At 33.3% G+C, this 72,089-nt stretch overlaps 4 protein-coding genes and 1 long non-coding RNA gene across 5 annotated transcripts in view; 2 read left to right on the top strand and 3 right to left on the bottom strand.

The window, feature by feature from the left end:
* The first annotated feature begins 8,034 nt into the window (after window positions 1-8,034).
* Window positions 8,035-9,903, top strand: LOC134696494 (uncharacterized). The gene is made up of 3 exons (XR_010102961.1): window positions 8,035-8,084; window positions 8,466-8,572; window positions 9,584-9,903. It is a non-coding gene; the product is annotated as an uncharacterized LOC134696494 (long non-coding RNA).
* Window positions 9,904-37,751: 27,848 nt separating this feature from the next.
* Window positions 37,752-46,035, bottom strand: LOC134696389 (heat shock 70 kDa protein 12A-like). Its single transcript, XM_063558128.1, has 5 exons — window positions 45,968-46,035; window positions 44,749-45,079; window positions 42,687-42,905; window positions 40,139-40,295; window positions 37,752-38,970 (listed from the first exon to the last, which is right to left on the bottom strand). The coding sequence occupies exons 1-5, from the start codon at window positions 46,006-46,008 to the stop codon at window positions 37,919-37,921; spliced, it is 1,800 nt and encodes a 599-aa protein (XP_063414198.1). The 5' UTR covers window positions 46,009-46,035; the 3' UTR covers window positions 37,752-37,918.
* Window positions 46,036-48,487: 2,452 nt separating this feature from the next.
* On the top strand, window positions 48,488-54,455 carry LOC134696171 (heat shock 70 kDa protein 12A-like). The gene is made up of 5 exons (XM_063557831.1): window positions 48,488-48,603; window positions 49,196-49,529; window positions 51,504-51,725; window positions 52,790-52,937; window positions 53,285-54,455. Exons 2-5 carry the CDS (start codon window positions 49,230-49,232, stop codon window positions 54,337-54,339), a joined length of 1,725 nt encoding a protein of 574 aa, XP_063413901.1. The 5' UTR covers window positions 48,488-48,603; window positions 49,196-49,229; the 3' UTR covers window positions 54,340-54,455.
* Window positions 54,456-56,942: 2,487 nt separating this feature from the next.
* LOC134696239 (uncharacterized) lies at window positions 56,943-59,944 on the bottom strand. Its single transcript, XM_063557922.1, has 2 exons — window positions 59,826-59,944; window positions 56,943-59,203 (listed from the first exon to the last, which is right to left on the bottom strand). Exons 1-2 carry the CDS (start codon window positions 59,855-59,857, stop codon window positions 57,256-57,258), a joined length of 1,980 nt encoding a protein of 659 aa, XP_063413992.1. The 5' UTR covers window positions 59,858-59,944; the 3' UTR covers window positions 56,943-57,255.
* Window positions 59,945-63,809: 3,865 nt separating this feature from the next.
* Window positions 63,810-72,089, bottom strand: part of LOC134695661 (heat shock 70 kDa protein 12B-like) — a 9,029-nt gene continuing 749 nt past the window's right edge. The window contains exons 2-5 of the mRNA XM_063556999.1: window positions 69,399-69,810; window positions 67,871-68,092; window positions 66,638-66,794; window positions 63,810-66,029 (exon numbers count right to left, since the gene is read on the bottom strand). Coding sequence (XP_063413069.1) covers window positions 64,969-66,029; window positions 66,638-66,794; window positions 67,871-68,092; window positions 69,399-69,767 — 1,809 coding nt within the window. The 5' untranslated portion in view covers window positions 69,768-69,810 and the 3' untranslated portion in view covers window positions 63,810-64,968. The remainder of the gene's footprint in view (window positions 66,030-66,637; window positions 66,795-67,870; window positions 68,093-69,398; window positions 69,811-72,089) is intronic.

The raw sequence follows: 72,089 nt of genomic DNA, 5'->3' as shown, positions 1-72,089 counted from the left end.
TCAACTTTTGAGACTTCAGGTTAAATACACCATAAATGTTTCATCCAAGAAACTTCAGAATTTCGTTTATCTATCTAACCAGTTGCAAAAACAGTAAAAATTTCTTATATTTGACCTATGATTGAAGAATTGCATACTTGTAAAATGTCCTAAAATTGGATATCTGTAAAATCGCCCAAATGATCCCAAAAAACATTACTTTTATCATCCAAAAGTAAATGGGTACTTTTCATTTTTTGTCCGAATTGAACAATCAAAAGTGGAATGTGAAGTTTGCGATAAGTGTATGGAAAAGTAATCTCTCTAAATAAACGCTAATAATCTTTTGTTTTAACTGTGCATAATTATTTCCTTACTGTACCTACTATAAGAGTGTACATACTTCTGATACCAAACACATTGAGGAAATACCAGGATATAGAACTGACCCATGATGCATCTAAGGAGTTCAACTCTATTCCTCTCTGTAACATTGGTTTAAATCTAAGAGTTAAAGGAAACGGTACCTTTGTTGTAAGAAAACCAGAGAAAGCCCAGTTAATTCATAACTCTCTGTTGTTCATATGTTAAGTTTTTTTGCTCCGTCTTCAGTTTTCTTTATTGTACTTTGAAGTCTGATGTTTTTTCTGTTGATTATTAAATCACTATTTGGGAATGTCTCTTTGGAATCATGGAATCATCTGTGTATCTTTTATATTTACTCATACTCAGAAGATAGCAGATGTACTGTCATTAAAAGTCAACTAATATACTATGATAACCATTTTCTCCCATTAAAAAACAACCATGTGTCTGGATAACAATATTTACTTGAGTTTTGATTTATAAAACGTTTTAATTTAAGATTTTTACTAGAAAGACACTCTCTCTCTGTTTCCAGAGGCAGCCGAGTTACGACACTAACAAATGCTGATAACTCTGTAGAAAACGTTCAGTGCATGAATTTCAGGAAAACTGCAAACGTACTATAAAAGAAACTCAGCTTTCCTAAGATAATGCATTATAGAGAGCATAATGCATTATCGAATAAATGCATTGTCAGGTTTTAACTTATTTTAATTCATAACCCTCTGTTAACATTGATCCCCGTTAAGGGTATATCATAAAAATATCAGATACATAAACTATTAATCGGAAAGAAAAACAATAAAAGTACGAAGAATTGTATTTGAAAAAAACTTAGATATCAGTTATACATATCATTGTTTTTTTCATATCTGAATCAAATTTGTCTCAAAACTGTTTTAACCCAAGCTGTATTTATGAGTCTCATATAGTCAAAACGCCCCTTTGTGTGACACATTTCTATTTCTGGCATCTTTAACGAATTTTAACTGAGCAAATATGGCATTTTATACTTACGGTAAAAACATATATCTTTTGTTTAACAAAGCAGTAGTATTCTGCGAAACCATTAAATCGTCATATAACCAAAAAAAAAATTTATATATGTTTTTACGGATGTGAGAGGAATTAAACAGGACAGTAATTTATGTGATAAATTCTGAAACATGAGAATTTTATTTGTTAACGCCTTGTATCTGTAAATGAAACAGATGTTTAACTCGAATTGTAGGAATGATTATAAACTTTCCCACTGTAAATTTTGTTAATTTGCCATGTATTATAGGTGAATTTCTTTTCATTCTTATAACTAATTTTGGTTCATTTGGAAGCACATTTTAGAATAAAAACAAACATCAAATAATAAATCACCCCTCTTATAACAAACAAAACAAATACAATTGCATTTAGAGTGAAACATATTTCCATTTGATATGCTTCTTTTTTTTCAATTTGGCGTATCTCCTTGAATATATATATATATAAGTTTAAAAAGTTTTTCTGTTTAGTATTAAATTTATTTTAAGATCCATCTTGTTACATCTTGTGATCAATTGTTTTTGGCAATCGCCAATGGCAGTCAGCAGGGTTAAAGAACATCAGTTGTTCGACCTGTTAGTCAAATGCGTTTTGTTTAAATATACCTTTTCACTTTTTTGGTCTTTTGGAAAATGTTGTTTGTGCTGTTTTTAGACCCTTCTACAACGAAATTTGTTTAACATGCACACGTATAAAAATTGCGGTTTTTATCCAACGCAATCATAGGTTTGAACGTAGTTTTCAATTTAGACTCGTTTATATTTTTTTGTTTGGGCTTTGTATCATATTTTCCCTCCAGTTTATATGATCTGTTCATCCTATATGACTCTTTAAATTCAAGAGTTTATCTAAAAATGAGGGTACTTTTTCTAAAAATGAGGATACTCTTTATATGGCCTTCCAAATACCGTTTCGATCCCTAACATCACTGAAGAGACATTTATTGTCGAAATCAGGATCTGGTGTACTAAAATATATTGACACCGTATGTGTGTGGCATAACATCGCGGCCACAAGTTTAAAAAGTTCTTCTGTTTAGTATTAAATTGATTTTAAGATCCATTTTGTTACATCTTGTGATCAATTTTATTTGGCAATCGCCAATGGCAGTCAGCAGGGTTAAAGAACATCAGTTGTTCGACCTGTTAGTCAAATGCGTTTTGTTTAAATATACTTTTCACTGTTTTGGTCTTTTGGAAAATGTTGTTTGTGCTGTTTTTAGACCCTTCTACAACGAAATTTGTTTAACATGCACACGTATAAAAATTGCGGTTTTTATCCAACGCAATTATAGGTTTGAACGTAGTTTTCAATTTAGACTCGTATATATATAATATATATATTTCAAAAACCTTTTCGATCCCTAACATCACCTTATGTTTGTGGCATAACATCGTGGCCACACGTTAATTGTTTTCTGTTTAGTATTAAATTTATATTATATGGCCTTCCAAATACCTTTTCTATCCCTAACATCACTGAAGAGACATTTATTATCGAAATCCGGATATGGTGTACTAAAAAAAATATTGACACCGTATGTTTGTCGCATAACATCATGGCCACAAGTTAAAAAAAATGTTGTTTAGTATTAAACTTATATTAAGATCCATTTTGTTACATCTTGTGATCAATTTTATTTGGCAATCGCCAATTGCAGTAAGCAGGGTTAAAGAACATCAGTTGTTTGACCTGTTAGTCAGATGCGTTTTGTTTTAATATACTTTTTTTAACTTTTTTTGGTCTTTTGGAAAATGTTGTTTGTTCTGTTTTAACATGTTTAAGAACATTCTACAACGAAATTTGTTTTACATGCACACGTATAAAAATTGCGGTTTTTATCCAACTCAATCATAGGATTGAACGTAGTTATCAATTTAGACTCGTTTATATATATATATATTGCTGCAGTGCAGGCGATTAGGTGTCACGATATCACAGGAGCATGGGTTCGAATCCCGGCCAGGGAAGAACAAAACATTTGCGAAAGCAAATTTACAGATCTAACATTGTTGGGTTGATGTTTAGACGAGTTGTATATAAAAATATATATATGCGATACGATATATATATATATACACAGCCATGTATCACCATCATTGATGGCGATCCGATGGATACATCTGTTGTAGGGTTGTCACTGACTCAGACGTACTTATGAATATAATTATTTTCTGTGACTGTATCTTACATTAGTTTGTAGGATTCTTTACTATAGATAATTTAGCTGATCTGTAACAATAACATCTTCATGCCTTATATATCATGTACTGTAGTACGACGCTACATTAACAATGACGTGAAAAGGTAACACATGGCCGGCGAAAGCTCTTTTATGAGAGCCCAGGTGGTCGTGTGGTCTAGCGGGACGGCTGCAGTGCAGGCGATTTGGTGTCACGATATCACAGTAGCATGGGTTCGAATCCCGGCGAGGGTAGAACCAAAAAATTGCGAAAGCAAATTTACAGATCTAACATTGTTGGGTTGATGTTTAGAAGAGTTGTATATATATATATATATATATATAACTCGTCTAAACATCAACCCAACAATGTTAGATCTGTAAATTTGCTTTCGCAAATTTTTGGTTCTTCCCTCGCCGGGATTCGAACCCATGCTACTGTGATATCGTGACACCAAATCGCCTGCACTGCAGCCGTCCCGCTAGACCACACGACCACCTGGGCTCTCAAAAAAAGAGCTTTCGGTGGCCATATGTTACCTTTCCACGTCAGTTTTAATCTAGCGGCGTACTACAGTACATGATATATAAGGCATGAAGATGTTATTGTTACAGATCAGCTAAATTATCTATAGTAAAGGATCCTACAAATTAATGTAAGATACAGTCGAATCCCGGCCAGGGAAGAACAAAACATTTGCGAAAGCAAATTTACAGATCTAACATTGTTGGGTTGATGTTTAGACGAGTTGTATATAAAAATATATATATGCGATACGATATATATATATATATATACAACTCTTCTAAACATCAACCCAACAATGTTAGATCTGTAAATTTGCTTTCGCAAATTTTTGGTTCTACCCTCGCCGGGATTCGAACCCATGCTACTGTGATATCGTGACACCAAATCGCCTGCACTGCAGCCGTCTCGCTAGACCACACGACCACCTGGGCTCTCATAAAAGAGCTTTCGCCGGCCATGTGTTACCTTTCCACGTCAGTGTTAATGTAGCGTCGTACTACAGTACATGATATATAAGGCATGAAGATGTTATTGTTACAGATCAGCTAAATTATCTATAGTAAAGAATCCTACAAACTAATGTAAGATACAGTCGAATCCCGGCCAGGGAAGAACAAAACATTTGCGAAAGCAAATTTACAGATCTAACATTGTTGGGTTGATGTTTAGACGAGTTGTATATAAAAATATATATATGCGATACGATATATATATATATATATACAACTCTTCTAAACATCAACCCAACAATGTTAGATCTGTAAATTTGCTTTCGCAAATTTTTGGTTCTACCCTCGCCGGGATTCGAACCCATGCTACTGTGATATCGTGACACCAAATCGCCTGCACTGCAGCCGTCTCGCTAGACCACACGACCACCTGGGCTCTCATAAAAGAGCTTTCGCCGGCCATGCGTTACCTTTCCACGTCAGTGTTAATGTAGCGTCGTACTACAGTACATGATATATAAGGCATGAAGATGTTATTGTTACAGATCAGCTAAATTATCTATAGTAAAGAATCCTACAAACTAATGTAAGATACAGTCGAATCCCGGCCAGGGAAGAACAAAACATTTGCGAAAGCAAATTTACAGATCTAACATTGTTGGGTTGATGTTTAGACGAGTTGTATATAAAAATATATATATGCGATACGATATATATATATATATATACAACTCTTCTAAACATCAACCCAACAATGTTAGATCTGTAAATTTGCTTTCGCAATTTTTTGGTTCTACCCTCGCCGGGATTCGAACCCATGCTACTGTGATATCGTGACACCAAATCGCCTGCACTGCAGCCGTCCCGCTAGACCACACGACCACCTGGGCTCTCATAAAAGAGCTTTCGCCGGCCATGTGTTACCTTTCCACGTCAGTGTTAATGTAGCGTCGTACTACAGTACATGATATATAAGGCATGAAGATGTTATTGTTACAGATCAGATAAATTATCTATAGTAAAGAATCCTACAAATTAATGTAAGATACAGTCACAGAAAATAATTATATTCATAAGTACGTCTGAGTCAATGACAAACCTACAACATATGTATCCATCGGATCGCCATCAATGATGGTGATACATGGCTGTGTACATAATGTATATACAACTCGTCTAAACATCAACCCAACAATGTTAGATCTGTAAATTTGCTTTTGCAAATTTTTGGTTCTTCCCTCGCCGGGATTCGAACCCATGCTACTTTGATATCGTGACACCAAATCGCCTGTACTGCAGCCGTCCCGCTAGACCACATGACCACCTGGGCTCTCATAAAAGAGCTTTCGCTGGCCATGTGTTACCTTTCCTCGTCAGTGTTAATCCAGCGGCGTACTACAGTACATGATATATAAGGCATGAAGATGTTATTGTTACAGATCAGCTAAATTATCTATAGTAAAGGATCCTACAAATTAATGTAAGATACAGTCACAGAAAATAATTATATTCATAAGTACGTCTGAGTCAGAAACAACCATACAACAGATGTATCCATCGGATCGCCATCAATGATGGTGATACATGGCTGTGTACATAATGTATATACAACTCGTCTAAACATCAACCCAATATATATATCATACAAAAACACTGAAGCAAAACAACCCAGCAATAAAATAAAAAAAAAAACATTGGTTTATCGATAAATTTTACATTTACATCTTTTCTAATCAATAATAAACTTTTACATACACATGTTTCAATAGCACTTGTTTAAGTAGTTCTTTTTTTTTTCGTTTGTTTTTATTTTGTGTTGACTATTGCTCTTAAACGGCGTATGACATTTGCGCCGATTTTGAAAATTTTCATTCTTTCATTTGCGCCGATTTCATTTTTTCATTTGCGCCGATTTTTTATTTGCTCCTAATTAGATTTACAGGTAAATTAATGTACATGTACTGTACTATACCATTGGTAAAATTTGGTTCTAAATGTTTTTCATAAGATAATTTTTATTCATATTTTTCTGCAACTTCATTGTAACATGATGGGCATATTGTACACTGAAACGAGCCGAGGATACAATTCTTTAATCATCAAGGGCCATACATATCTGAAGGTCAGTGTCCTGAAATATAACAACATATCTTACTAATGTACCATAAATTGTGTAAAGCAAGAGTCACAACTGATTTTATTGTCAAAACACAGTTCGAGCATAAATATAGGGCAGATGTCCTGAAGACAGGGGCTAAAGAACTACGGTTACGGTCAGGGAAAATGTATGGAGATGTATCTTGTAGGCCTTCTCCCTCCTCCCCACTGTGAGCAGGGGACAACAGTTATATACATGGTATGATTGACAATTCATAAATTTGTACAAGTGGCTTATGGAAGAGGTCTATAATGTTAAATGAAAAATAACATGACTTGGATGGAGAGTTTTCTCATTGACACATATATCACATCTTCTTTAAATCTATTCACCTGTAATTTACCTGTAAAAAAATCGGCTCAAATGAAAGAAAAAATCGGCGCAAATGAAGTGCAGATCGGCGCAAATGCAAAACGCCGCTCTTAAAATCAAGCACATTATCAATAATCAATATAAAATCAAACTTCAGACCTGACTGTATATGTCAGATTAATTATGATTTATATTTTTTTCTAAAGTTTCCTAAAAGAGGGAAGAAATATACCACAGGGACAGTTAAACTCATAAATTGAAAATAAACTGACAACATCATGGCTAAATAAACAGACAAACAGACAAAAGAAGACACAACATAGAAAACTTAAGACTAAGCAAAACGAACCCCACCAAAAATTGGGAATGATCTGAGGTGCTCCGCATGTCGCATCCGTCGTGTTGCTTATGTTGTGACAAATCTGGTAAATAGTCTAATTCGGTAGGTCACAATCGTGAAAAGGGAAAGGAGTGCACTTAACGTAGCAAATAAAAAAGAGACGTCAATTATTGATAACGGTTACATTGTGTAAATATTTTCTATCAATATTTAACTTTTAAATAAACAGGTTTCAATAACACCTGTTTAAGTATTTTTTTTATTTTTTTTTGGTTTCAACTTGAATTTTGTGTTGACTACCGTTGTCAAAAAGAGGCACATAATCGATTATTCATTATATTTGCAACATAAATACAAATTCAGGCCTGACTGTACATCATTGGAATTATGATTAACATTTTTGAATAATTTCATTTTCAATGAGTGCGCGTAAGTTACATGTAATATGTGTTCGATTTGCGATACGATGTATGTAGATGAATGCATATTTTGGCAAATTCTGTATTGACTATTATAGTTCTATAAAAAACATGTTTTTCACAATAAAATCATTAAGTTAACTTCCATGAAAACATTTTTAAATAGTTCATGGAAAACAGATGGTTGCAAACATGAACAGAAATCTGATAACATGTATTTAATGTAATCAATACGATTGTATATACATACTTGTATTTGGAACAAAAAAACGTTCCTCATATTGTATTCACATTGGTACTGCAATAACTTAGGTAAGATTAGAACTATATGAATAAACAATGTTCAATGTTAACGTAAAATAATTTATCAATTTCTTAAAGGACCTACTAAACCGTTAGGTTAAAATATGTCAGCATTATGTTTATTTATTAAAAGCGTCCCTTCTCTGTCTCATTGTCGATCTTTTTGATGCTCGAACAACCCGATGTCATTTATTTATAGATTACCAATTAACGAGATTGATTTTCTCGTCTCAGCCGGGACCAGTGATAATCTGTTTATAACTATTCTACCTCTGACGACGTATGATGTAACAAATTATAAGTTGTATTTTTAAAAGATAGAATTGCTTCGATATATATTTACTTCAGCAACTACTATTTTTATATTTATTTATATATGTATTTTTCCAGGAAAAAATGGTGAAATTATTGTTTGTCCTGATGTTCCTTGTACTTACCTACCAGGCTGAAGGATGGGTTTTCAGAAGAATTAGAATTAGAATAAATCCCACTAAAAAGTAAGTATCAGAATATTCGATATATAAATATTTCAGTAGTCATACGAATATATATATATAAAAGGCTTATTACCATTGGGTCAATTCTTTTGCTTGTGGATTGCATCCATAAATAATTTCGAATATATGATATAATTTTACCGTTTTCATCATCGGGTTAGTAGCTTTCTTACAAAGGGTACACCTGGTTCACATACATTATAATTTGAAATTTGGTTTCCACCTGCAAATGCATGATTGTTAGAGTAATACTCCAAATTGAAGTAGAAAATTTGAAAATGAAAATTGCAATAACGTTGTTTTTGTTTTGTCTCAAAGTTTGGCTCTCATTTTTAGATTGTGTCTTATATCATGATATTATTTAGAAATAAAACAAGCTGAACTGTATCTTTAAAATCCTTATCTCGAATGCAACACGATGACTGCTATTAACACCAAACTTAAGATTGGTTAGTAAAAAGACATTATACATGCAGTTAAAGCATTATGCTAAATTATTATAATTTTTTAAAAGCTCAAGTATGCAGTCTGCCGTATCCAAATTTAGGAACAAATCAAATTTAAAAGAAGCTTAATATTTTAAAAGCTTATGTATGCGGTCTATCGTATCCAAAGTAGGAAACAAATCAAATTTTAAAGAAGCCTACATTGTTTAAATGATTTCAAATCTGTCAACTAATATTTAATACAATTGTTATAAAGTAAAAAGTACAATATATGTTTTGTTCCACTAGGCATATTTTCAGTATGTCTTTTTGTGTTTTTATTGATACTGTCTCGTATATACCCCAACCCAATTTAACATGTAATGAATATTCATTAACATAATTAATGAGAGAAAAAAAAATTGCTACATTTGTCAGATATTATCTCTTAAACTTATTTCAAAGGTTCTTCATATCTTTGTTTTTGTTGTTTACAAGAATAATATTCATCGGTTGAACCATGTTCCTCGGTATGAAATTCAATACAAATTTATGTTTATATTTGCATTCATTGATGTTATTGTAGCTGTTTTTGTAAAGCTGTCGAAGCAGATACACATAGAATACTTCACGATTTTGGATCAATCCAAAGGTGTACCCGCTTGATTAGTTGTCGTTGTGGACACACAGCAATGGTAACATGTGGTGACCAGTGTGATAGAAGAGTTACCAATTGGTTAAAAACAAATGGAGGGAAATGTCAATATGCTAGGTCATTCTATACAGCAAGCACATGTGGATCGCCTACATATGGCCATCATAGAAAGACTTGTTAAGCCTATACTACAGCATTCAACACTGTGAATTTGGATTGTTTGATAAATAAACAATACAAATGAAAACTTTTACTGACATTTCTGATAAAATGCCTCTGTGTTAATTTACTGCTCCCTGTAGGTTGTCTTCGTTTCCAGAATCATTTTTTTTTATACGGAAGTAAACTATTTCACCTGTTTGTACTAACTTCAACAACACTATGGGTACCACATATGAGACAGGATCTGCTTTCCCTGCCGGAGCACACGAGAACACCCCCTTTTTGTATGTGGTTTGTTTTACTTGGTCATTAAATTTCTATATGGTGTTCTTTAATCTGTCTGTTTGTATGTGTGTCTTTTTTTTAGCCATGGTGTTGTTAGTTTAATTTCTATCTATGCGTTGAATGTATCTTTTATCCCGCTTTTACAAAATTCGCCATCAAATTCCTCTACAGAGTATTTTTATAAAACTGAATTTCTAAAACGTCGTTTATTTCTAGGTAAGTTTTGTGAATAGCTCCTGATTATATGGCATATTATTTTATAACGTAAGCGAGGAAATAGTTAGACGGGCATTCACTTCATACATATAATTGTACGTTTTACATTTAGCCAAAAATTGTATTACTGTTTGTCTTTTTATTTGTTCCCATAGCGTTGTCAGTTTGTTTTCGATCTATGCGTTTGAATGTACCGCTGGTATCTGTTGTCCCTATGTTAGGTTGTTTTTGTAATTTTCCATGATGTACCCAAAAGACCTCTAAGTATTTCGTTCGCATTTTATGGTACTTTCGTCATTGTGTTTTTGGTTATATATTGAAGGACCATGCGATAACTATATATCACCATATAAAGTTATTACATTTTTAACCAGTTTTGTCTATCCTGCAACCGAGAGAAATGGTTCCATAAAAAGTCGGTTTTTATCTTACCTTCAGAATAAATTGAATTGCGATCATTTAAGCATTTGTGACATGCCAGTGCGTGCACTTAAATATAAATAATATGTCTTATTTTTTTTATAGAAAAAAAAAACGCCAGTGAAGTTGTTTGCCGTGTCCGATCTAGTTATCCGGTTCATGACATTTGAAGTTTTCAGTTGTTACACATTTTTTTTTTAATTCAAGAACGGTGTAACTTTGTTTGGAATTCTTGGCTGTTTTTAGCTCACTTTACCCAACAGGATCTTTCTTTTTTACATAAATTTTAACATCTAAAATTACTATAAAAAGAAGATGTGGTATGAATGCCAATGAGACAACTTTCCACAAAAGACCAAAATGACACAAACATCTTTCTTTTTAAAAAATATATTGCTTTTGACAGAAGGGAGCATAATTATTTTATTTTTATCGTGTGTGCATCTTCCCATCTGTTTGTTTGTTTTAAGTTTTCACATTGGTTTAATAAAAAAATTAAAAAAACATGTCGTATGTCATATGGCCATTGAGAAAACTCTTCACAAAATGATACAGATTTAAACAACTATAGGTCACCGTACGGCCTTCAGCAATGAGCAAAGCCCATACCGCTTAGTCAGCTATAAAAGGCCCCGATAAGACAATGTAAAACAATTCAAAGGAGAAAACTAACAGTCTTATATATGTAAAGAAATGAACGAAAAAGAAATATGTAACACATACACAAACGACAACCACTGAATTACAGGCTCCTGACTTGGACCACCAACAACTAATAAAGAAATCATGCATTTAAGACTAAACTATCAATCCATACACATCCGACATCCAATGGATTCAGTGAAAGACGTTATAAACAGCCAGAGGAAAACATGACTTTGAGCAATGCCAAGTTACAGGTATCGACAGATTGTAGATCCTTGAATATGTATATGTATAGCTTTTAATTTACTGATAAAAAAATCAATATTTATACCAATAAAAATTACAAGGCTGCATTTAACAAACCTTATCTAAAATCATATGTCTTTTTAAATTATAATTAGGGTATCTAGTTTTAAAAAGTTGTTTGTGACCCCGCTTGTCAACCAAGATGGCCGTCATGGCTAAGAAATACACAAAGGGGGCATGCAAGTGCATGATGTCAATTATTTAAAAACAGCCGTAGACATGGACAATTCGAAAGGGCCAGATAATTATCTTCAAAATGTTGAGCTCTACCATTTGTCCATTTACTATAAAATTTTCACATTAGTTCTTAAAGGAGTTATTGCATTGCCCTTAAAAGAGGGACAAAAGATACCAAAGGGACAGCCAAACTCATAAATCTAAAACAAACTGACAACGCCATGGCTAAAACAGAAAAAGACAAACAGAAAAACAATAGTACACATGACACAACATAGAAAACTAAAGAATAAAAAACACGAACCCCACTAAAAACTAGGGGGGGGGTCTCAGGTGCTCCGGTAGGGTAAGCAGATCCTGCTCCACATGTGGCACCCGTCGTGTTGCTTATGTGATTACAAATCCGGTAAATAGTCTAATTCGGTATTTACGAAGGGATGATTTTAACTTCACCATTTGGAACTCTTGGTTTAAAAAAGCTTCCTTGTGAGCAGCAACCCTCTATCAAGAAAATCATGATAGGAAATGCAAGCACGGAAATATCGTATCAATTGGGAGATACAGTGGAGATCACTTCTAACCTCTCATTAAATCTGTCAGGATAACTCTTCTAGAACAGTACGTAGAACTGTCAGCCTGACACCTTTTAGTCAGTTCTAGTTTAGAACTGTTCTAGCTAGAACTGATTTGGTCAGTTCTACCTAGAACTGATTTGGACAGTTCTACCTAGAACTGATCCTGACAGTTCTACCCTAGAACAGTTTTAGACAGTTCTAGCTAGAATTGACCAAATCTTTGGTCAGTTCTACTTCTAGAACAGTTCTACGGCCAAGTTAGAATTGATTTCTAATTCTACGGCTTGAATTGATTTTTATAAATTCTACGGCCAGAATTGATTTATAAATTCTACGGCTAAATTGATTCATAAATTCTACGGTTAGAGTTGATTTATAAGTTTTAAGAACTTAATGTAAATGCTTGGGTAAAATAGCGATTTAAATTATATAGAGTTTTGCTATTTTGCCGGTTTTATTTCAGTTATTAATTATCGGCAAGAGAACATATTTAGCCCCGCCATATTATGCATGTATGTGCCTGTTCCAAGTCAGGAGCGAGTAATTCAGTGATTTTCTTTTCTTTTGTTGATGTGTTTCATACATTTTTTGCTTTTCTTTCATTTTCTGTACATACATTAGGCCGTTAATATTATGGGGGTGGGGGGATTATTATTAGGTCTTTCCACTTTTCGTGGAAAGACCTTCTGTTTTTCTTCTGATTTTTTTTCTTCTGCCGTCTGATACGCTTTTTTTGATTTACAACATATCGAATGGATGTTTGGCCAATGATGTTGTTCAGTAATGGAGGTTTCAAAACTCACCCTGTGTGACCGAACACTTATTCTTATAGGAGTTATCTCCCTGCGTCCCCTTTTTCTTGTTATCGCTATATCTCAAAAACCGTATAAGATTTTTACAAACTGTTTTCACCAAATTGTTCGTCTACTCTTAAGAATGATTTGTTTTACTTAGACTGGGGTGATCAGAAGACATTTTATGGGAGTTATTCCCCTTTGAAAATTTAAAATAAACGATATGTTGGGTTATTTCATACAGAATAAGTTGTAGAGGCCTACAGTCTTTTGATATGATGTCCTTGGTCCATATAAAGGAAATTGAGGTCAAGGTCAAAGGTCAAGGTCATGTTACAAATTCGAGTCTATTGAAGCCATAAAAGATATCATAGTGGAATAAATAGACGCATAATGTGCTATAGGCCTTGAAATATAGATGTCCGTAACATTCAAAATAACTGATTTTAGACACCATTTTTGTCCGATTTCAAACTTGGACCCTAGTTATTGGTCTAATTCTTTTTCAATTAATCAGCAACTTAAACTTTGTTTTTACGAATGAAAATTCATTGAACTACCAATGCTAGCTTGATCTGGGACACCCTTGACCGAGCCCGATGGAGCCAAGGGGGTAGAAAGGGGGGGGGGGGCAATTTGGCACACACATTCTTTGAAAAAAATTCGTAGGTTTTCTTTTTGAAATTGAAAGTAAATTAAGTTACATTTAATTTAGGAAATTATTTTTCCAACTCCGGCAGAGAGATTCGAACCCTCAATCTTGGCGTCTTGGGATATATCATCATACCCCTGCGCCACTGGCATTGTATTGAATTTATCGAAATTTAAGTACTTAAGTCTACTACTACGGAAGAAATTTAAAAAAAAATAATATAAAGATTCTCACCCAGTTTGTTTTCATTTTGGAATTATGTGTTCAGATGATAATTTTTTGTTGCCAAATGCATAATTTTTACGCAAATCTAGGAGGAATCCACTCTTTAAAATGTCATTTTTTCATTGAAATATAAATGTTCCTTTATTCAAACAAAAGTGTTTTCAACTTTATCATACAGCAACACTTACGAAACCATGTTTTGTTACATCTATTTCAACTTTGCAAATTTTTTTTAGAATATTTGAGTGGTTTTTGTCTCTTTTTTCATAAATTCTCTAAAAAATAACTTCGGATTTGTAGCGCATTTCAAGTTTGTGATTGCGCTTCTACTCTAAAAATTACATTTGCAACTAGTGTACAAGTTAGAACTATTAGTTTTACACTATTCTTCCAAATCTCACTGCACAGTTATTGAGAAAAGTCATAAATCCGCTAAAAAGAGCAGTTTTCTTTGCCCTTCTTTTTGAGAATATTCCTCAAAATTCGAAGAAAAATAAATGTTTTTTTCAGAAGAATTACTGATCAGAAAGAGGCGACTTGTTTATTAACTAATAATGATACAGGTTTGCTGCACATTAAATCGCATTGCTGGGTATCTGAGGATTAATTTGAGCCCTTCACCACATCTGTACGTCAGCAAATGGCGATGAAACAAGTCTAAATGCCCCCAAAAAATCTTGAAATTGGCTTCACCGGTAAGTTGTACCGGTGTGAAGGGGAAGGGGTTAATGAATATTTGAAATAATAATGTTTGGCTGGGGGTGTTCCATCTATACGCTTCCATTCAAATGCATTGATCGTTAAAATAAGTGGGGTTCCGACCCCTGGCCCCCTCCCATTGATCCTCCAATGAGCATGTCCTCATTTTATTCAAAATATTGAATCATAAACAAATATCAGTAGTTTTTATACTTTAGACTGAGTCGTGTAATAAAATCTTTTGATTGCATCAACCAAAACTTACCATATTTGCTTTTTTTTTATGTAAATCTATATAGCTGCACAGTAATTTAGTTACAATTTTAGGTCAACATGGTCAAGAGGGACTGTAGTATATAAATAACTGCAATATTGGAAATCAATGAATACAATTTTTCTCTCGCATCAATTGAGAGTGCCAGCATTTCCTATTTTTATTCAAAATATCGCATCAGAAACAAATATCAGCAAATGATCAGTACTTTTGATCTCAGACTGACTCATGTAACAAAATTATTTGTCTGCATCAATCAAAACTGACCATATTTCACCGCATCAACCAAAACTGACCATATTTGACCACATAAACCAAAACTGACCATATTTGCTCTTTTTTCTGTAACTCTTATATTCGCATAGTAATATTTTATGTTAGGATGGATTGTATAATCATGATAATACAAATGATGAAAATATTGGAACACAGTTTCATTTGCATCAATTTAGAGTGCCAGCATGTCCTCTTTTTATTCAAAGTAGTTTTCATACCTCAGACTGACTGGTATAACACAATTATTTGTCTGCATCAACCAAAACTGACCATATTTGCACTTTATTATGTACATGATATCAATTTTAATAGCCGCAAAGTAAATCACTTATATTTTTATATCAGGATGGATTGTTTAATTTTAATGAAAGCAATATTGGAAAACAAAAGTATGCTGGCATCAGTTTATAGTGCCAGCATGTCCTCTTTTTAATCAAAATTTTGAATCCTTCACTTATTTCAGTAGTTTTGATATCTCAGACTGACTCATAAATATAACCAAATTATTTGTCCGCATCAACCCAAACCATGAAAACTGACCATATTTGACAGCATCAACCAAAACTGACCATATGTGACAGCATCAACCATAACTTACCATATTTACACTTCATTATGTAAATCTTAGTATATATATAGCCGCATAGTAAATCACTTATAGTTACATATCACGATGAATTGTATAATTCAAATGACAGCAATATTCATGATATTGGAACACGTTGGCTATAAAACAATTTCAACATCAATTTAGAGTACCAGCAAGTGCTCTTTTTATTCAAAATATGGAACTGTAAACACATTTCAGTAGTTTCGATATACATGTATCATGTTGAGTCATTTTAACAAAATTATTTGACCACATCAACCAAAACTGAACTTATTTACACTTTGTCATCATGATCATGTAAATATATATGGCCTCATTGTAAACCAATTATATTTCTATGTCAGGAGGGATCGTATGATAAAAAAGACACCAACGTTTGAACACACTACACCTTATTGCTAATCCTTGCTCACCCGGCCTCTTGAACTTTTGAAGCATACAACAATCACTTTTCCATTGTGGCATTGGAAATAATGTTTTATGACGTCAAAATTTTATGGGAACCTGCCCATGTGTGATATTCCGTAATGGCAGACAAATAGCGATAAGGTCTATTTATACCATATCTAAAACGCGCCGTTATTTCCTCTCTGTATCCATAATAATGAACCGTCACTAAAGTGACTTTTTAAGTCCATAGTCTGTGATGTGGGTTTTTTTTAAACAAAACTATTTTACGGCATCATCCAACACTCACGTGACTGATTCATATACTTTATTTCAAAATAAAAAGTACATGTATGGGAAGTTCTCTTCTTGGATTTAAGTATACTGTTAATATACCGTATAGCGGGTTATTTTCGCGGGTGTAAAATTTCGCGATTTTCATTGAATAAGGTATACGAAATATTTTTGCGGTTAATATTTTGACGGTTTCGAAACTTTTATCAATACCTTTGCATGAATACTTTTAAATTGGCGGAATTTATTTTGGCGATTTTGTTCTATCCGCGAAAATAAGCGAAAATGTACACCCCGCGAAAATAACCCGCTATACGGTAATTTGAAGAAGGCAACGAAAAATACATGATTTTGTTTGTAGCCAAACGTCCAGGGGCAAATATTCATTCATGTTCAGATCGAATATATTTTCCTGAGTTCCAGACTCCCAGATCTCGATAAGTCTGGCTAAATTGACGAGATGGTGCAAATGTATATATTTTTTTTACGTTATACAACATTTTTTCATTAATGTCTCACAATTCATCCACTGTACACTTTTGAACATTTGTCAAAACAGAATCTTAAATGAATGTAATTTCAAGGCAAACTAGGTAAATTACGATTAAAATTCCATGAATTAAATGCAAAGTTACTGTTTGCAATAGCATTAAGTATTCTATATAATAAGGATGTTCTTATCCCGTGCAAAAAAACAATGCCGTATTTGTCAAAACCTTTTGAACTTTTGATCTTCAGTGTTGTACAACTTTGTACCTCTTTCACGTTCGATCTTTTATATCTAGGCGTTATGTATTCAGGTTTAGTTTTCTGTAATTAGTTAATACTTAAGTTTCTTTGTGTATATCTCTTTCATATTCATTTGATAAAATTTACTGTTTGCAATAGCATGAATTGTTCTATATAATAAGAATGACTTGTTCTTATCCCGGGCATAAAAACAATGCCGTATTTTGCGAAACCTTTTCAACTTTTGATCTTCAGTGCTGTAAATCTTTGTACTTTTTTCACTTTCGATCTTTTATATCTGGGCGTCACTGGTGAGTCTTGTGTGGACAAGGCGCGTTTTTGGCGTATTGAATTTTAAACCTGATGCTTTTTGTTATCTATTAATCATGTTTTTCTGTGTCTAATATGTTCTCCTATTTATTTGTATTGTAGTCCTGTAATATTATGTTGTCATTTCAATGTTATATTTAACTTTGCCATTAAAGTGCGAGGTTTGGCATGCCTTAAAACCAGGTTCAACCCACCACTTTTATTCCCCTTTAAAAGTGTCCTGTACCAAGTCAGGAAGATGGTCATTGTTATAATATTGTTCATTTCTCTTTGTGTTGCATTTTAACGTTGAGTCGTTTGTGTTTTCTCTTATTTTTGAGATATTGAGATAAGACGTGGCACGGTACTTGTCTATCCCAAATTCATGTATTTGGTTTTCATGTTACATTTGTTATTCTCGTGGTGTTTTGTCTGATGATTGGTCTGTTTCTGTGTGTGTTGCGTTTCGGTGGTGTGTCGTTGTTCTCCTCTTATATTTAATGAGTTTCGCTCGGTTTTGGTTTGTTACTCCGATTTTGTTTTTTGTCCATGGATTTATGAGTTTTGAACAGCGGTATACTACTGTTGCCTTTATTTATATTTAGGAAGAGACTGTTAAAAACGGGGAACGAAGAAACGTTAACAATGATGTTTTCGTATGTACTCTTATAAAAATATTTCTCCGATGAGTTGGATAACCTTCTATCGACTTCGATATTTGTACATGTAACCTGACAGTTCTACGGTTAGAACTGATTTGGACAGTTCTACCTAGAACTGATTTGAACAGTTTTACCCTAGAACTGATCCTGACACTTCTACCTAGAACTGATTTGGTCAGTTCTACCTAGAACTAATTCTGACTGTTCTACTTAGAACAGTTCTAACCCTAGAACTGTTCTAGGTAGAACTGTTCTAGGACAGACTAGAACAATTCTATGACAGATATTCTGACAGTTCTAATGAGAGGTTCGAAGTGATCTCCACTGTATATACCCCGTATGCAGGTGCTGCTGGAATGTTGCTACTTAGAAATGGAAAGTTCACATTTTGAAAGCTGAAATCATCTCTTTTGTCGTAAAGTTTTGTTTTCAACCGACCCTCATTGTCAATTTCTAGATGTAAGTCAAGATATGAAGCCGACTTGAGTGCCAGTCTGCCTAAGAATCAGGCAGTGGTGAAAACATGACCCAAAAAAACCCACCAAATTTGACATTGATTTCAGTTCATAATATGTAGTTATGCACAAAAATAACATCCATTTCCGTTTTCTGTTCTGGTAATAGAAGAGTTATTTGATATTACCAGACACACACAAACGAAAGACTTATAATTTTTAACTCAGGATGATAGTAAGTATTAAATAGCATGATTAGCTGAATGGGGTTTTTCTAATCATGTTTTGATTTTTACCTAAATTGCCTGATTCTATCAAAGACTGGCACTAAAACTGTATCTGTTGTATCCTTTATCTCTAGTTCGATGGGATAGATGCGTTCCACATAGTCACCAAATTTTTAATTGTTTAGTGAAAGAACATTACGGCAAGAGAACATATTCAACCCCGCCATATTATGCATGTATGTGTCTGTTCCAAGTCAGGAGCGAGTAATTCAGTGATTTTCTTTTCTTTTGTTGATGTGTTACATACATTTTTTGTTTTTCTTTCATTTTGTGTACATAAATCAGGCCGTTAGTATTATGGGGGTGGGGGAGCATTAATATTTGAATTGTTTTACATTTGTTATTCCGGGAGTCAGGATGGCACGTTATCACATAACAAAATTATCAGACCTCATTAACCAAATGTAATATCTGTTTACAAGCAGTTTTCATACCTCGGACGGACCTGTTTAACAAAAATCTTTTGATCGCATCAATCTAAACTGTCATTATTTGCTCTTTCCATCTACAAATCTATATAGCTGCACAGTACTTCATTTTTAATTTTAGGTCTAGATGGCTGTAATATACAAGTTACAGCAATATTGGAAAACAATTTTGTTCGCATCAATTTATAGTACCAGCATGCGCGCAGGTGCTGATCTGCGGCAATTTTAAAAAGGCTGGGGGTGCTCCAACTTTATGCTTCCATTCAAATGCTTTAGTGAAAGAAAATTATCTATATAGCGGAAATTAGAATTAAAGGATATTGCTTACTTCTTACCTTCTTCCTAAGAAGTTCCTGCATGAAGTCAGCCTCATAATGATAAAGAAACAGATCGGCAAGTAGAGGGGCACTGTTTGGTCCCATTGGAATCCCGACAGTCTGTTGAAAAAACACGTCCTCCGAACGTAACAAATAAGAATTCAAGCATCTTGATAATAACAGTTTCAGAGAATTTTTTGTTTGAATCAGAGTGATTCTTTACAAAGTAGGATTTATCCCTCCCTTATACAAGATACGTGTATCTTCGTTGGCCATTCTTTTTATGAAGCAAAGTAATACCAACTCTTTTAATTTGTCTTTCAGTTTGGAATGTGGAATACTTATGTAAAGAGTAGAAAAGTCAAATGTTTTAATACTGTTACAAGATGAAAGAGTGTTAGATTGTATGTACTCTAAAAGATCTTTGGAATTTTTAAGTATCCACGTCTGATTCACGCCACCTCTAGAATAGGCAGTTTCATAATAACTTTTTTTTTTTTTTTTTTTTTTTTTTTTAAGACTTGAAATACATTTATTGAAAATCACCTGATAACATTTTCCTTGTATAACCCAGGGAATAATACACAAGGGGCCCTGTGTTTACAATGATCCAACGTCCAGGGATAAACGATGGACTCTATTATAAAAAAAAATCTATTTTATATGTTTTTCCATACATAAGTTATACATTCATATTAATTACACAGATTGAGTTTGCGTATAAAATTTTCACAATATTCTACAGTAAATAAAATACATCAAAAGTCCCCCAAAACATACTACAATCTACACAATAATTTACTTTTACTTATATAATTGGCATTTAATTTTTTGTACTTTAAACACCTGGATTACATTGTTATGTGTCGGTCAGTGATTTTATAGGTCACATGCTCGACCTTGTAAATGCGTGTATTGTATATTTCTATCGTTGGATGTAGTATGTTCTAAAAAGGAAAAGAAAGTAAGTACAAATTATTTCGTCACTTACTATTATGTATAAGATTTATTATAAGTTTTATTTCAGCTGCAAAATTTTCTTTTTTGGATGATAATGATTTGTCCATAGATTCAATTAAACTTCCCAGTTCCCGTTTTGCATATGCTATCAATTGACTGGAAGTAAAACTTTTAGACTGATATTTGATTATATTCCTACATTTCCAAATAATCCATTTAACTTGTGACACAATAACTTTGAAGCCCGTCATTGATTGCTGATAAAATAGATGTGATAATTTAGAAAGAAGTTTCATGGAGCACTTGGAAGACCCAGCAATATACCGTTGTTTGTAAGGACACTTATGTAGTTTAGGTATCCAATACAGTGATGGAAGATCCAGTTCTTCATCTTTGGTTAAAATTCCAAAGGAACATAGAAAAGACCTATGATTATCCAGGATTTCCTCGTTGGTAAGTGTCGTGAGGGTATATGTTAAAAAACGAATTTGAAGTTCTTTTTATCAATTTCTATCTATTATTTTCAAACATATAAAAGTCATATAGCAAACATGACTTAGGAAGTCAAGAAGCTATACAAATTAATCGACTTGGCCGATATCCTATTATTAATACAACTTATTGACCTTTAATTAAGAGTTTTTTTTCCATTTCATTGCGTTTTTACACGCCCGTCACAATTTTGACAGGACGTATTATAGTATACATCCGTCCGTTCGTCTGTCCTTCCTTCCATCCGTCCGTTCGTCCATTTATCAGTCATTCTGTCCGTTCGTCCGTCTATCTATCCGTTCGTCCGTCTATTCTTCTGTCCAGCGTAAACATGTCGCACCGTAACTTGATAACAGCTTATCTAGTTTTCATGAAACTGAAAAAAGTTATTTCTTGAAATGGTCAAACGATCTGTAAACCTTTTAGTGAGTTACAGGACTTTGTAAGTAAAACAGGAGTGTGTTTTTTTAACATGTCGCGCCATATCTCAAAAACGATTTATCATTATTGCATCAAACTTTACACACTTCTTAGTAATTTAAATCTAAATTTCTGCATATTTTTTGGTGATGTTTAAAATTTTGTTTATTAAGCGTTATATAGTTGTTTTGGGTTTTTTTTTAAAGGGGAGGGTCACATATTGCGATGTATCTCAAAACCTATATAAAAAAAATATCATAATGGGAATGTTAAAAATAATTAGATATCAGTGTTTGCTATTGAGTATTTATATTCCATTTACTATAAGTTTGAAGATCAGTGAAATAACGGATACGACTTCCATTAGGAAAATAAGAAAAAGTGTATTACTATAATTAAAAAAAATGTACTTATGTCCAGAAGTGCCCGTTTAAAATAAATTTAAACACGCCAAGTTTACTTTGCAATAAATATATATTTAAATTCTTTCGAGAGACAATGTTCAGATCTGTGTTAAATTTGCTTTTCATAAATTGTTGGTTTAATTTTTTTTATATAAAACCGTGCGATATATATAGACGAAACCGGGTGATTTTGTAGTATAAACAACAATGACTAAACCGGTGTATTTTAATTTAACATCACCCATTTCTTTCGTTCCATACACAGAAATACAAGTATTGAGATGTTCACAATGACTAATTTTGCAATTCCGTGTCAGTATCTATCTTCCCATACTTTTTTTTCGTACAATGAGAACAATTCAACGAGAAATTAAACAATTTTGAGGCAAGGTTCATTCAACTCGTCATTTTGACATGCATTTTACTTATTTCTCCGTTAAAATAGAACGGTTGTAGAAAATATTGCATATCCCAATAGAAAATAGTTGTATATGTATATACATTCTTCGATATCATAAAAAAATAAGGAAATAAGGCGAAACCTATCTTTCTTCTGTCTATTAATGTTCCGTCATTGTGCCGGATGTTAGATGCCATCGAGTCCGATAAAATTTTGCCGGTGTGGTTTAGACACAGTGAGCATTACTACATAAAAGGCGTTGTCTGTGCAGTAACTTGAATACGATGGAAATCTTTTCATATTTAGATTTATTGTGTCCTATGACTACTAGTAGATAAAGATAAGGTTAGATTTTCACGATTTTAACGTGAATCGTTGTTGTAAAGGCTTTTAAAAGTAGTTAACAGTTGTACTTAGAAAGGAAAGTGTACTGTTGTTCAAAAGTCATAAATTGATTTAACAGAAACAAACCCTGGCCACAAACTAAAATTTAGAGAAACAAATCAACTATAAGAGGAACCATAATGGAACAACAGAAACTCTTAACTGCTCCCAAAAACAAACGCATACAAAGATAGAAATTGACTGTAAAACGTTTAAACCCGCTGCATTCGTTTGCCCTTGTCCTAAGGCAGGAACCTTTGTAGCTAAAAAGTAAAAACACAAAAATACTGAACTCCGAGGAAAATTCAAAAAGGAAAATCAAAAATCAAAAGGCAAAATCAAAAGTCCAAACACATCAAACGAATGGACAATTGTCATATTCTTGACTTGGTACAGGCATTTTCTAATGTAGAAAACGGTGGCTTGAACCTGGTTTTATAGCTAGCTAAACCTCTCACTTGTATGACAGTCGCGTCAAATTCCATTACATTGTCAACGATGCATGAACAAAACAAACATACTCAAGGTGTAAAAATGTCAAAAATAGGAGTATAGCAGTCACTAATGTGTTATCATCTTAATATCACTATAAAAACAACAAATGTAACACAAATGTAGCACCAAAAGGCATACATCAAATTTAACATACTCATTTTATTTTTCTTTTACGACTTGAATTCATCTATGTAAAGTCTATAGAAGGTTTTCAGTACTGGTGTAAAATTGCACGTTTGAAATTCGCACAGGAAGACATAAAAATATTTTTTTCGTTCAAAGTACGACGGCATACATACATGCAGAGTCACGTAAAGTAGATATAACAAAAAAACAGATTAAACAGTAAAAGTAATAATAATAAACAAAATAATTGTGTGGTTCAAAGTATGACTGGATAAATTAGTACAGTTTCACGTCAAATGTAATTGATCAGTGTGAGCATAGACTCTGTGTTGAAACCCGTACTTTGACCTATAATGGTGTACTTTTACAAGTTGTGATTTTGATGAAGAATTGTCTCATTGGCACGAATACTACATCTTCTCATATCTATGCGATTAACAACTGCCAAATTCCAGACAGGACTTTTAAGAAAGTATAATGAGTTGAACCCGGATATGTTTCAGTTAAATCAATTTATGATTAGCGGTATACTACCACTGCCTTTATTTACATGTATCATAACTTATGCCTCTTAGGTTTAGCAAACTATATATATATACCCTCTATTATGTAATAGACCACATTGACCACGTCATGCCAATTGACCAACTGTACAGTACCGTTCTGATTGATTTATTGCTTGATTTCCAGCAGCACCTGCATACGGGGTATATATCTCCCAATTGATACGATATTCCCGTGCTTGCATTTCCTATCATGATTTTCTTGATAGAGGGTTACTGCTCACAAGGAAGCTATTAAACCAAGAGTTCCAAATGGTGAAGTTGAAATCATCCCTTCGTAAATTTTACGGACGCCATCACGAGTTGGTTGACCGTTATGGAATAACCGTTTCACAAATGATATCGGATATGTTCCTTACGTCGTACCTACAATCCCCTTCCCTTTCATGAATTTGACCTACCGAATTAGACTATTTACCGGATTTGTAATCACATAAGCAACACAACGGGTGCCGCATGTGGAGCAGGATCTGCTTACCCTTCCGGAGCACCTGAGATCACCGCTAGTTTTTGGTGGGGTTCGTGTTGTTTATTCTTTAGTTTTCTATGTTGTGTCATGTGTACTATTGTTTTTCTGTTTGTCTTTTTCATTTTTAGCCATGGCGTTGTCAGTTTGTTTTAGATTTACGAGTTTGACTGTCCCTTTGGTTTCTTTCGTCCCTCTTTTACTCTTGTCGGAAATAAGTTTTCCTCTGAACGTTGAAACAAACAACAAGCAAATGACCGTTGTGAGCTAGGATATTTTGATATTTCTTATTATCGGCAATTCGTTTATTTTCCCTTTGATCCTACTGCCTAATATTTTCGAGTTTCAACGTACTGGCTGTATCACTGAAAATATTAGGCAATACATTGTGTGACGTCATGATTACCGATAAACAGAATAATAGGTAGTTTCGTTTTTGATACTGACTATACGGGCTCGTCTAGATATTCCACATGATATAGTCAGTATCAAAAACGAAACTACCTATTATTCTATATATATCCTGTCAAATCACTAATTCGTTGTTTTCTATTTAGGTAATACACTATCATAGATACAGAATAGTGACTTTTTTAAACAAGCTGTATATTTTCTGACAGCACTTATATTAAAGTCAGAAGAGAATAGTTATTATGTCATTTATTTATGTTGATGTCGTTCAAATCCAGTACGAATTGATAAAGAACATGAAAGAGATGGATAACATTAAAGACGTTTATTTGATATCTCACTGTGCTCTTTATTAGAGGACTCGTATTAAAAAAACCTGCACTTTCATATTAATATTCTATCTATTGGTTTAATCTTTAATTATATACCTATATGGAGTTATTTTCTTTCAGAACGTCAGGTCATTCTTTTTTCAGAATCAACCCGGACGATACCATGTTTCAATGGTATATGCTCCAAGGCATAAAATAATGACCTGTGTAAGGTCATTATTTTCCTTGATAAACATGCAATCTATGATTTACTTCAAAATTTTATTCATGTAATAGTTTTTTGTTGCCGATTTGGGAATTTATTTTCTAAAGTTCAACCGATAAAGATGTAAAAGAAACCGTCATTGTTGTCCCGCAATTTAATTTTAGAAACAAATAACGTGAAGTTTTGTTGATTTATCGCTATAATAAAGAAACATTATCATATATGTCAGAAGAATTTTAATTCAGACTTTCATAAAATAAATCCAGATTTAACATATTCGTGTGTAAGATTTTGAAATCTAATTGAGTCAAACTGAATAGGTTGATTGATTTTTGGTTGTTTTCTTAACGTCCAGTGGCAAATATTTCATGCATGTTCAGAACGATACACACTGAATAGAAAATCATACTGTAACCTACATGTATTTATATTCGTCTTCGTGTCAGTTCTTATCTTTTTAAAATTTATGTATACCTTTTACTCTATCAAATGATCAACTAATAAAAATAATCTTATATTCTATTGAATAACATTAACGTAACTCACGAAAGGGTCGGGTGTGGAGGGTATATGATTTTATCCTGATTATCTTTTAATAAAATGTATTGCTATTCGAAAGATAATCTTTCGGAATTTTTCATTCGATTCAAGTAAAATAGTTAGATATATAACAACTTTTCCGCGATAGAAATAACATAACAAGTAGAAGAAAAAAACCTATTCCCTCCCCCTTTTCCATAAGCTAAGTGGTACAATAAATAACTTACAATGTGTCTTGTATTTGTCATACACCGTTATCGGATGGTAACAATACATTTGTGTCTTACTTCATGCAGTTACAGTAATATTTTTATTGTGTATGGATAACAATTTTTAAAAGGTTTATATCTAAATTATTTAGTGAGTTTTACGCAGGGCGTATTGAAATATGAACGAATTAGAAAGGAATATCCCACTTTAGTGTTGTCGGTAAAAAAGGATACTAAATTTTACAAATCTTTATAAAATTAATATTTTTTGACGGTATATAAGTCAGATAATGCATATTTTAAGGTTTTTCTTGTCGAAGAACACACCTCGGGCTGTCAGGATTGTTCAAAGAAAGACCTCCCTCCGGTCGGTCTTTCATTTGATCAATCCTGACACCCCACGGTGTGTTCTACGACAAGAAAAACCTTAAAATATGCATTATCTATAACTGAGTTATTTTGTTGAGAAAAACGACAAAATAGAGTCCGGGTGGTATTGATTCCGTCGTCAGACTGACTTTCAGTCAGAGATAAGACATCGGTTTGAAACATGCATAGTACAACCAATCGTATGATAAATAAGTAAACAACAAAACTGAAAAATAAATAAACCAATCAGACCGTTATCTATATCAAGGTGTTAAGATCGCAAAAACGACAACTATTATACCTCCTTAGTTTTTCGCGTTGAACTACATGTAAACTACGATTTTACTACTTTAATATATATAGACTCTCTGTATTCTGTCTACTGTTTTCTTTGAAATGTTTACTATTTGAGGGGTCATACCATTTGCATATATACTAAAATAAGTAAAATGGTCTCTGAAACTAGAGGGTCAAACTTAACCAAACTTAGCCACAATCATTATTAGGGTATCTAGTTACAAAATGTGTCCGGTGACCTGACTAACCAACAAAAATGGCCGCCATGGCTAAAAATAGAACATAGGGGTAAAATGTAGATTTTGGCTCGTAACTCTGAAACCAAAGCATTTAGAGCAAATCTGACATCAGTTAAAATTGTTATTCAGGTCCAGACCTATCTGCCTTTTGAAATTTTCAGATGAATTGGACAACTGGTTGTTGGGTTGCTGCCCCCCCCCCCCCAATAGGTAATTTTTAAAGACAACTTTTAACAATTTTCATAAGTTTGGTAATTTTTTTAAAAATATTTTCCTCTGTATCTAAAGGGCCAAATTCATTATTGATAGAGAAAATTGTAAGTAGCAAAAATGTTCAGTAAATTAAGATCTTGTCATGAATCAATCTGTGTCCTTTGTTTAATATACACATAGACCAAGGTGAGCGACACAGGCTTTTTAGACCCTCTAGTTTTTCTTTTACTGTATTTTGTATTTTTTCTCTAAAAACCACATATTTCACTCAAAAATAACCTTTTCCTCAAATTATATTAATAATGGTGATTATAATATGTTGTCAGTACAAGTCATTTATTTCTATTCCGTTATATTTGGATTTTCTCTTGTCTTATCCATCTTTAGTAACTGTGGAACAAGTTTGTAGAGTTAGTTTGATTAATTACAGTGGAGAGCACTTCTAACCTCTCATTAAATCTGTCTGGAGAACTGTTCTAGGACTGTACGTAGAACTGTCAGCCTGACACCTTTAGCCAGTTCTAGCTAGAACAGCTCTAGCCTAGAACTAATTTAGTCAGTTCTGATATTTCCTGACAGTTATACCCTAGAACAGTTTTATACAGTTCTAGCTAGAACTGAACCAAAACTTTAGTCAGTTCTACTTCTAGAACAGTTCTACGGTTAGAATTGATTTCTTATTCTACGGATAGAATTGAATTTTATAAATTCTACAGCCAGAATTGATTTATAAATTCTACGGCTAAAATTGATTTATAAATTCTACGGCTAGAGTTGATTTATAAGTTTTAAGAATTTTTTGCCTTAACATAAAGGCTTAGGTAAAATAGCGATTTAAATTATATAGAGTTTTGCTATTTTGTCGGTTTTATTTCAGATTTACAATCGGCAAGAGAACATGTATGTGACTGTTCCAAGTCAGGAGCATATAATTCATTGATTTTCTTTTGTTGATGTGTTACATAAATTATTTGTTTTTCTTTCATTTTTTATACATAAATTAGGCCGTTAGTATTATTATTTGAATTGTTTTACATTTGTTATTTCGGGAGTCAGGATGGCTCATTATCACATAACAAAATTATCGGACCTCATTAACCAAATGTAATATCTATTTACGAGTAGTTTTATACCTCGGACGGCCCGTGAAAGTTCTAGCTAGAACTGTATAAATTAATGAGGTCCGAAAGTTTAACAAAAATGTTTTGACCGCATCAATCTAAACTGACATTATTTGCTCTTTCTTTCTGTAAATTTATATACTAGTAGCTGCACAGTACTTCAGTTTTAATTTTAGGTCTAGAGGGACTGTAAAATACAAGTTACAGCAATATTGGAAAACCATTTTGTTCGAATCAATTTATAGTGCCAGCATGCAGGGGCAGACCCAGTTATTTTAAAAAGGCGGGGGGGGGGGGGGGGGGGGGGTCCCAACCATGGGTAAAGGGGGGTTTTAACTATATGCTCCCATTCAAATGCATTGATCAGTAAAAAATATAGAAAATCTGCTATTATATACAGTGGAGATCACTTCTAACCTCTCATTAGAACTGTCAGAATAATCTGTCATAGAACTGTTCTAACCTGTCCTAGAACAGTTCTAGCTAGAACTGTTCTACCCTAGAACTGTTCTAGGTAGAACTGTCAGGATCAGTTCTAGGTAGAACTGACTAAATCAGTTCTAGGTAGAACTGTCAGGATCAGTTCTAGGGTAGAACTGTCTAAAACTGTTCTAGGTAGAACTGTCCAAATCAGTTCTAACCGTAGAACTGTCAGCAGAACTGACTAAATCAGTCAGGACTGTAGAACAGTTCTAAATGACGTCACTACAGTAAGGGCACTTTAGAATTTAGAAGAAATAAATCACTTCCAATTACTTTGCTATTTAATAGCAGATTTTCTATATTTTTTACTAATCAAACGTTACATGTACAAATATCGAAGTGAATTAAAGGTTATCCAACTCATCGGAGAAACATTTTTATAAGATTGCATAGAAAACATCATTGTTTACGTTTCTTCGTTCCCCGTCTTTAACAGTCTCTTCATAAAACTCTGCATTTGATTCATGGAAGTTTAATCTTAATTTACCTTGTTTACCTTGGATTTACATTCATGATTTAAGATTCTGTTTTGACAAATGTTCAAACGAAAATTGTACAGTGGATGAATAATGGGATATTTTAACGAAAAAAGTGTTGTTAAACGTAAAAAAACTATGTAGGCTACATTTGCATTATATCGTAAATAATCTGGGAGTGTGGAAGTTGGAACGTCAGAAAAATATACTCAATGTGAACATGAATGAAACATTTGCCACTGGACATTAGGCTACAAACAAAACCAATCATTTTCCTCCTTCAAATTATTCCAAGAAGAGAACTTCTCATAAAAATGTACATGTTATGTACTTTTCATTTTAAAATAAAGTATATGAATCAGTCTGAGTCATGTAGTGTTGGATGATGCCGTTAAATAGTTTTGTTTAAAAAAAAAACCATCATGAACTACACTGTCTTTAAAAGTCACTTTTGTGACGATTCATTATTTAATAATTTAATTCCCTTATGAAACTGAATTGTTTGCCGCAAACTTGCAGCAAGTCTGCTGCAAGCTTGCGGCAAACAAAAAGTTTGCAGGAACACATAAAATAGTGTTTGCAGATGTTTGCCGCTAGCTGCAAACTTCCGGCAAACATTGCTGCAAGCTTGCGGCAAGTTTGCAGAAACATCAATGTTTGCCGTAAGATTGCCAGAAAGTTAAAAATTATAGAGAATGTTTGCCGCAAGATTGCAGAAAACTTTGACCATTCAATATGTTTGCCGCAAGATTGCAGAAAACTTTGACCATTCTATATGTTTGCCAGAACATTGCCGGAATTACACAATATTGACTGGGCATGCCTAGTTGGCACTTCCTGGATGCTAACAATTTGAAATTGTGGCTTGGTCATGTTGTTTGAGTTTAGGAATGCTTTTTACATATAAGAGATCAAGGAGGCATTTTGGTTCAATAATATGGGATAATCAGTATGTAATTGTGTAAGTACAAATAATTCATAGAACTGCATGTTTTAATAAAATAATTAATGTATTTTTTATCATCATAGATAATTGAGTAAGCAACTATATATACATGTATGTGTGGTTAAAAAACTTAAGCTATTATAAGTTTGAATTTGTTACTGATGTACTGCACCATCATGATCATGTTTATTAAGATTAAGTTAGGGACTTTATTGTTTTCTATACAAAAGACTTGTGCATGCAATTATACCTAGCTTTATACTCAATACATCTTTAGATTTTACATTTTTCAGTTTTTGATACAGGTATATTATATTTAATTATGTCATTTGAGAATGACTCTTGCCACTTTTTCAAAACTCAAATGCATGTATGTATTTCCTCACATCTCACAAGTTTGCAAGAATTCTTTCAATGGCTGTTGAAAGACAGGAATGGACTTTTAAAAAATGTTGATGTGTAATTTGAAAGAGATAAATTGAATGTGTCTACACACATGACATTGGTTAAGTGTAGTTCCTGCAAGTTTGCCGCAAGTTTGCAGCAAACAATTGCCGCAAGCTTGCAGCAAACAGTTGCCGCAAGCTTGCGGCAAATCTAATTTGCATAATTATGTTTGCCGCAAGCTTGCCGCAAACTTCATTTGCATGGTAAAATGGTTGCGGCAAGTTTGCAGCAAACGTTTGCTGCAAGCTTGCGGCAATGTTTGCTGCAAACTTGCGGCAAATGTTTGCCGCAGGGCTGATTTTTCGGTAAGGGTTTTGGATGTAACGGGTCTCTGATTGGCTGACATTATTTTGTTATCAGCCCATAGATAAAAGTTAGTCATGTGACCGTATCGTCATCAACGTTTTTTCATGGTTTGCCAAGGTTTAAATTGGAAGTTAGAATTAAATTATAAGAAATGACTAATATTTTTTTCTGTCTATTTGAAATAACATAAAAAAATGTGGTGCATGCACACTGTTAAAAAAACCTGCTACCCGCGTTATTCAGTGTGCACCAAATTTTTTATGTTATTTCTTCATAGACAGAAAAAATATTACAGTCATTTCTTTAATAAATAATAATATTATCGATACAGAGAGGAAATAAGGGCGCGCTTAAAATCTATTTTGAAATTTGGTATTGTCTTTATCATGCAGTATCTATCCTGACATAGAAATATTATTGGTTTACAATGAGGCCATACATTTATATATTTACATGATAAAGTATATATGTTCAGTTTTGGTTGATGCGGTCAAATAATGTTGTTATTAAAACAACTCAGTCTGATATATCGAAACTACTGAAATTTGTTAGCAATTCAATATTTTGAATATAAAGAGGACATACTGTCATTTGAATTATACTATCCATCGTGATTGGTTGTTGTCTGCTCTTTGGTCGGGTTGTTGTCGCTTTGACACCTTTCGCCATTTCCTTTCTCAATTTTATAAGTGATTTACAATGCAGCTATATAATTATCTATATATTAAGATTTACATTATTATTATGTCATAATCATGATAATAAAGTGTAAATATGGTCAGTTTTGGTTGCTGCAGACACACAATTTTGTTATACCAGTCTGTCTTCGGTATGAAAACTACTGAAATTTGTTTACATGTATGATGCAATATTTTTATTAAAAAGAGGACACGCTGACACTGTTAATTGATGCAAAAGAAATTAGGTGTTCCAATATTTCTGTCATTTGTATTATACAATCAATTCTTACATAACAATATAACAGATTTACTATGCAACTAAAAGATTTAACAGTACATAAAAAAGAGCAAATATGGTCAGTTTTGGCTGATGTAGTCATATATGGTCAGTTTTGGTTGATGCTGTCAAATATGGTCAGGTTTGATTGATGCAGACAAATAATTTCAGATATGAAATCTAACGATGTTTGTTTCCGATGCTATATTTTGAATAAAAGTAGGAAATACTGGCACTCTCAATCGATGAATTTTTTTTTTGTGGTCTTTAATTTCCAATATTGCAGCTATTTATATACTACAGTCCCTCTTGACCTAAAATTATAACTGAAGTACTGTGCAGCTATATAGACTTGCATAAAAAAAGCAGATATGGTCAGTTTTAGTTGATGCGGTCAGTAGATTTTATTACACAACTCAGTCTAAAGTATGAAAACTACTGATATTTGTTTACGATTAAATACTTTGAATAAAAAGAGGACATGCTGGCACTATAAATTCATGCGAACAAAGTTTTGAGGTCATTGTTTTCCAATATTGCTGTAACTTGTATATTCCAGTCCCTCTTCATGCTCTTGACCTAAAATTATATCTGAATTACTGTGCAGCTATAAAGATTTGCAGAAAAAAAGAGCAAATAAGGTCAGTTTAGATTGATGTGGTCAAAAGATTTTATTACATTACTCAGTCTGAAGTATGAAAACTACTGATATTTGTTTACGATTCAATACTTTGAATAAAAAGAGGACATGCTGGCACTTTAAATTCATGCGAACAAAATTTTGAGGTCATTGTTTTCCAATATTGCTGTAACTTGTATATTACAGTCCCTCTTGACCTAAAATTATAACTGAATTACTGTGCAGCTTTATAGCTTTGCAGAAAGAAAGAGCAAATAAGGTCAGTTTATATATAAAAAAGAAGATGTGGTATGATTGCCAATGGGACAACTATCCACAAAAGACCAAAATGACACAAATATTAACAACTATAGGTCACTGTACGGCCTTCAACAATGAGCAGAGCCCATACCGCATAGTCAGCTTAGATTGATGCGGTCAAAAGATTTTATAACCCGACTCAGTCTGAAGTATGAAAACTACTGATATTTGTTAACGATTCAATACTTTGAATAAAAAGAGGACATGCTGGCACTTTAAATTCATGCGAACAAAATTTTGAGGTCATTTTTTTCCAATATTGCTGTAACTTGTATATAACAGTCCCTCTTGACCTAAAATTATAACTGAATTACTGTGCAGCTATGTAGATTTGCAGATAGAAAGAGCAAATAAGGTCAGTTTAGATTGATGCGGTCAAAAGATTTTTGTATAACAGGTCCGTCCGAGGTATGAAAACTACTCGTAAACAGATATCACATTTGTTTAAGATTCATTATTTTAAATTAAAAGATGACATGCTAGTATTATAAATTGATTGCAAATAAAATTTTGAAATCATTTAATGTTTGCCAATATAATTAGTATCCTTGCCTAAAAATAAACTGGATTCCTGCAGTGTGCAGCTAAATGTATATAGATTTATATGAAGAAATCAAATATGGTCAGTTTAAGTTTATAGTGGATCGATGGCAGATCCAGAGGGGGCGACCCCTTTTTTTGACGATCAATGCATTTGAATGAGGACATATAGTTGGACCCCCCTTTTTTCCTGGGTTGGGACCCCCAACCCCCACCCCCTTTTAAAACTTCTGGATCCGCCGGACCAACGTATTACATTATAGATGGTCAGATAATTTTGTTATTAAAAACGAGCCATCCTGACTCCCGGAATGACAAATGTAAATAATTGAAATAACAATGCGCCCCCCTCTCCCCCATATTAACGGCCTAATTTATCTTCAAAAAATGAAAGAAAAACAAATAATTTATGTAATACATCAACAAAAGAAAATCACTGAATAACAGGCTCCTGACTTGGAACAGTCACATACATGCAGAATATGGCGGCTTAAACATGTTCTCTTGCCGACGAAAAATTTGAAATAAAACTGGCAAAATAGCAAAACTTTTTATAATATTAATCGCTATTTTGTCGAAGCCTTTATATTTAGTCAAAGATTTCTTAAAAATTATAAATCAATTCTAGCCGTAGAATTTATAAATCAATTTTAGCAGTAGGATTTATAAATCAATTCTAGACGTAGAATTTATAAATCAATTCTAGCCGTAGAATTTTTAAATCAATTCTAGCCGTAGAATTTATAAATCAATTCTAGCCGTAGAATTTGTAATCAATTCTAACCGCAGAACTGTTCTAAAAGTAGAACTGACCAAAGATTTGGTCAGTTCTAGGTAGAACTGTCAGGATCAGTTCTAGCTAGAACTGACCAAGTCAGTTCTAGCTAGAACAGTTCTAACCTAGAACTGACTAAAAGGTGTCAGGCTGACAGTTCTACGTACTGTTCTAGAACAGTTCTCCTGACAGATTCTGACAGATTTAATGAGAGGTTAGAACTGATCTCCACTGTAGCAAAGTAATTGGAAGTGATTTATTTCTTCTAAATTCTAAAGTGCCCTAGCTTATTGCAGTGACGTCATTTAGAACTGTTCTACAGTCCTGACTAATTTAGTCAGTTCTACTGACAGTTCTACGGTTAGAACTCATTTGGACAGTTCTACCGAGAACTGATATAGACAGTTATACCCTAGAACTGATCCTGACAGTTCTACCTAGAACTGATTTAGTCAGTTCTACCTAGAACTTAGTCTGACAGTTCTACTTAGAACAGTTCTAGATTAGAACTGTTCTAGGTAGAACTGTTCTAGGACAGGTTAGAACAGTTCTATGACAGATATTCTGACAGTTCTAATGAGAGGTTAGAAGTGATCTCCACTGTATATTTAGAGATCTAGTTACAATATTGGTACGATAACCCTTACTTATAACTTTGTTTAGAGGTTCGATGAGTTTACATGGATTACATTGTGATTTCCTCGCTTTAAGTACAATATTACCATAAAATTTAGGATGTGAAATACCATTTTTAATAAGTTTTCTACAGGTATGGCCAAATTTACTAATCAAATCTGTGTATCTATGAAAGAATTTAGTAAAAGTTTTAAGCAATTTATGGTATCGAAATCCCTGACACAACAATTTACCAGTGATGAATTGATTACGTTCGTTAAAATCTATGACATCAAAACACACACGGGCAAACCGAACGAGGTGGGATACATAAACACCGTATGATGGAGGCAAAGGATCATCGTTAAAAAAGGAAAATTAACAATAGGAAATGAAAAATCGTCTCTTTTGTCGTACATTTTAGTAAGAAGTTTCCCGTTTGAAATTGAAATGTCTAAATCTAGAAAAGGACAACTGCTGCTGTTTATGTTACATTTAGTTAAAGTAAGTTATTTTGGGTTTGAAGTATATTTAGAGAACTCTGGATTATTCAAGATAAAATCGACCACTCTATCAGTTTTAAATATATGCCTTTTTCTTAGGGATTAGTAGCAAATGTCAATTTGAAAATCTTTGATTCAACCGACTGCGCGAATATTGTATCCAGAGCCTTTTTACTCTAGTGGAGTATGCAACCATGAAGTCACCGAGACATTTATGATATTGATGATTGGTATTTGCTTTCTAAACATCTACTTATATTCCAAGCAGATTTAAGAAGACATGAAATTAAAATATTTAATCAATATAATTATTTTAACCGTGTTTACTTTATAAAACTTTTCATGCTACTTTTTCATAATAAATTTCCTTCAGTAACTGCAGAAAAGGATTTTATATAGTGAGAATTAATTTTTGTATCAAAATCATATTTCCAACCCAGCAAAAACCAATTATTAACCGAAGGTGTGGTCAATACCAAAGTTTCAGTTCTCTTACTCTAATCTATTTGCATCTTGATAAGGTGAAAACAAAAGGTACAGAGAATATAAATACGTATTTTTAATAACAAAGATACCCAGAAAAAAAAACAGTTTAATATTTGAATTAATATATAGATATACAAATTTGTCGTATGAGTGCCAATACGATAACTCTCCATTCATGTACATTTTTTTTTAAGTAAACCATTATAGGTCAAAGCACGGTCTTTAACACGGAACCTTTGCTCACACCGAACAGCAAGCTTTTAAGGCCCCAAACAATTACTAGACCATTGTAAAACCATTCAAACAGGAAAACCAACGGTCTATTCTATAATCTAAAAAACGAAAAAGACGTACTGTATGTATGTGCCTGTCCCAAGTCAGGAGCATGCATTTCAGTGCTTGTCGTTTATTGATTTGTAACATATTTGTTTTTGATAATTTGTTTGTATATGAATTAGGTACATTTGTAGTACAAGTACGAGTTTCTTCGTTTGAATAGTTTTGAGGTTGTCATTTTTGAGATTTTAATAGAAGACTATCATGCAGTATGGGCTTTGCTCATTGTTGAATTGCGTTCTCGATAACTTATAGTTATTACTTTCTGTGTCATTTAGTCTATTGTGAAGAGTTGTCTCATTGGTAATCATACGACATCGTCTTTTTCCGACGTAGTCGGTATAGTTTCGGTTTGTGCACTTTGAACTTAAGGACGCTTAACTATGGCAACAGAAAACGCATACTCGAACATCCTTTTTGTGATTGGACAAAATGCTGTCACAGTGGGTGATTTGGTTGTGTTGGAAAAAACGTCTCGAAAATTATAACGTGATGGAAAGCAAGTGAAAACCTTTTAACTATTTGAACTAAATGTTACAAAGATTTATATTTTTATTAAAATAATTGTTTCTCCAATAGCTCTTTGCATCCATGACAGCTGTTTATTCGGGACAATTATATAATTTTCCCATGACTTTTAGAACGCACCTACGCATGTGAAATTTCCGCGAAGTTTGGTGAATGTAAACAGAAAGATACCACTTATACTACCAATAGTTTCTTGCTTTGTTAACCATGAATTAAGTTTAATGTAAACAGTAGTAAAGGTATATTTGTTTCTTGTTATTTGCACTGGATTTTTTGACAAATAAATTGTTTAGGTGTCATCACAATATTCTTATATATCATTGCCTAAATATAACTAGACTTAGTAAAGAATATTCAGATGGAGATTTTATTAAAGAAGTCCTGCATCATTAAGTCATTGTGCTTCTGAAGGTTATCGAAATGATAGGTTTAAACATATACTCAAATTAAAATACGTCGGATATCTTTTTTAAAGATAGTTCTTGTTTCCGATGTAGTCGGTGTAGTTTTGGTTTGTGCCGTTTGAACTTCAGGACGCTTAGCTATGGCAACAGAATACGCATGCTCGCAAATCCTTCCTGTGATTGGACAAAATGCTGTCATGGTTTTGTGTTTGAAAAAACGTCCCGTTAATTATATCGTGATGGAAAGCAAGTGAAAAACTATAAATATTTGAACTAGATCTTACAAAGATTTATATTTAAAATTTTATTAAAATAATTATTTCTCCAATAGCTCTTTGCATCCATAACAGCTGTTTATTCGGGATAATTATATAATTTTTAATGTAAACTTTGTTGTACGAACGTACATAAATTTTAGAACGCACCTACGCATGTGCGATTTCCGCGGTGTTTTAAATTGGTGAATGTAAACAGAAAGATACGAGGACCGAGTATACTGAACACAAACAGAGAAAACGTTATTTAAATGGTAAATCACTTATTTAAATATAATTGGAATATTCACAAAACAATTGGTAACTACGTCGGATATCTTTTTTAAAGATAGCTTTTGTTATATTTGTGACAATATTAATTGTGAAAGATGACTACTGGCTTTTGTTTTGTAAACAATTGTTTACTTTTTAATAGTTCACTAAATCAATTCAAATTGAATTTCACAAATATCACCACTTCGCATATTCTTTGCTCTGAATAATAGTTCAGTTCCACCAAAAAACATTGTTTCTTCAATTTCAAGAGTCTCCCCCTTTTTGAGGGGAGGTATTGGGACTATGAGATTACCGAGGCGTTGACAACTAGGATCAGTGACATATCGGGGATTAGTGTCATCTGAAATGTATACTGTGCACTCTAGAGTCTTTTCGTCGGTTTTTAACGCCTGAAAAATTTGTCCCGAGGAATGACCGTCTTCTACTTTTTCCCCTTTGACAGCAAATTTATAAAATACATCTTTGCAGCGATCAACTCCATCAATTCGCACTTTTTTGGTTTCCGGATGTAGTTCAGCGTCCCATTCCGGCCAGCTTTGTATTCCGTAAGTTTTCCTCAATATTCGCTTTCCAATAATCTTTGGTTGGTGTCCGAATAAAACAGCACCTCTTAGGACAGCCAATCCAGCCTCGTCAGGAATAATAATTTTCTTACTTGGAAACTTCTGTCTCATTGCCGTTTGGACAAGCTCACATTCGGAAAACCCACCAACCATTATAATATGATGAAGGTCGGAAAGGTTTGGGTGTTTGAGCAGTTTATCAACATGTTTTATTATTGAATCTATTGTTGACTTGAATAGCTTCCGAAATGCCTCCGGTTTTACAGAAAGTTTCTGTCCCTTGCATGAAACTGATTCCTTATAAATAGACTTCTGAATGGCATCGGGCACTGACGTGCAATGTTTCCGTGTAATTTCTATTAAAGATACAGGTAATGTAATAATAATATCAGTAATATATTCTGTAGTAATTGTTCTTTTTTTCACTTCAAACTCATGAAAAAGAATTGTGTAGTCTTCAAGTTGATTTGAATGAAGCTCGCTTATAACTTTCTTAGTGAATACCGAGTTGACAAATTCTAGATAAGCTCTGTCAACAGCTGTTCCACCCCAGTCTCCTCCACTAGGTGGGAGCACCTCTTCCAGGGAACCATCAAACTTACGTTCATGTACGGTTATGTCTGCAGTACCACCTAAAATTTAAATATGATTCATTATCTTGAATAAGCCGTGGTGAAGTTTTATAACAAGAATTGTCACCTCCATTGCATGGTCATATTTTCAATACAAATATTAGTAATCTTTCTTATTAAAACATATCTTGCTTTTGACAGAAGGGAGCATAATTATTTTTCTCGTGTGTGCATCTTTCCATCTGTTTGTTCGTTCTTTTTCAAGTTTTAGTTTTCACATTGGTTTAATTATAAAAAAAAAGATGTCGTATGATGGCCATTGAGAAAACTCTTCACAAGAGACCAAATGGTACAGATATTAACAACTACAGGTCACCGTACGGCCGTCAACAATGAGCAAAGCCCATACCGCATAGTCAACGTTAAAAGGCCCCCAAATGACAATGTAAAACAACTAAACCGAGAAAAGTAATGGCCTTATTATTATACAGAAGAAAATGAACGAAAAAACAAATATGTAACACATAAACAAAAGACATCCACCGAAATACAGGCTCTTGGCTTGGGACAGATACAAACATACAGAATGTAACGGGGTTATTAAAACATGTTAGCGGGATCCCAACCCTCCCCTAACTGTGACCTGGGACAGTGGAGTAACAGTACAACATAAGAACAAACTATAAAATCAGTTGAAAAAGGCTGACCTCATCGGGTTGGATAAAACTACAAATACTACAAATACAAGTAGACGTGACCGGGTACTTCAACATCCCAACAACAAAAAGACGCTGAGTTCGTATATAGATCTGAGAGTACTCGCAGCAACTTGAAACATAAATGTACACTTCTTATTCTCAATTTCGGCATAGCAAAAGCGAAAAAGATATACTGCATACCTCACCAATACGTATGCAGTATATGGCTACATGTATGGGTTGGGTTTTATTTACATTAATTGCATAACTAGAAGATACAATACCTAATATATATTAAATGTTTCTGGATACAATACGGCTAATCTTCCTTTGCCCTAATCGTGCCTCTAGAAAATTGAGAATTCCTGTCTATTTTTTCTTTCTTTCATAAATGCATTCCATATGCTCCATTTTGACACTAACTTATTTCAAAGCCATTCTTCTTCTTACAAATACCCACACCCTTTTTCAGAATTCACTGGCCAAAGAACCAGCCTACTGACGGTTTTAAAATTTGAAGATTGACTTACCGCCAAGATCGATCACCACATATTTTGTTCCTTTTTTAATTGTTTCTGAAAATGTTTTATCTGTCTTTTTATCAATATTAGTTCTAAGTTCCTGGCAATATATGGAGGCTGCTTCTGGTTCTAAAGCTATTATCAAATCTTTGCTTTGTATCCCCGCCTAGAAAAAAAAAACATTCAGTGGAAACAAATATGACAATCAAGTAAGTGGTTGCTAAAAGAGTACATAAATAGTTCGAACGAGAACATGCTAACGAGATGTAAATATTCATATGTGTGTAAATGTACGTACTAGACTGACACGATGAAAGACAAAATCGACCACTCCTACAGTTCTAAATATATGCCTTTTTCTTATGGATTAGTAGCAAATGTCAATTTGATAAAGATGACGTTCTTTCACTAAACAATTCAAAATTTGGTGACTATGTGGAACGCATCTATCCCATCGAATTGGAGATAAAGGATACTACAGATACAGTTAAGTCAGCTTCATATCTTGACTTACATCTAGAAATTGACAATGAGGGTCGGTTGAAGACAAAACTTTACGACAAAAGAGATGATTTCAGCTTTCCAATTGTGAACTTTCCATTTCTAAGTAGCAACATTCCAGCAGCACCTGCATACAGGGTATATATCTCTCAATTGATACGATATTCCCGTGCTTGCATTTCCTATTATGATTTTCTTGATAGAGGGTTACTGCTCACAAGGAAGCTATTAAATCAAGAGTTCCAAATGGTGAAGTTGAAATCATCCCTTCGTAAATTTTATGGACGCCATCACGAGTTGGTTGACCGGTATGGAATAACCATTTCACAAATGATATCGGATATGTTCCTTACGTCGTAACTACAATCCCCTTCCCTTTCATGAATTTGACCTACCGAATTAGACTATTTACCGGATTTGTAATCACGTAAGCAACACGACGGGTGCCGCATGTGGAGCAGGATCTGCTTAACCTTCCGGAGCACCTGAGATCACCCCTAGTTTTTGGTGGGGTTCGTGTTGTTTATTCTTTAGTTTTCTATGTTGTGTCGTGTGTACTATTGTTTTTCTGTTTGTCTTTTTCAGTTTTAGCCATGGCGTTGTCAGTTTGTTTTAGATTTATGAGTTTGACTGTCCCTTTGGTATCTTTCGTCCCTCTTTTGAAAATCTTTGATTCAACCGACTGCGCGAAGATTGTATCCAGAGCCTTTTTACTCTAGTAGAGTATGCAACCATGAGGTCACCGAGCCATTTATGATATTGATGATTGGTATTTGCATGCTTTCTAAGCATCCACTTATATTCCAAGCAGATTTACGAAGACATGAAATTAAAATATTTAATCAATATAATTATTTTAACCGTGTTTACCTAAACCTTTTCATGTACTTTTTCATGATAAATTTCCTTCAGTAACTGCAGAAAAGGATTTGTATAGTGAAAATTCATTTTTGTATCAAAATCATATTTCCAACCCAGCACATGTGGCACCTGTCGTGTTGCTTATATAATATCAAGTTTCAGCAAAAACCAATTATTAACCATAAGGCGTGGTAAATACCAAAGTTTCAGTTATCTTACTCTAACATATTGGCATCTTGATAAGGTGAAAACAAAAGGTACAGAGAATATAAATACGTAAATATAAAAAACAAAGATACCAAGAAAAAAACCAGTTTAATATTTGATTTAATATATAGATATAAAAAGTTGTCGTATACGTATACAATACGACAACTCTCCATTCATGTACAGTTTTATAAAAGTAAACCATTATAGGTCAAAGCACGGTCTTCAACACGGAACCTTTGCTCACACCGAACAGCAAGCTATTAAGGCCCCAAACAATAACTACACCATTGTAAAACTATTCAAACAGGAAAACCAACGGTCTAATCTATAATATAAAAACCGATAAAGACTAACTAGTATGAACTTCATCAAAAAACGACAACTGCTAAACATCAGGTTCCTGACTTATGACTATATGAGAATGTAAAGATAAACCTTTGTCTTGCCTAAGATTGATGCTGTACGTGTACGTGTAAAAGTGTAAAGATGACTACCAAAACAATAATTGCATTGGTAAGTAAAACAAGAAAATGTTTTAAATATAGTGTTTGTTCAGAAGCTATAATGCCTTAATCATAAAGAAGATTCAAAGTTTTGACATTTCCCATGAATGTTTAACACAGATTTTAAAAGATGTTTTCTATAAAAAGCTACGGTCATCTATGTTAAAAAATACTGGACAATGAATGAATATAAAAAATGTTGTATAATTTTGCTTCAAGTGTTTAACATACCTCTTAATCACAGTAAAAGCTTTTGTCAACGTATCATAAAATCTTAATTTATAAATTGTAAAAACGAGGAGGGTGTACAAATATACTCTACGCTTTTATACATACTAGTAATAGCCTAGACCTGTTATCCCTGATTGTGTATGTAATTTTCTTAATATTTTAGATTGTTTGTCAGTCAAATGTTAAAGTAATAAAATCAGTTTTATCAATGATACTATACTAATATTTTAAAATGTGTATTTATTACGAACCTGTTCTGCTGCTTTCCGCATGAATATTTTTGACTTGTCATCCCATATAGCTGGGACAGTAAGAACATAGTGGATATCTTTTGTTTCCACTTTTTTCAAACTTGTGATTAGCTTTCCAATTGCTTGATCCTTTAAATATTTAATTGCAAAAGCAAAAATATCTATTGCCTTCATTTCTTCACCATTTTGGTCTTTGATAAAAGTTTTCAAGTTTACTGCCTGCAATTAAGAGAGATAACATAGAATGAACTAACTAGAAATACATTCCTATTTTACAAATCTTCAACAGTAAAATTGATTGCAAAATGGTGTTCATGAATGACTATCTGTATCAAAAATGGATATTTAATTATAATTTGATTCCTTTGCGGAGATTATCAAATTAAATGGCATAGATTTTTAATTATTGTTTTTATATCAATTTCTTTTCTAATAATGAGTTCCACAAGATATCAAACACGAATTAATGTTTTAACATATTACTGTCTGAGTTATCCCGCTTCGTTACATTTGTTGTTTTTATAGTGATATTAAGATGATAACACAATAATGACTGCTGTACCCCTATTTTTGACATTTTTTCTCTTTGAGTATGTTTGTTTTGTTCATACATCGTTGACAATGTAATGGAATTTGATGCGACTGTCATACAAGTGAGAGGTTTAGCTAGCTATAAAACCAGGTTCAATCCACCATTTTCTACATTAGAAAATGCCTGTACCAAGTCAGGAATATGACAGTTGTTATCCATTCGTTTGATGTGTTTGGACTTTTGATTTTGCCTTTTGATTTTGGATTTTCCTTTTGAATTTTCCTCGGAGTTCGGTATTTTTGTGTTTTTACTTTTTGTCCAAAGATCATCCTTTACAGAAAATAAAGCTAACAAGGAACAATTGACGTCGCTTGCTGTAGTAGACTACATGTAGACATAAACTTTTAAAATACCATTTATAATCAATTATTACCCTTCTCCGATGTCAATAGATATCCCCGTGCATAATAGTCTATTGTCTTCCTTAATGTCTAGGTAGCCCATGCATTATAATACATTGATCAATATAATGACAATATTATAAGCTGGTTTTTTTTATAATTTCAAGTTCATTATGATATCTCAGAAACTAAGTTATATGGGTTTTTTTTCCAGTTCTCAACACTTATTTTTAATTGCATTGGTATATCACAATTCATATACTTTTTAAAAAAAATTAACATATAAAAAAGACGAAATCGTTGATACAATGCACAAGTATGCAGCAGCTACATAAGAGAGTCAGAGACCGTTAAAAAATCATACACGAAAGAAGAGAAAGGTTACTTTAGGACCCGAACCCAAGCAATGGAGATCAATCCAATTAAGACGATTAGCTACTTTAAGAATACAGACAACCATACGACCTTAACATTACAATGAGGAAAACTCGTACCATATACTTGACTATTGAAGGCAGGCACTTTGATAAATAATGTCGAACAATTCAAACGAGAAAACTAACGACTGAAATTTATAAGCAAACGGATTAATTTCAAATAAGACAACTTCGTGATGTATGGTAGTCAAATGATAATAAATTTAAATCATAATCGGTCTTAAGAAATGTAAGAAACATTTTGGCCTGTGAGTGCAATACTGTCTGTGCCTTCAAGTAGCTCTATAAATGTTGTCTGTAAGTATAACAAATGACCGACAGTTAATAGCAATTGCTGCAAAAAGCATACAAAAATTAAATAACACATTATGCTGGATACGAAAACAGTAAAATCACAAAAATACTGAACTTAGAGGAAAATCATTTCGGAAAGTCCATAATCACATGGCAAAATCAATAATAAAACGCATCAAAAACGAATGTCATATTCCTGACTTGGTACAGGCATATTTTAAATGTAATAGACATATTTTTACAGTCATTATTTTATGAGAGCTGATCGAAGAAACATAAACCTTTGATCACAGAGATGAAAATTTTCAACTGAATTCAAATGGGTCAGTTTAAAGAAAAAGAAAAAAAAGCAATAAACAGTACAAGTATATGTAAAAATATAACCCCATTCAATTTACCTTATCGTGTAGTTCCATCTTAAACCGGCTAAAATAACGAAATACTTCCTTGCTTTTCTTTTTGTCACTGTCATCTGAATCCGAATCCGAATCCGAGTCATCCTCGAGACTACCCATAAATTTGTTCTCTGCATCAAACCCAAATGCTACAAACTGGTTGTCCTCGTCAATAAGAACGGACGTCGGAGCTTTCCTGGACAGTAAATTATTATTTCTCCATTCGCACGTGTACATGGTTTCGGGAGAATTTCGTGCTGAAAATGCATACCCAGAATAGGTCGTCCCAAAATCAATTGCAGCCACAAAAAGTTTGGCAGAACCCATTTCATGGCTGGAAAATAAATATTATAAAATATCAATTTTTCATGATATAAAAATAAAAAGATGTGGTATGATTGCCAATGAGACAACTATCCATAAAAGCCCAAGTAATACAGAAATTAACAACTATAGGTCACTATGCAAAGACTATAACTTCTTTTTTTTGTTCTGCTACTTTCATTTTTTTTTTAATATTTCTTTTCTTCTTTTTTTTTTGGGGGGGGGGGAGGGGGCACATCTAATGTAATTTCGTTTTGAATCGGATACCAAACATGTCACAACTTTTAACATTACGTTTTCTTTCATATCTGTTTTCTTTGATATTTTAGAATAGCGTTATATCTGTTCTTTTACAAAAAAATCACATGGTATTGTCTTTATCATCTTTATACACAGATTGTGGTCAACTCGGTCTTTCGTTATATATTTGCAAAATTTAGTTAACAGGCATCTTTTAAATATTATAGAATTTTACTCCATTGGCAAATGGGGTATACTAGTACTATATAATTATTGATCCTCTTCTAATATTTAGACATACATAACAGGTGGAAGGTAAATTGGTTTAAGGTGGAAGGAAGCTACTTTCGGTTTCGAAAATTACATCTTTAAAAAAATATTATCAGTTAAATATTCATTTGAATATTATATTTTTGTAACTGAGTACTATAATATAGAATAAAGTTCAATTTATAAACTATTTTATGATAAGTTTGAAAACTGTGACTGTCACACCAGATTAACATAGACTAGTTACTACACATGCCTTGTTACGACTATAACTAGTACTAAACTACAAGCAATATATACTAGCGTTTGTGATCTTAAGATCTAAATGTTTATAAAATGTCTACCATTCAATATGCAAATTAGACTTTAAATAATTCATTCTACTCACCTGTTCTTTCCCTTTTCATCTTGTTTTGTACTTTTTGCCATAGTTCGTAAGTGGGAAGTAAATAATAATACAAGGGAAACAACTCAATGTGAATTATGAACTAGATTTCAACCAGAGGCGACTGATAACCTTTATAGTGGGTCTCATTGGTCTAAGTGTGACGCGGGATTGCCATTTTTTTGTAAGCGTGACACGTGAAAGTCACATTTTTGTGCCGTGAAAACGGGAAATGGAGGGTTTTTTTTATACAAATAAGGCCGTTAGTTTTCTCGTTTGAATTATTTTCAATTGTCATTTCGGGGCCTTTTATAGATGACTATTGCTCATTTTGAAGGCCGTACGGTGACCGATAGTTGTTAATTTCTGTGTCATTTTGGTCTCTTGTGGAGAGTTGTTTCATTTGCAATCATACCATATCTTCTTCTTTTTTTATATCTAGCGGGACACGGGAAATATAACCCAAAAAAAATGAGAATTGCTTACATAGTGAAAGCGGGATACGGGAATATGTCAAAACAGTAAGCGGGATAAGGGATCAGAACCCTTCAATGAGACCCCTTAAATATGGTAGAGAAAGAAATAATTCAACAGCAGACTTTAAAATGAGAAAACTTGTTCGTCACATACAGTACATACAGTACAAAGCTAGTTTAAAAAAAGACAGTAGAAACCTGTTTTAATCTAGCTTAGACCAAAGTGGTAAATTTTAAACAACATAGTGACGTTATTCTGTATTCAGACAATAACATTTCCATGTAAGTTTTGAACGCAGTGTTTGTGAAGTGGATAGTCACAATGACAGCAAATTAAAATATGATGTCAGTATTCAATACAGGAGAAAGGCCGTTAAGATAAATTTTAGGCCAAGAAAATATTGGGTTTTTTAACTACCACAAATTAAATTTTGATCGTATAATTTATTTTATAAAAAAATATATAATTATTACTAAAGACAATATTAATAATGTGAAATAGTCTCTATTCAAGAATGAGGGAGGATGCTGAATTTATTCCATCCATTAAAAAAAAGTTATGAAACAAATACCTTTGAGTATATCTATTTGCATTATCCCATATCATATGTACGTGTTTTTGGTATTCAAATATTTTGTCATCCATGATAATTTATTCAAAATATGATACCGATCAAGAATTTTGTTACAACACTTGAAATAAACAAATAAACGTCACGAGTGTTGCCATTGGTAACTCCTCAAATGAAAAATCAAGTTTTTGTATAATTTTTTATGTTAAAAAATATATATCTAGAAGTTTATGAGCAAGATATTTTATTGCAGTTTTCAATTTGCATAAAATAAAAATAAATATTGATTAAGAAGTTACACGAATTAAGAAGATTTCTTTCAGCATGTTTAGTGCATACATTGCACATGTATTGAGAATTAATTTTGTTTAGTTATCAACTTATAATTGGATAATACTGAGTGTATTACAATTTCGTTTTGGCAGATTTCGTTCGTCATAATGAATTTTATATTTTTGATAATGATTTCTAAAAATAGTAATAGCGAATTATTGAAATATTTATAAACTAAAATATCCTGCTTAGGGACGACATCAAAAGTTCAATGAAGGATAAAAAATTTAATTCACCTAGTTTTTTAACTGACCCCCCTCCTCTTAACTTAATTCGGGGAAAATTGATTGACCAATAGGGATATATGTAAAATCGATTTTAGATTAACAAAACTTGCAGCAATGTTGACCCCCCACCCCCAAACTATTTGATTTAAGTTTTTTTTTATCCTACATCGTTCTTTTGATGTCGTCCCTTACGTATGCGCACCATACTAGCCTTCGCATGATATATACAAACAATGATAAAAATGCGACGTCACTATAGTATTTGATCAATCGATTGTCAGGTCAAGTAAAAATAAATATCTATTATATTTAAATGACAAGAAAGGTTTAGGGTTTTATCATCGTTTTAATAAGTAAAAGCTGAAGGTTCCGAATGGTTATAAAATGAACATGTATATTCATGTATAGATTAATATATACTAGATATGTCGCAAAAATGAAATAAATAAATCTTTTCTTGATAACAGTGACAAGCAAAGGGGCGGTTTTGCCTGACCCTTATATTGTGTTAACAATATAATTACTCATCTTTTATTTACACGTAGACTCGCATTGAAATATAATAATTAATTGCTTTTGAAAAAAAGGGGGGGGGGGGGGGTAGAGTGCACATGCAACTCTGCAAATTGATGCCTTTAAAGCGAGGAGCATCATAAGCGATTCAAATGCATATTCTATATTTGCATTATATTTTCATTAAAGAATGCAATTTCCAAACAAGTTCCTTTTTTTGAAGTGTTGAAACCGTATTAAAAATAGATGTCCTACTTCCTAAACAAATATTATCGGGCAAATATATCCTCACAAGACTAAAGTTGCCGGGAAAGATACACTCAATACATAATTATATTGCATGTACACATATTTATATTATTTTAATTACTTAAGTTTTACGACCTTCAAAGTAAACATAATATCTATTATGAACATTTCAATTTTACTTCCTCGATGCTTTTTCGACGAACATGGCGACAGGTGAAAATCATTCTATCATTTAGACGTCAAAGACATAATTTCGTCAACAAAGCAAGGTATTTTTCAATAAATTTCAAGTTTATTTTTCAGCATAAGTTTATTATTTTGATTGAAATGTTTGCTTAGAAAAACGAAAGTTGTGCACCGGATCATTGGGTCTCGATCATGCAGTATTGAGTAAAAAATATCGATGGGGATTTCAAATTTACAATTAATGTACATAAAAATGTATAAACGTATGTAAAATAACTTCTTTCAGTAACTGTAAATAGTATCTTATTAAATATATATCTGACAGTGTGCATTGTGTCTACTGTTTTTTTTTGGTTTTTTTTTTATGTTGTTTTGTTTGTTTTTGCTTCCCTATCTATTGAGTTGAGACACATGGAACTGAGTTTTTACAGCTTATTCTTATGTTATAATGTAACACCAAGAAAAAGGTTTAACTCGCCATGCATATCTGAAAGTTGGAATTGTTTCTTAATTGGAAGTTCAGCGAACGATATCAGAACAAAGAACGGTATGCTATGGTGTACTAAACATTTGTGTCAACATTCAAATGAATCTTAAATAAAACACATCCTAGAAAATAGTTACAGGTATATAGTGTATTCCCTTTTAAAATAATTATGTAATTGTATATTTTAGGTGATGTTTAACAGATACACATAAAAAAAGAAAAATGACTCATCTTGGAAACAGTATATTTGTTGTAGCGATTGATTTTGGAACAACATATTCCGGTTATGCATTCGCTTCGAAACAGGACTTTGCTAATGACCCACCAAAATACAGTACCAGTTCATGGCAGGGGAGTAAACTGCTGTCGCTTAAAGCACCAACAGCAGTTTTATTAAATTCAGATAAAGAATTGGTTGCTTTTGGGTACGAAGCAGAAAATCAGTTTTCAGAATTGCTGTCGAGTGAAGAACAAGATGATTATTATTACTTCCATCAGTTCAAAATGTTGCTGCATAATAAGGTTTGTATTTATTTTTAGAGTTTTATTTTATCATAGGCATCAATGATCATATCCGCTCCGAGTTTCCTATAACCTTTTGGTATATTTATTTTAAAATACTCTTCAATTTCGTTATTTGGTCTTTCGTCTCTTTTTTCTCGAGGACGACCGATGCGTTTTAGTCTTATCCAATGGGGACCATCCACTCCTTCTTGAAGAACATAAAAAAATCATGTATTATGAACATTTACCTAGTTAGGAAATGACAAAGGAGACATGTGGTTCACGTCTAAATATATATGAACAAGCAACCACACGACACGAAAAACAAAACATATAGGTGCTAATAACAGAATAATGTATGTACAATATATAACTAAAGACTCTATATTCTGACAATCTTATACTTAAAAATTCCAAAGATCTTTTAGAGTACATACAATCTAACTCTCTTTCATCTTGTAACAGTATTAAAACATTTGACTTTTCTACTCTTTACACAAGTATTCCACATTCCAAACTAAAAGAAAGATTGAAAGAGTTGGTATTGCTTTGCTTCATAAAAAAGAATGGCCAACGTAGATACAAGTATCTTGTCTTAGGGAGGAATAAATCCTTCTTTGTAAAGGACTACTCTGATTTAAACAAAAAATTCTCTGAAACTGATATTGTCAAGATGCTTGATTTCTTGATTGACAACATATTTGTTACGTTCGGAGGACGTGTTTTTAAACAGACTGTCGGCATTCCAATGGGAACAAACTGTGCCCCTCTACTTGCTGGCTTATTTCTTTATTATTATGAGCTGACTTCATGCAGGAACTTCTTAGTAAGAAAGATAAGAAGTTAGCAATATCCTTTAACTCTACTTTCCGTTCTTTCACTAAATGTGTCACGCATCTATGCCATTGAACAAGAGATAAAGGATACTACAGATACAGTTAAGTCGGCTTCATATCTTGACTTACATAACATTGACTAATGAGGGTCGATTGAAAACAAAACTTAACAACAAAAGAGATGATTTCAGCTTTCCAATTGTGAACTTTCCATTTCTAAGTAGCAACATTCCAGCAGCACCTACATACGGGGTATATATCTCCCAATTGATACGATATTCCCGTGCTTGCATTTCCTATCATGATTTTCTGGATAGAGGATTGCTGCTCACTAGGAAGCTATTAAACCAAGAGTTCCAAATGGTGAAGTTGAAATCATACCTTCGTAAATTTAACGGACGCCATCACGAGTTGGTTGACCGTTATGGAATAACCGTTTCAAAAATGATATCGGATATGTTCCTTACGTCGTAACTACAATCCCCTTCCCTTTCATGAATATGACCTACAGAATTACACTATTAACCGGATTTGTTATCACATAAGCAACACGACGGGTGCCACATGAGGAACAATATCTGCTTACCCTTCCGGAGCACCTGATATCGCCCAAGTTTTTGGTGGGGTTCGTGTTGTTTATTCTTTAGTTTTCTATGTTGTGGCATGTGTACAATAATTGTTTGTCTTTTTGTCTTTTTCATTTTTAGCCATGGCGTTGTCAGTTCGATTTAGATTTATGAGTTTGACTGTCCCTTTGGTATCTTTCGTCCCTCTTTTATAGCAGTTGACCGAAATTTGATAAAAATCTACAATTTTGCCATTTAATAAGAGACTTTCCGTTTTGAATTTTTCTTGCAGTTCAGGTTTTTTTTTCATTTTACTTTATACAACAAATTCCCAAATAACGTCTCCATTCTAATGACTCTTTCGTTTTCAAAAGATATAATATAAGTTCATTTCAGATACAAGATCTCCTAAATAGTAATACCAGAAGACTGTTGGTTGATTGTTGATCTTTATTTTGTAATGGCGTTGTCAGCTTATTTTCGACTTATATGAGTTTGAATGTCCATTTTGTATCTTTCATGTCCCTTTTTTCGAATGGCCTTATTTTTTATTTCAAAATTTGGTATCACTTAAATTTGATATTTTCCAGAGAGTTACCAGAACAACAGAGATCAATGACGTGGCAGACAAACCAATGCAGGCCCTTAAAGTGTTTAGCCTTGCCATAGAATACTTAAAGAATCACCTATTGAAGAAAATACAGGAACGTCTGAGAAATGCCTTGGAAGATGACGATTTATACTTTGTTATAACAGTTCCCGCCATTTGGGACGATCCATCGAAACAGTTTATGAGAGAGGCAGCTGAAGCAGTAAGATATTTAAGATGCAATATAACTAATTGGATGTTTAACCCCTCAATTAGAGTCTTGTGGTGACCTATTATAGATGTTAATTTCCGAGTCATTTAGTCTGTTGTGGAGAGTTGTCTCATTGGCAGTAATACAACATCTTCTTCTTACTGTAACATAGGTACCAGGTTCAATTTCATAAGACTCGTCATAAATTACTTATAGGTGGAGGCATTCAACTACCTGTCTTTAAATACTGTAAGGAGAACGTACAAAAAAAGTTTTACTAACTGTCAACTGTCATATGATATGAAAATGAAAAGTGTTAATTTTGCTTTGGTCTGAGCAAAACGATTCTTAAGAGTACTAAGTCTTGTTTTGTTTTGTTTTGTGTTTGCATAATACTCATCTTTATTGATTGATTGATTGAGTGTGGGTGTTTAACACCACTTTCAGTTATCTAAGCTATATTGTGGTGGCCAGTTTTTATTGCCCGAAGAGAACAACTGACCTTGGATAGACAAACTGGTAATCCTCTTCTATTAAGATTGTTGTCGAATGCTAGAGCGCGACTTGAACCAACATTCTCATTGTTGACAAAGTTTGCTTGCTGATGATAATCTACTTTGCCACTGAGGCCCCTTGTAATTTTGACAAAAGCAGCAGAACTGATGCAAACGAGATTTTAGAATCTACGTTTTTTAACGTCTTCATATAATTGTGTTTTTTTCGTTTGAAGTTATTTACATTTCCTTGAGTCCGTTTGTCTGAGCTGGCTATATGGGTAAACATTTTGATCATTATCGAAGGCCGTATGGTGACCTAGACCTATTATAGTAAACACATCTGTGTCTGTCGGTGTCTCTGAGTCGTGGACAGTTGTTTCATTTGCATACCATATCTCCTTATCATAATTATATTAAGTTTTTAAGACCAAAAAACATGCCTTTTGTGATCTATTTACCAAAATACCAGTGTAGATGATGCACCTATTGGTCAATTTTCAAAATAAATGTGTATGGTATTGCCAGATTGCTGATATATACAAAAGAATGTTTAAGCAACGATTTTTTTTTACTTTTTAGGCAGGCATCAAGAAAGAAAAACTCGCAATAGCTCTTGAACCTGAAGCAGCTTCCATATTTTGTCAGAAATTAAAGACAGATCGTTCTGGAAATGAATTTGATGAAACTGTGAAATCTGGGATGAAATACATGGTCATTGATCTTGGAGGTATTTTTTATTATAAATTCAAGATGCCTAGAATCGGCAACTTTTTCATTTATTTATTTATTTTGTTTGTTTGTATTGTTTGTTTTTGTTTTGTTTTGAAATCACTGTTTGTTTTTGTTTTGTTTTGAAAGCACTGTTTTCCATGTTGTGTTACTTTATTGTAGAATACTGTTTATACAGATTAACATCAATTCCTTATAAAATTCATGTATTAAATGTAAGAAAAGTTACTCAAGGCAAAACAAATCATTAGAAGGCTACTGTTATTGTTAATTTTGAATGCACATCTATGATAATTATATTGGTATTTTTAGAATATTGACAGACACATTTTGCATATTTTCAAGGTGGTACTGCAGACATTACTGTTCACCAGAGAAAACCGGATGGTACTATACAAGAAGTGGTGTCCCCTAGTGGCGGTCCATGGGGAGGGAAATCCATCGATGAGGCATTTCACAAATTTCTGTGTGAAATATGTGGCACAAAAGTAATGCAAGATTTAAAATCGACTGAGCTGGAAGATTATATTGATTTGTTTCGCGAATTTGAAACAAAGAAACGTTCCATTCGGAACAGTGTTACAAGCAAGATTGTAATAACACTACCAGTTTCATTAACGGATTTGGTTAAAAAGCAACATACAAAATTTGAACTGGCAGTTGAAAAATCCCGCCACAAGGAAAATGTGAATTATGCCAAGCAAAAACTTCATATAACACCTGATGCCTTCCGTGGCCTTTTCAAAAACACGATTGATGAGATAATTAAACTAGTTGGAAAATTACTAAATAATGAAAAACTAGAGGACCTAAAAACCATCTTGATGGTCGGAGGATTTTCTGAATGTGAGCTACTACAAGACGCTGTAAGATCAAAGATTGGTGCTCCAAGAAAATTGATTATTCCTGAAGAAGCAGGCCTTGCCGTTCTGAAAGGAGCCGTCTTATTCGGACACCAGCCTAGAGTTGTAAGCCAACGTATATCGAGAGTTACATATGGTATTCAAAGTTGGCCGGATTGGGACCCGGATATGCACCCGGAAACGAAAAAAGTCACTATAAATGGCCAAGTGAGGTGCAAAGATGTTTTCTTCAAGTATATGACGAAGGGAGATAGAATAACGCCCGGCCATGAAGTATCACAAATATTCCAGGCTCTCAAACCAGACGAAACTACACTGGAATGTACCGTTTACACATCAACGGATGAAAACCCTCGATACATAACGGATCCTAGTTGTCAACGACTTGGGATTCTCACCATCCAGTTACCGCCCCATTCCGCAGGACAGACGCTAGAGATAGAAGAAACGCTTATATTCGGTGACACAGAAATTCTTTGCAGGGCAAGAGATCTGCGCACAGGACGAATATCAGAGGTCCAGTTTGATCTTCTTTAAACATTACGTGTTGTGAACAATAATTGTTTTATTGTCTGATTTGCGGAAAATGTGATCAAATAATGTCATTTCATGTTTTATATTACATAAAAATGTTTTTAAAATGGCAATCAATAAAATGTTTTACGTATTATAAGTCCACTTCTGTGTAAGATGAAATCATTATCGCGTTACATGTAACAGGGAGAAAAAGAAGGGATATTGTATACAAATTTAACACACGCACTTGATGTAACCTAAAACAAAAGCACAACCTTTCAAGTTGTATTATTATTCTTCATCTCGAAGTCAAAATAAGGGTCTCAACACGGTAGAAAAGTTTGTACCGTACTGTCAAATGCGGATCGACAAAGGCTTAGAAAATATATGCATATCGTGATGGCTTTCATGACAAAAATAAATATTCACAGAAATAGGACCAATTCTCTTGTATGCTCACGCAAATATGGTATCAAACAATTAATTCAGACGAATAAAAAAGAAACAAGGAATATACGTCTCTTGTGGAGAGCGATCTCATTGGCAATCATACCACATCTTCTTTTATATAAAAATCAACACTCGTTTTATAAATCATTGGCTCTCAAATGTAGGAGTTACTGATAAAGATAAAATATAATAAAAAGTGATTCGGAGGCACGGAATGTATAGACTTTAATTTTAATTTTATTTTTTTTTAAAATAAGACACATTTCAGAGAAATATTGAAGTGACTCCCTGGCTTTACTCGGTATACAAGAAGAAGGATAAAACAGCCAGAACATTACAATAGTTGACAATGACAATGATTGAATCGATTTAGTTAGAATGATTGATCGCAAATTATGTTCATTGGCAAGTATTACATACATACCAATGACGATCAGTCTGCGTGTGATGTAAACGAGTACACGTGACCTGTAGTCCAACCAAGCTTCAGTGGAGGATGTCATATACCGTTTATGCAAATGCACAAGAAATTTAAACTAATTAAACTAATTCAGACCAATCCTAGTCAGTGGTGTATTTAAACAAAAATCCTACGGTATTAAACGCCGGAAAGTGATTTGGGAATGGACATGAGGAATGTGTCAAAGAGACCCCCACCAAAAAAAAACGCCGAACAAAGAGCAGAAAACCGCCACAACCCGTTTCCCGCTTAAATAGGCAAATATAGGCGTGAATTAGACCCTACAGTAACTGTTAGTATCTAAAATGATATGTTAAGTCTTAAAAAAAGAAGAGTAAAGATATGGAGCTTTAAATTTCTCCGCCCTTGACAAATTACAATGAAACAGCGCTTATATGTTAATCTTGCCTTTACGAGTGTGACATGTATAGCAGGATATGATAACCTGTCTGAAGCATCTGAGATCATCCCTGGTGGTTTGGTAAGTTTTTTTTATTTTCAATGTCAGGCTTTATGAACTGTTGTTTGTCTTTTCGACGTCTTTAGGTTTTTACCAAGCCATTGCTATTTTTTTTTCGACTTGTGAATTTGAATACCCTTTTGGTATCATTTGCCTCTTTCTTTACTAGAAGTCTTATTAATTGGCTGATGTTTCATTGTTGAACAAAAATCAGCTTAATTAGACCGATTGTTTTCCATGATAAATAAAACAGGAACAACCAATTTAAATGCTACTACAAGAAGATAGGCCACACCTACCATCAGCGTCTGACTCCTCTGTAGTGTTTAGAGATGTAAGGTTCAAAGTATTATATCTTGAAATTACTAGACCTGGCAATCAGCAGTGTTTTTTCTTTTTAACCTAAATACTATTATATTCTGTTAATCTGTCTTTGTCTAGTCTTTTCATCAGGTATACACTTTAAATTAACAACGAACATAGACTAATGGACAAAATACTGAGGATTCATTATTATGCGTTGGATACCAATTTTCGTGGGTTTCGTGGGTACAGGTGAACCACGAATTCAAATATTCAACGAATATCGTATGTTCAATATACCTTGTATACAGAGAATGGCAAAACCACGAAATCAAATGTCCACGAATATGCAAGTTTTCAGCAATCCACGAAAATTGATACCCACGAATACAAATGAATCCACAACACACAACGAATAGAGAAATATGACTTTAACAAAATAAAAATCAAAGACATGAAGGTGATTAAGTAACTCGTATAGTGGTGTTAAATATCCTATCTTCTTCGATCTATCTTATTTCTATTTAAAAGATAGATCGATTGATGGGGAATATTTTAAAATGTACATCGACAAATATTACACGTACATTGATATTGTGCTAAGATTATTAGCATTTCTATATGCTTTAACGACTATAGGCCGGGACGCTTATCACAACGATGATTTTGGTCTTAAACTTTTAAAATGTAGCGGATCATAACAACTTTATACTTATTGTCCTAAAGCGATGTTGAACCTTTTACACTCCGCACTCTATAAGTCGAACACGTCGTAAAGAAACCACTTACAGCTATAACCTTTGTACATGCATCAAAACTGCAACTTTCCTTTATCCTCCACGCAATGCAAATTAAATTTATATAAGTCAATTTTATTGTGCCATTATATTTGTTGATTTCTTGTCAAGATAGCTACTAGCAGTTATGATGAAACAGGATCAATAACATATTGATTAAGTTTCAGCAAAACTGATATTCCTTTATCAACAAGGAATTACATGTAAATCATTCAAAACAAAGGATCTGTTTCCATGACATCATGCCCCGCTCGGCATATACCATTTCCATGTTAAATGAACCGTGAAATACAGGTCAACATTAACATTGACTTGTTCAATGATTTTAAAAGATCACATTATAAGTAACCAAGTTCACTCGGTACAGTTGATTTGCTCGATATATTGTGTTAATCACATTGACGAAAAACTTTTAAGGAATTTCTAAGGTCAAGTAATGACTTTTGTCTTATGTGTTTATGCCAACGTTAAGTCTGCTTTTTACAAAAGCAAATCTTTTTTAAATGAGAGTCATTTACACAATGTGATTGTGAGCCATACATATTAATCCGGCTGACCTCACCCATTAATTTGTAAGTTTTGTACTTTTCATTGTAGCGCACAGTTCCTTCAAAAAGAGCGTCACCTGGTTTAGTTTCTAACATAAGTTGATAGTCAACATAAGAATCTATCCGTTTACCGAACACTACGGTTCGATTGATAACGTCCCAATCACTGCTTTTAAACGTCAGAACCTTATTCGGCAATATCAGTTTTGAAGCCAATTTTATTTCATTTAAATATAACGTTTCACACACAGTCGTTTTATTGAGTTGTTGATTTAGCTCTAATATCATTTGTTTTGCTGATTGTACTGCACTCTCAACTTTAGTTGACAACATTTCGTGATCTGCGCATGAGCACCAATGAGGTAACATGTCAACGTCATTACACGTTCGAGATTCCGGAATTTCATCCAGTAAGCTTGTTGATCTACTTTTATGTATTTTCTCTTTTCTGTTGCTTTTGAAATGAAGAATATCCATTAAAGTAGCATAAATATCAAACGGAGTTGTAAGTCTTCGTGAATTAATTTCTAAATTTCGTTTTAATTTCGGATATTTTTCATAAAACCATTTTGGGAATATAAAAAACCCAAACGGTAATCGCTCCTCTAATTTTCCAATAAAGGTTTCCCGAACCTTTCCGAATCTTATTCCATGATCACTAAAGAAGAATAGCACTGTGTTATCTAAAGTATTGTTTTTGTTTAATTTCTTAAAGAAATCTTTATACAAACGATCAGCCATTGCAGGTCGTTCCATCCGATCATGCGTTAATCTGGAAATAAAAGTGAATGCAAAATACGGATTGGATTTGAATACGGTCATAAACTGTTTTAAATAATCCAAAATAAAAGCTGTTTCCGGACGTGCATGGATACAATTATTATCTGTGTTCCAAAGTTCATATTCCTTTTCCATGGCAACACTTAAATGTCTATTATAGTAGTCCGTCGCAGGACGTTCAAATCCAGCTTTGTGGTAATCAAAGATGGCGATCTTTGGTGCATCTTCTGCATAAAACGTCCGATAACCTTCACGTGAATATTTATTCCACATAAAATCATGTTTATCTAGTGGCACGTCTTTAACAGTTTCGTTCCATGGTAATTCTTCTAGATATTTACCTGTTGTCATGGGAACGATATTTGGGAAAGTGTTATCGGCTAGCTTGTTGTATCCTAAAAGTTCAATAGCAGACATATTTTGTAGAAGGTATTTACGTGTTTCAGTCATATAACGAATCATGTTTATTTGAGAAACAGATTCTACCCCAAGCAGCATGACGCTTAAGCGTTCATTCCTATTTTTCGAATGTTTTTGATAAATATTATTACATCTCTTTTCAACTTGATCTTTTCTCTGAACAAACGCAAAGAAATTCGTATAGATAGTGGTGTCGTCTTTTTCATAACAATTCAATTTAACAAATTCATCCTCGATTCTTAGTTTGATATCGGACGTGAAAGCCTCGCTTTCATTTATGTACCGAAAATAGTCATGAGACGTTGGTTTTTCAATTGGACGCCATATTGTCTTATATTTACAGTATGACAAGTCTTTATACCTGCGCGATTCATTAACGGCCGTTCGGTTTATGATAAGTTTGTTGTCTTTTTGGTAAACAATATCGACATCCGGGTCACATCTCAACACTGTTCCCGGTTTTAATAGTTTTTTGACTGACGGAGCAAAGGGATCCACTTTTGGAATCTTGCAGGCGGAGGTATACACTAAAAAGGCATATTCTGATCTTGATGTAAATGAAAGAACAAAGTTGGTCGAAGGAAAGTTCACATTCTGCATCCCAAGTATAAATATAGAGGCCGTGAAAAATAGAAGTAAAAGAATTTTCAACCAATAATTGATGGACCTGAAACGAAAATCAAATGTAAGAACGCTTTACAAAGATACACGCGACAAACATATAAAAATCATTACATATCTATAACGAATAAAAAAATTAGACTTGATTCTAAATATTCGCCTTTTAAACAGAACATTAAATCAAGGATTTGTATAGTTAGACTATACAAATCCTTGATAAAATTAATGATTGGCGAAACAATTTTTTATGATTATTTCATGAATTTATATAAAGAGTGATGATATCTGATTATTTTATTTCAAACAATAATACAGTCAGATTCTCCAATGTGATAATAAGCTTTTTGCACCCCCCCCCCCCTTCCCCCTAATTTTTTTTTTTCAAATGATCTTACACTACTTCGAACGACAAGTCTCCACTTGAAAACCTATAAAAACAAAAAAGTCTACCGTGTTTTTTTATCGTTTTCCATAGGGGCAAGTAGTTTAAAAAAGAAAGACAAAACGTTATGTTTGTTCAGGAACTCTTATATCTTGCTGTGCGATATGGGTTTTGTTCATTGTTGAAGGCCATGATACGACGGTCTGTAGTTGGTAACATCTATGTCATATTGTCTTTCATTAAGAGCTGTTTCACTGATAGGCAATCTTTTTATTGTTGTTCTTACCTTGAATTTAGTTTGTTTCTGTTTTGTTCCATTTTCTATAAATAAAATAAAGATAAAATTTACAAAAGGGGAGTTAATACAAACCTTAAAATTCAAACTGCATATCGTGTGGGTTAGTTGGATAAAATTCGAAATCGTGCAATATCATTTTTGTGTTATAAACCCCGTTTTACGACAAAAGAAAAAAATACATATTATATATTGAAATGTCCACTTTCATCTTTTTTTTATAAAGAGTTTTATTTGCACAATAGATGGTCTATATGTCGTAAAAAGAGTAAGATAAGCGAACGATTTTTAGTGGTTTATTTTCAAGATAAAAGGTAAAGGCGAGGGTTTGGCGCCACATTCTGTATGTGCCCGTTCAAATTCAGTGGTTGTCGTTTGTTGCTGTGTTACATATATATATTTTTCGCCCATTATATTGTGCATAAATTAGGCCTTTATGTTTCTCGTTCGAATTGTTTTACATTTGTTATTTTTGGGCCTTTTTATAATGGACAATGCGGTATGGGCTTCGCTAGCTGTTAATTTCTTCGTCATTTGGTCTCTTATGGGTTGTCTGGTTGGAAATCATACAACATCTTTTATTCTACAAATCGTCAAATTTCTAGTGGTGATGTGCATGCAAAACTTGTTTTATAACCACACCATACTGCTGTGCCTATATCATTCTTGATTTCCAAGTGTTTCTCTTTTTTGTTTAGTTAGTTTTTAAGTTAATTCTATTGGATGAGTCGAGTTTTATTAGTTTTGTTTTACCAAAGTTAAAAATGAAAATAATAATAACTCTAGAACGGTAAATGACTTGATGCTCAAATTCTATGTGTTCTTGTTCTTAGCATTATGTAAAGAGTTTCATTAAATGTAAATCAGTCAAACTTAAGTAAGAGTGTTGTTTTAAAAGGAAACTACTCTTGAAATGATAGACATTCTGCAAAAATGTAATCTGTGTGTGCGAGTTCTGGTGTTTTATAATGATTTTGAGTTTATAAAATTTGTAAGAGGAATAGCCAAGTAAACGAAATAAAAAAAAACAATTGTCCGACTTACAAAGAGGCATAATGCTAGAACAATACCCAATTTCTCTGCAGTGAGTTTTTGAACTTAGCATTGTAAAAAGAGTTTCATAAAAATTTAGATGAAAAATCATTTACGTTAGAATGAGGATACGAAAAATGATTATAAAGGGGCATAACTCTTGGACGGTAACTAACTCATCACTACAATTCATGTTCTGTCTGTAAGTTTGGATTCTTATACTATTTTCTATCTTCATTAAATTGAAATGTAGGAAACTGAAGTTTGAGTACGTGACCGAAAATGGGACTGACAGAAGGTTGGATGGTCAAGGGTAACATGTATAATACCTCCTTTGCCCATTCAAACGGTAACGCTTTCACGCCTGAGATTACAACTGTTAGTGTAATTGTGTTATGTTGATTTTAAAAAAGTGTCCATCTATGAATTTAATTCTCGCATATGAACGTGTTTACCTCAAAACACTACTGTCGATCGAATGCATGGTTTGAAATGGTTTTGATCAATTCTATCATACCAATTGATATACAGATTGATGTTTTTATGTTAAGTAAATCTAAAGCTACCTAAATGAATTAGTCTTATTTGTTCAAGCATAAAATTGAAGTGTCCTACCTGTGGAGAGTTTTGTGTTGTTTTAATATTGATATCTCCGACTTATCTCAAGTCGTTATCTATCGTATGCTAGGTAACAATAGTTGTACAAATATAAAACTTACATATATATGACATTGTGTCGGGGATCAACAAAAACATGCTCTTGTTTTTAGACATATCGCATTCAAAATGGCGCGATCTGCAGGGTCTGACTTAGACAAGATGCGCGAGAATAAATGGATGCACAAGGCTGTTTAACGTAATCACGAAATGGCGAAAAATATAAAGACAAGACGGAAGATCTCTAATAAAAATAATAAAAGCTTAGTTTCTTTTGTTTCCTATTCTGACATCGGACTCGACCTAAGACTGAGTTTTACTGTGCGTTTTGCTGTGTGTCTTTATTCTACATTGTCTAGAGGTATAGGGTGAGGGTTGAGATCTCACAAATCATGTTTAAATGATGGAGAGTTGTCTCATACCACATCTTTTTAAACCTTATTAACCCCACCGCATTTTGCACCTGTCCAAAACCAGGTGCCTCTGGCCTTTTTTAGAGTTGTATGTTTCTTTTTAAATTTTAGTTCATTTATATGTTTATATGTTTTAGAGTTGAGAATTTTCACTGATTTAGTACCCATTTCTTAGGGGCCAGCTGAGGTCCACGTCCGAATGCTGTATTTTCTCCCTGCGTTGAAGACCCATTGGTGGCCGTCAGCTGTTTTCTGCCCTATACTTTTGGCCTGGTGGTTGTCTCTTCGACTTATTCCCCATTTCCAATCACAACTTCACATGTCTATTATAGGTACTTGTATACGAAACATCTGCATATTCAGAAATAGGTCATGACATAAAGTCAATAAGATAAAACGATCAATCATGCTATCTCTGTTATGGGGAAGTACTGTTCAAATGTAAATGCTAAATAATCATGTTCGGGTCAAAGTTTATCTTACAATCAATTGACACACACCTGATCATAAATGCAAAAGTGAAAGACTTGTCTTTAATGAGTGTAGATTGTCCGTCGTCGTCATTTTATTTTTAAAAAAACCACACCTTTTCTTAAATCTCCTCAATCCACCCGATACAAATTCAGTACATGCACACACAAACACAATTTCATTTCAGAAAGGGGACGACTATTTGAAATATACTTGAAGTGGGCATATATCATAAATATGATGTTATATAAGTCAGACTGATGAGATCTAAGTTTATCCATGGTAACATTTTCGAAAAAAAAAAATACAGAATGGAAACGGGATAAGAGACAACAACCCCACCAAGGAACAAGCCGACCAAAGAGTAGAAAAAACCGAAGACTACCGAAGGGTATTCAACATGTATAGCGAGTAAATCTTTCAGAGACCCTGTTAATTTCGAACTTAATTGGCCTATTCAACTTTTTTTTTATTTTAGCGTCCATGACGAGTCTTTAAGTTATTTAGACGAAACGCGCGTGTGGCGTACAAAATATTAACCCTGGTATGTAGGATGAGTTTAACAAAAGTGATTCACTTCTATTTTAGTCTCGGGCTAATTCAGAGATGGACAATTATTGTAAATCAACTTAATATTTTTGCGGATACGTGATTTTGCGTTTTAGTTTTGTGATTTTCAAATCGCAGTGAAGCGGACTAAAAAGGAGTAAACGGTCCACTGCGATTTGAAAATCACAAAACAATACGCTGTAGATTTCTTTTTTTTTCTTTTTTTTTTTATCAAAATTGATATAATTGCTTAAAAATATTTGTCACTAATTTAGAAAGAAGATGTGGTATACACGCAATAGACTATCAGTTTTCAAATCTTAATGTAATTAATATAGTTTATTGAGGAAAGACTCAACTTTTAACATATTTGCGACAATTTATATTCGCGTTATTTTTATTCTCGCGAAAGTCGCGAAAATTAGTTGGTTTACGGTATAGATGCCTTCCCATTGCTGATGGACATATGTTTACATGTGCATGTAGATGCCATGCGTCTTTTTGTGTTGTTGAATTACCTTCGCATTCACGTATACCCCACATCTTTCGAAATAAATGCATTTGTTTGGCCATATATATCAATACTAAATAAAATTAACAACGTATTGATTCGTGATTGGACACAAGTTATAACAACATTAGTAACGTCCTCTCCCTAAATTCGTGATAATTTATATTACGATCAAGATTAATATTCCAGCCCAAGTTCGACAACCGCATGTCAAGACAAGAATTATGATTTTACTATTTTGGTGTGGTGTTAACGTTTTACCCTTTTAGACTTACTCAAAAATAGTTTTTACATTTATTATATAAATTATAATATATATTAATACTATCAAAACTAATAGACTAAGTACATTACATTTAATCTAAATTCAATTCATATTTATAAAAGTTACATATACATACAATTGACATGATAAAAGGAACACAAATGTAAAATAACAATGTATCACAGACTAATTTCGGGAATCCATCTTTTATTCATTCTAATTCTTTTCTTTTTTATTTTCTCTTACTATAAATACTAAATGAAATATAATACAAACTTTAATAAAAACTCTGAAAAAATATGTTATCTAAAATACAAAACAGGTAAAACAAACGAAAGGTGTATTCTAAAACGGCTGCCTAGAATAGAGTATTTTGTAGAAAAATAGGCGAAATGCTATTCTAAAAATTTCTTAAATTTCTTAAATGTATAATGCATTTTTATTTCTGATACACGCATAAAGAATAAGTTAGAATAAGAATATTTATTATTTCAATTAAGGGCCCTTGATGGGCAGCACAACATGTATACATAAAACAATACATCAGGATTTGTAACAAAAAAAAACCACTTTTTATAAACTAAAATGAAACATTAAAAAAGTCCAGACAGATGTTATTATCTTCATTCTATAAAAAATCATATACATTTAATTCCAGGCAGGATCAGAACCATAAAATCATTACAATTATCATTGTTTATATTACGTACATTAATTAACATTAGCAATATGTTTTAGATGTCAGAGAAAAGCCCAGGTTTTATCCAAAACTGCACATCTCTTTCGTCTAAGACATGATCTAAAGGGACATCATAAAAACACAGAGCCTCAAATCGACAATCATCGAGTAATTCCGCTCCTCTCCTATCCGTTTGAAGGAAGAACGAAATTGATCGAATTTAAACGAATGAGAGCCCTGAGGTCAATAAAAACACCTCCGAAACAGAGTTTAATTCAAACAAAACAATACTCTGCAGTTATTGTAACTTTAAACAAACAAATATAAAGCAAACCATGAATCCTATTTCATAGAAATTGAGTTCAAAATCTACAAAAAAATATAGCTTGTAACACTTTTAAACAGGTTTCGTCGCTTAATTCGTAGGTGTACTATATTAATAATTAAATGAGGTTACAGTTAAAATGTTAAATGTTTAATATGTTCACTGGAGTTAAACCCGAACCCAAACTAAAAAATAGGTGTACAAACAAGACAAAAATTGAATAAAAATTTCTTCAGTGATCAAGAAAATCAAATTTGGCTCTTAACTTTTTGCTTGATTTCTTTTCTTCGGCTTCTACTGTCATCTCGGTCCCTCCAAAGGTCATCTGAACGACTATTTCTTTGTCCTTCACAGATGAACCTTTCAGAGGTACTACAATCTTTCCTAGGTAGTTACATGACGGTTCCGTTGTATAGCTTGGATCCTCATCGGTAGAGATATATAGGGGAACCACGACTTCTTCAACGTCGCTGTGCAGAGGAAAATATGACTGCGGATTTAAAGATTCCCCAACCTTGACCGTTTCACCTATTTCCACGTGTTTTGAAAAGACGTCACTACATTTGTTTCTTCCATTGACTTGATATTTTTTGTCTTGTGGGTCACCTTCTTTGAAGTCTCGCGTTATTTTGACTCCATATGTATACTTCGCTTTCCGAGAAACAATTGTGGCGGGATTGTGACCAAACAATACTGCTCCTTTCACCACTGCCAAACCAGCGTCTTCCGGAATGATGATTTTCATATGAGAAAAGTTTGTCTTGATTGCTTCCTGTATCATTGCACATTCTGAGAAGCCCCCTACCATCAAAATGGTGTCGACACCTCGACTAACAGGATTGTTTAGAATATCTTTTAAATGTTGGACGATACTATCGGAAACTTTGGTAAAAAGTTCTTTAATCATCGCATTATCCACTTTTAACTTATCCCCGACCCAGTTCATGTGTTTTGCATATGGCGTCTGCTTGATGCTCTGTCTCAAGTCGGCGCCGTTATTTATCTCTTCGAAAGCTTCCGTTAAAGATATAGGTATTCGGAATGCAGTTTTACCAGTGGCATCGGGGCGGATAGAACGTTTCTTGATCTCAAATTCCCGAAGAAGATCAAGTTCGTCAGATTTGCTATCGCACTTGAACCTTTGTATAACTGGCTCACCGACAACTTTTACGATCATCTGCATAAAATTTTCATCTACTTTTGTCCCTCCCCATGCCCCGCCACTTGCCTTGTGAAGTTCCTTCAGATTATCCTTTTCCAGAACTTCCTGTACAGTTATGTCCACAGTGCCACCTGTAAAATGTTTTGGTCATGAGATTCAGTATGGACGAATATAATACTAACGTAATCCCATTTTGTTTTAATCTTAATCAGAGTAGGACATTCGACGAATTACTTTTTGTCGTCTAAGTGACAGAAAATGCACCAGTCCTCCACTTTTATTGACATTTATGAAATAGTATTCTTTAATGCATTAGGCATGTCTGTAACTAAAGCTCACCGTGTGGCATTGAACAATGAGCAATATTCATATTGGGTTGAATGCAACGTCAGTTTTTAGAAGCACTAAATGAAATCATTTACAACAAAATAATGATTAAAACTATGTAAACTAAATTTATATTTATAGTATCTTGAGCGTCTTATCAAATCAGCTTTGAAGGTATAAAGCCTGCTTTAAAGACGTACAATGTAAATGCGACAGCATCTTGATATCCAAACCAAAAAAAAAGGGTATTTTTCTTCTCGACAGTTCTTACATTTCTGGTCCACAAAAAATGTTGAGTTTTTTTTTAACTTGAACGATGAAAGTTATGCACTCTATGTGTATATTAAAAATGTCATAAGATACAACACCAACTTTTTGCAATTTGCTGTACTGATCCTTCAATCTAACTTACCGCCTAGATCAGCAACCATATATTTTGAACCAGGTTTGAAAACTCCCAAGTTACCGCCACCACCGGAAACGAACTTTTCCACCGGAAGTATTCTGCAATACATGGCTGCGGCCTCTGGTTCCAAGGAAATCATCAAATGAGTGTCTTTTATTCCAGCCTTCAATATTTCGAGAAAAAAGTTCAGCATTTGAAAATAATAATACAATTGTAAATGTTGCAATATGTATATTTCAAAAATGGTGTTTAGATTCTAAACACAATTTTAGACGTATCTTGTGGTTGTCTTTTTTACCCTTTTTGGTCCAAACATGCACGTATGTCGTGGTCGTGTTTAGCTTGAAAAATAGTGTTTTATTCCTAAACACTATTAAATAAAAACACATTTAAAAGCATTTTTATTCTTTGAAAAGACATTTGTACATTTAATTCAATTTAAGTTGTATTTTATGATAATACATAACAAATATAAAGGTTGTGGAATAACACGAATGCGGCCACTTTCATTTTTGACAAAAACCATATGAAAAGTGACGTTTTTTGTCATATTTGAGAGATTTTTCATATTTTAGCTTGAATCGGATCGTTTTTAATGACTAAATTAGTTAAAATCTTTCAAAAAAACCTAATTGAATCAAGTGAAATAGACACTTAAGTGTTTAAAAAGTGGTCAAAATCTTTCGTCAGATGAAACTGAAATTTGATGCCAAAATGAGTCCTTACCGGACCTACTCCTTTCATAGATATTGTAGGGCTCGCATACAATCAAAAAGTTTCGAAAATCTAAATGACAAAATCCATAAAATATATATGTTTGATGGGAACAAAATAGAAATACTGGCTTCAACAGAGGTCTTAATTATTCTATGGAAGATTGTTTGATCATGAATAGCGATCATAGCACCTATCATTTTTCGATAAAGTAATACATGTACCTATATATGATACCCCTAACTTTTGGAATATGTACCTGAATATATGATGCCACCTGCCTCATAAAATAATTAACATGTACATATGATGCCGCTTACCTAGTGAACTATTTAAATGTATCTATGATGCCGTTTACCTCAAGGACTTTTAGCATGTTCTTAAGACACCGCGCACGTCATGAACTATTTACATGTTCCTTTAATTATATGTGCCTCTTGTTCAAACTACACATGGTGCCTTAGACCTCGTGAAAAATTCACATTTGAAGCCACAACAACATGAACTAAATGTATATGTATATACCTGCGAAGCGGCTTCTCGCATGAACTGCTTAGCACTATCATTCCAGATCGCTGGTACAGTGAGCACCCAGTGAATATCACTTTCATTTAGACCTGTATGACTAGATTCAAGATGTTTTACAAGATGGTTCTTCAAAAACCGTATCCCGTGACTAAAGATTATTTGTGCCGGCATCTTCTTGTTCCCTGAATCATCTGGTATCTCAGTGTGTCTTGACAAAGTCTGAAAAAAATTTATAATTAAGAACTGAATACTTCTTTTTTTTTTTATAATTTTAAGGCATAAAAGCATTGACCACAACACATTTTGTATAAAGCGACACTCAATACTAAAAAAAATGAGCATGTTTAACGATTTTATGACCTTATAAAGTTACAAAAGCATTCATTTCTTATAAATATGTAATAACATTTTTTAAAGTACTACAAGCACCAAATTGCGAGATAAACTGGTTTTCTATTCATTATTTTAATGTTGTCACGGATTGCATCTGAATGTTATATGCATGTTGTATTTTGTACAGCCAGCCTTTTGCGTCAAAAGATCGTGTGAAAACGTGTTTTGTAAACATTACATAGATTTTTGGACCTATGACCAATCTGGATATGAAAACACTGACAATCAAACAGAAAATAGTCCATAAAAGGTGAAGCAAATAAACAATTTTAATGTTCGTATGATATGCACGAACCAACTTTGAAGGTTTAATTTGTCATCAGCTGTCTAAACATTTATGTTATAGTCTATAATTATCCTATTTGAAAAATCAACTGGGGCCAACCCTCCTTATTGTATATTGCCAGCTCACCTCGAGGCGATCCGAGCGAGGTAAGTCTCGGCAGGGTTCACCCCTTAGCATGGTCGATACAAATACTTTGACTTTAAAATTTGCCTTAGTGTAGAGCAAAATATAGCTTTATCAATGATATCAAGAGAATGAAAGTGTCTAGACTATAATTGACTAATACCATTCACTGAACATTATGCTGTCACAAAAGAATCAATACATGAGCATTTGCAATCACTTGAATTTGTCATTCCACTGCCATCTTTAGTTTTGTATTTATATAACGCTTTAGGGAGCTACCATTTGATTTTTATGGGGGGGGGGGGGGGGGTGCTAGGATGAAATTTGAAAAAAATAGGCAGGACAGGAGTTTTGAGTAAAAAAAAAAGGCAGGAAGAGACACTTGCAAAAAAAAAAAAGTCAGGATGACAATTTATGTAAAAAAAGTCAGGATAAATTAAAAAAAAAAAAAGCAGGACCGACTAGAGTGAAAAATAAAAATGCAGGACAGAGATTACAACTAAAAAAAAAATGCAGGACAAAAATTTTCATCCTAGCCCCCCCCCCCCCCTTTAAAATCAAATGGTAGCTCCCTTAAGAGAAAGACATCCACTTTATAAGAATATTAAATAAAACAATAAGAATTTAGCTACCCCCAAGGCCGGTGCTTGTTATGTTATTATAATAGATTAAATGGTTCTGTACAATATCTTTTTCTTTAAGTAAAAAATAACAACTCACTGTATTATTGAATAGGGACATTTTAAATCTCTTGAAGAAGTACCAGTCTTCATGTTCTTCCTCTAAAGCTAGCTCTGCATACTTCTCCTCCGCTTCGTATCCGAAAGAGTGAAACGATTTATTAGGTTGTAACAAGATACATGTTGGTGTTTTTAATGATATCAAATTCTTCTGTCCAGCTACCCATGTCGAATTGGTAACGATCTTATTAGGATCGGTTTCAAACCAAGACTTGAAAGAAAAAGCGTAACCGGAAAAAGTAGTTCCAAAATCAATGGCTGCCACCAAAATCTTGTTGGATTTATAACTGACGGAAAAGTCACTATCGTTGTTCGAGTCTTTCGGGTCATATTCTTGACAGTAAGCCATATCTGGTTATGATTTCAAGGTGTCGTCAACTACCTTTTCGTGCCTAAAAAAGAATTAATACATATTATATAAAAATTAAATCCATTCACGAGCGGCGGTGCCAGACTTGCTTTCCTGGAGTTAAAAACTTATTTCAGAGCTGGACTAGTATAATAGTCCCAGTTCAGAGTGAGGTATGGAATAGACCAAAATCTAGATTAAAATGACTAAACATCGTATTTAAAAGTTAAGCAAAAACAAACAAAAAACAAACAAGGAGACAAAGAATAATACAAAATTCAGATAGGTAAGCTAAGCATATAATATATAAGTTAGAATACAATAAGATGGAGGTATGATTGTCAATGAAACAACTATCCATCAGAGACCAAATGGCATAGATGTTGGCAAATATATGTCACCGCACGCATCAACAATAAGCAATATCCGTACCCCATATTAACTAGTAAAGGGCCCTTCCGCGGAATCCAGTGTCAGGCCTACTATTACTGTTAGTCGCAGGCGAAACAAAAATCTCGAAAAAAGTATTAAAAATTTTCCTCTAAATAATATCTTTTGATTGTAAGAAGCTTCTGTCCTAGTTTGGTAAAAATCCAGGATGGTTTATGAATCTAATGAATGTTTGAAAAATACTTTAACGACAGACTGTATGTAATGTTAACCGGCAGGAAAACTAATACCATTTATCAGTAAAATACGGGTACACAAGAATATTTTTACAAAATCTACTTCCAGATACTATCCTTAGTATTATCATAAACAAGCTTCTATAAAAAAAAAAAAGAAGATGTGGTACTATTGCCAATGAGACATCCGTCCACAAGAGACCAAAATGACACAGACATTAACAACTATAGGTCACCGTACGTCTTCAACAATGAGCAAAACCCATACCGCATAGTCAGCTATAAAAGGCCCCGAAATGACAATGTAAAACAATTCAAACGAGAAAACTAAAAAACAATGAACGAAAAACAAATATGTAACACATAAACAAACGACAACCACTGAATTACAGGTTCCTGACTTGGGACAGGCACATACATGTTTGGTAGCAATCCAAGATAGTTTATGGAAGTTATTTCTAAAACTTAAAAGCACAGAGTGAATATTTGTGGACGATGCTGACGCCGACACCGACGCCGACGACAGAATTGAGTATCCCTATGTGTCGCTTTGTGACTAAAGTTGCAGGCTTGACAAAAAGTAAAGCAAAAGAGAAATCGTACAACGGTATGACTTTTTTTTATAGGAAGCTTTTTTATGGGTGAATTTTCAAACATTCTTATTCATGTACCACACAGGAAGGTCTGGTCCATCATTTCCTTATTCTTAAGGTAAAATATCTTTATTCTTAGGACTTTTTGACAATAATCTCTATTCTTTATATTTTAGCATCCAATATTCTCTGTTCTGTATTTAAAGTCGTATTTTTCTCTATTCTTAGTTTATTTTGGGCCCTTTATTCATGATTTTTCTTCCATTATTCTGTAAACTGTAAACCCGACCTAGACCATTACAAGAATGAAAGAGAATGACCAAGGTACAAAATGTACTTATTTTCTGAATGTATTATCTGCATCAAAATCTATATTTGCTGGATTCTTTTGGTCTTTTTGAACAACAGCAGTCCCAATCAATACTGAAATAACTGTGTATTCATACAACACACATTGATGTATAATTGTTACTTGGTTAACGTCCAGTGGCAAATGTTATTGTTGGTGTTTTCAAAGTCCAGTGGAAAAACAATTCAAGAATATTCAGGCCAGCCAAAAACATATCAATTCTTGGCAATTATACAGCTGCATATCTTGACATTATCTAACATTAATCCGATACATGCAACAGGAAGGTTCAGAAAAGTAGCAATTTAAAGCTTAATTCAAACGGGATAAAAACAACCTCTAGATCAAAACAGCATTTAAAATAAGACATTTTTTTAACGTGCAACAGGTCAATATAAAATAAAAAGATGTGGTATAATTGCCAATGAGAAAACTCTCCACAAGAGACCAAATGACAAAAACATTTATAATTTTATGTCATCGAACGGCCTTCAACAGTGAGCAAAGCCCATACCACAAGTTCATTTGATTTTCCCATGATAATTAAATGATAGGATCGAGTGCGTTCCATCAACATCCGATGTAATCAAAACAAAATCATTTGTTCTACTAATAAATAGTACCTTTAAGCCATCATGTATTTAAAATCTTCAGTACTACGGTGTTAAAATGATGTACTTAAATTTATTTTTATTCACATGATCAATTAGTCCGAAATTACTTTGACGTCCAACGGCTGTTTTGCCAGACAAGC

This window comes from Mytilus trossulus, chromosome 14, assembly GCF_036588685.1.
Source record: "Mytilus trossulus isolate FHL-02 chromosome 14, PNRI_Mtr1.1.1.hap1, whole genome shotgun sequence".
Taxonomy (NCBI): domain Eukaryota; kingdom Metazoa; phylum Mollusca; class Bivalvia; order Mytilida; family Mytilidae; genus Mytilus; species Mytilus trossulus.
The sequence above is the reverse complement of the archived record's forward strand: the minus strand, read 5'-3'. Positions and strand labels throughout refer to the sequence as shown.

Bases quoted from the DNA above. Each gene is read 5' to 3' on its own strand.
- LOC134696389 (XM_063558128.1), bottom strand. From the start codon at position 46,008: ATGGCAAAAAGTACAAAACAAGATGAAAAGGGAAAGAACAG. The intron at 45,080-45,967 runs GTGAGTAGAATG...TTTATTTTCCAG, and splicing joins GATGAAAAGGGAAAGAACAG to CCATGAAATGGGTTCTGCCA. The intron at 42,906-44,748 runs GTAAATTGAATG...TCTTAATTGCAG, and splicing joins AGATGGAACTACACGATAAG to GCAGTAAACTTGAAAACTTT.
- LOC134696171 (XM_063557831.1), top strand. From the start codon at position 49,230: ATGACTCATCTTGGAAACAGTATATTTGTTGTAGCGATTGATTTTGGA. The intron at 51,726-52,789 runs GTAAGATATTTA...TTTACTTTTTAG, and splicing joins TGAGAGAGGCAGCTGAAGCA to GCAGGCATCAAGAAAGAAAA. The intron at 52,938-53,284 runs GTATTTTTTATT...CATATTTTCAAG, and splicing joins CATGGTCATTGATCTTGGAG to GTGGTACTGCAGACATTACT.
- LOC134696239 (XM_063557922.1), bottom strand. From the start codon at position 59,857: ATGGAACAAAACAGAAACAAACTAAATTCAAG. The intron at 59,204-59,825 runs GTAAGAACAACA...TTTTCGTTTCAG, and splicing joins AGAAACAAACTAAATTCAAG to GTCCATCAATTATTGGTTGA.